Genomic DNA, 71,382 nt, shown 5'->3' with positions numbered 1-71,382 from the left:
CCATGTTAACAGCAATTATAAGTCATGTTAACAAAAATTATAAGCCATGTCAACTACACATAGAACCATGTCAACAACAATTATAAGCCATGTCAACTACACATAGAAACCATGTCAACAACAATTATAAATCATGTCAACAACACGTACAAATCATGTCAACAACAATTATAACCAATTGTCAACTACACTTTCAAGCCATGTCAACAACAATTCAGTCATTTTATAAAAACAATATACTATTTAATCTTAGTTTTAGTTATTTTATTTTAACAATATTCTTTACTTTCTCATTCCTTTTCTCCTGTTGCTTTTCTTTGTTCGTTTCAACTTGTGCGTCATCCATTGGGCTTGCAGCTGGTGGTGAGATAGGAGAGCCTGATTCATTTGCTCACCCCTTTAGGATCATAACCTGGCGATGTAGGGATATTTTCTCTGTTTCTTTCTTCTGCATACTGCTTGTAAATTAGTTCTACAATGTTAGTATATAAACTGTAGGAGTAATCTAATGTCAACTCAGAGAAACATATGTAAATAAAATGATGTACTTACTTCATCAAAGAAATGTACAAATTTAAAAGTTGGCAATTCAGTCAAATCTTCAAGAACTTCCTTTTCTTTTTCAGCAATAACTATTGATTCATATATTGTTTTCCAGTGATCAAAAGTATCAGGCTTGTCTTGAAGGAACGTCTTGGACAAATGAAGAAACTTGTCGGCCACATATTCAAGTGAAGTCGTTTGGCTTCCAAGTGCATATCAACTCAAGCAATTGCATCAAGAAGCAAAACACATATGATGACTTGTGGGAGGGGGTATTGATTGACAAGAGAAACCTCAGATACTTATTCAGAGAAAATAAAATTACAAAATCTACTGGATAAAAAACAGACATAAAACACCAAAATATGATTACACATCATCCCTAAGACCCTAACTGTTGGGAACATCCATGAATTGACACTTGAGGAGATTCTAGTAGAGATTGAAAAGACTTACAGCTATGCCACATGCAATGAGTCCAGGCTTCTCTCTGTCATCCATACGGACACATAGCAGTAGAAAAGCTCCTATATACCAGGGGATTGCACCCAGAAAGAAACTAGTAATAAACCTAGCAAAAAAACAGCAAAATCAGAGAAGTTCCTATTTCACTGAACAAGGTGGTAAATTATTCAACTATCATGAAACTATCAGTTGTACCGCATACATTATCTCCTAAGAAAAGCATTTTTGAAATAATTAAGTAGACAATGACTGCTAGATAAACTTACAAGAGCCATCCAAGACCAACACCAAAACAGGGGAGCCGTTCCTCCCTAAAAGGTTTGTATGAGCAACAACATGACCTAGAAACATTTGTATGTTTTCTACAGCCATCCTAACAGCCATTCAAACAAGCATACACTATGTCAATATAATTATATCAACACCTATTCAAACAAGCATACACAACTACTGTCAACAATATATTATTATAGCTATGTCAATAGCTAGTATATAAAATGTCAATAATCTTAAAAAATTTATAATCAAACAGAATAAATCAATATCAATTATACACGATATCATGTCAATAAGAAGTATACCCTATTGACAACAAGTGCATGCATGTTATTACGATTATGTCAATAGATAAAGTACATAATAAATCTATGTCAATAACAAGTATACCCTATCGACAGCAAGTGCATGTATATTCTTAAAATTATGTCAATAGATAAAGTACATAATAAATCAATGTCAATAACAAGTATATCTCATATATAGCAAACACAATTATCTGGTTACTATTATGTCAATTTGACTATGTCAACAACGATTCTAATAAGTATACACTATGTCAATAACAAGTATATCATGTTTAAAGCAAACATAATTATTTTATTACTTTTATATCAATTGTTAAAGTTTATAATGTCAACAACAATCCAAACAAGCATACACTATGTCAACAGTATACAATATCATCTCAATGACAAGTATATGCTGTTTATAGAAAACACAAGTCTATTATCATAACTATGTCAATAGCTATTGTATGAAATGTCAATAATCTTAACTGGAAGCAAATGCATGTTCTCTTTCATTTTTTCCAGCAGCCTTGTTGATTTCCCTCTCTTCCGATTCTACCATCGCTAATCAACAATAAAAAAATCAGCAGAAATCGAATTCAGAAGAAAACAAATCCAGATCTGTTTTAATACACTAAAATCGAAGCAATATACTTAAAATTTGAATCAATTTCTTAACCTGAAGAATTCGCTTCAACGACCGCTGATTTGGAATGCCTTTTTCTGGCTACAATCGGTGCTTCAACTTCACTACTTCTTCGATCCTCATTTTTGGAAATTAATTGATGTAGAAAACTGAACGAAGTCTAAGATTAGGAGATGAATTGCGACGAAGGGAAGAGAAGATGCAGAATTGTAGAAGAAATTTGGGAGAGAACTCAGAGAAATGTTCGAGAGTTTTGCGGCGTGTTTTGAATACAGCTGAAACATTTTAGAACTGAAATGGAAAAAATACCCCCCTGTTGACTAAAACCAGACGCTGTTGACATCGCGCGAAGATTGTGAATGGGTGGCTGAGATTGCATCTCAATTCTGAATTAGGCCCAAAAATCTCAACCTAACAAGACCCTATATATATATATATATATATATATATATATATAGGGTCTTGTTAGGTTGAGATTATTTAGCTAAATTGAGAAATGAGATGCAATATGGGCCACTAATCCATAAGATTAAGAAAATGTCAACAAATACCAAATTATGTCAACAAGGGGGTATAATTATAATTTTATTAATAAAAAAGCTGAAAACATAAAAACGTGTTTCAATCCAATTTCAAAAAGCTCTCTAAAACTCTCCTGAAATCTTCAAACCTTCATGCAAATCGAACCCCTTCAAAATCTGCAAAAACTCGGTAATCTTCACAATTCAAACCGTAAAAATTCATACAGAGTTTTCTAGAATGACGATAGAAGAGCAAAATCGAAAAGAATCGGTTGAAACATCGATTGAAGTTGAATTGGCTGAAGCAGCAGTCGAAGAGAATCGGCATTCGAAATCGGCGACGGTTGAAGCGACTTCTTCAGGTTAAGAAATTGATTCAAATTTTAAGTATATTACTTCTATTTTGGTGTATTAAAACACATCTGGATTTTGTTTTTTATGAATTCGATTCCTGCTGAATTTTTTTGTTGATTAACGATGGTAGAATCGGAAGAGATGGAAACGAACAATGTTGCTGGAAAAAACGAAAGAGATCAAGCATTACCTTCCAGCTAAGGATTTGTTTAAATTTTGAAGATTATTGACATTTTATATACTAGCTATTGACATAGCTATAATATTATACTGTTAATAGTAGTGTATGCTTGTTTGAATAGGCGTTGACATAATTATATTAACATAATGTATGCTTGTTTGAATGACTGTTAGGATGGCTGTAGAAAACATACAATTTTATGGCTGTAGTAGTATGTCAACAACTATTAACATAGTGTATGCTTGTTTGAATGGCTGTTAGGATGACTGTAGAAAACATATGTATAGTTGTAGTAGTATCTCAATAGCTATTGACATATTGTAAGCTTGTTTAAATAGTTGTTGACATAGTCATACTTATGTAATCAGAGTATGCTGGCCATAAACTTTATAAGATAATCGATAGGGTATGTCAACATTATAAAATTTAACTATTGACATAATAATAATGATTATAAGATAATTGTGGTTGCTATATATAGGATATACGTGTTAATTGACAGAGTATAATTCATAAATGAACTTCTGTTAGTTGTGCTTGCTATATCTATTGACATAGCTATAATAATATACTGTTGACATAGTCTTATTTTTGTAAACAGAGTATGCTTACCATAAACTTTATAAGATAATTGAGAGGTTATGTCAACATTATAAACTTTAACTATTGACATAATAGTAATAAGATAATTGTTCTTACTATATATGAGAAATACCAGTTAATGACAGAGCATACTTAATGCCTGAAATTCTGTTAATTGTGCTTGGTATATCTACTGAAATAATTTTAATAATATACATGCACTTGATGTCAACAGAGTACACTTGTTATTGTCATGATACTTTGTATAATTGATATAGATTTATTATGTTTGATTTTAAACCAGAAACCAGAAAAACATACAAGCGAAAAAGGAGTACCTCAGTATCTCAGGAAGAGTTAATTACTATTAAGAAAAATCAAAAGAAAAGTGTAAAGGATGGAAAACAGATTGTTATTGCCGAGAATCTATCTCAAAGGCTTCTAGTGAAAAGGAAACCGATGTAGTTTGTTAATGCAATAGCAGACTGAATGAGGAACAGATTAATTCTGTGAAGGAGTTGGGTTTCGAGAGTGTCCTACATTTCAAAATCGATTACATTCCCAGCAGATTAGCATTAGCATTATTAAAAAAAATTGACGAAAATAAGTGCAAGATAAAGCTTAATAATGGAAAAAAAATTCATATAACTGAAGAGGGTGTGGAGCTTGTATATGGATTTCCAAGAGGTGACATTAATTACTCCAGAGATAAGTGTAAAAGTAATGCAGCTTTCAAGAGGAAGATAGCAGAGAAATGTGGTACGAAACCAGCAAGCGTGAATCATAAGGATGTTGAAGATGTTATGTTAGAAGATCTTCAAGGAGGAAGACAATTCAAGAGGATGTTCTTGGTCTTACTAGAATCAACATTGATTGAGCAATCAACATGTGGAATGGTAAAATCTAAGATTGGGGAGATAATTGATGATCTGGATAACGTGAGGAATGTCAATTGGCGTTCATATATAATATCAGTGCTCAAATTTGTAAAACATAATTGGTCGATCACAGAGAAGAATGCCTTTGCTGGACCACTTCCCTTCCTTATGGTATGTTTTACATTTTGCATTACAGATTATTAACATGACTACATTAGGTTGTATGTGTAGTTGATATAGATTGTACTATAGTTATCATAAGTTGTATTAGTTATTTAAGTGGCTTGTGTATAGAGTTGACACTACAAACTAGTAATATATATGCATTTTTGAACTTATGCAGCTCTGCTACTTAGACAGAGTTACACAAGACAAGCGTCATGTTCCTCGGACATTTCCATTAATGAAAGGATGGAATAGTGAGCACCTTCAGGCTAGAGAAGATAGAGAGATCAGTGCAGGAATTTTTGGTTTAGGACATATAAAGAAGAGATACGTTCGTAATGAGGAGCAGCATGAAGGGAATGAAGAACAAAGTATTGATGTAGATGACAGTGGAGTTGGGTCTTCTTCTCAGAACCTACTCCCATCAGATATGGTGAACAATGTAGTAAAATACATCAATCAGATAAATGATGGCAAGACCAATCTTGTTAGAGTCCTCAAAGAAGCTTCTTCACAGATCAAGAATAATGATTTATTCGGATTTGTTTGTGAAATTGCTAGAAGCGCAATTGGAAGCCAAAAATCTCCGGTTGTATCTGTGAGTGACACTTTCATGCATTTGTCCCAGTCATTTCATATAGACAACAATGTTGGTGTTGATAACTGGAAATGAAAGGCCAACAACATTACTTTCACGCTTTTTCATGAGTACATCTCCATGTGTAAGTAATCTTAAATTATATGTAAACTGTTTGAGTCAGATGTCTCCCTAACCAAAAATTTTAAATGCAGAACTTCAATGTAACAAATCGGCAGGAAAATTGGGATGTTCGACGGCAAAGAGAAATTTTGTTTCTCAGATAGATAATGAGGTTGAAAGAAGACCAGATTTCAACTGGAGAAAAATTGATTTGGTAATAAGATCTAAAAATGATATCTATGTTAGAATATGAATAAGTATTCTATGGATATAATTGTATATTTCATGTCATACAGGTCTTCTTCCGAGTTTGTGCAGATAACCATTACTACCTTGTAGTATATTGGATGAAGAAAAACATCATTGACATCATAGATAATATAAAGCCACTTAAAGATACAGACCCGTTGAAGAATTATGACATTGATATTGGCTTACTGGTATGCTTTTATCTATATTATAGACATATTCTCTACATTGTGTTGAAATGCTTTGTACGTGTAGTTTAATTTAGTTATTTATATATTTTGCAGAAAGATATGTTCGAAGCATACTTCATAGAGAAGAAATTGCTAGATCTTTCAGAAAATATAAACAAGTCTTCATTCAACTTTCTGAATTTAGAATGGGCAACAACCACAAACATAAAGGACTGCGGTATCTATTTGATGAGGCACATGGAGACCTATGTTGGGAAAAAGGGCAGTGATTGGGATATCGGCGTCTCAGCGCGTAGCCTGAAGATTATCCAAATACTCAGGGGAAGATATTGCTGCACGATGATTGCATCAATTTACAATAACCAGAGATCGCCAATGTTACAACTAGCTTATGATTGGATGGAAGCAAACATGGACAAATTGTATAAGCTAAACAACAAATACAAGAAGTTGTTTAGTTGTAGAAAGAGAAAGTGAACAAAAACAGACTTTAATGTTTGATGTTAACTTATATTTTGGATTGGTTTTAAAATGATTATTATGCATTCTGACTTTTATTATTAGCAGTTATAACAAATGTTAATAAGTTCAACAAATTGTATTGAAATGTAAACAACTTGATTGAAATATCAGCAACCTATAACAAAATGTCAACAGCTTGTATAAAGTGTCAACAACTTGGAAAACAAATATTATGTCAACAACTTAAAATTGACATAATTATATTAGTTGTTGACATGGCTAGTACATGTAGTTGACATGACTTACAATTGTTGTCAACATGTTTTCTATGTATTGTTCACATGGCTTGTACGTGTAGTTGACATGGCTTGAAACATAGTTGACATGACTGGTATGTGCAGTTGACACAATATGTACCGTAGTTCACATGACTGGTATGTGCGGTTGACACGATGTGCACCATAGTTGACATAATTATATTAGTTGTTGACATGGCCAGTATATATAGTTGACACGATATGTACCGTAGTTGACATGACTGGTATGTGCCGTTGACACGATGTGCACCATAGTTGACATAATTATATTAGTTGTTGACATGGCCAGTATATATAGTTGACACGATATGTACTGTAGTTGACATGACTGGTATGTGCCATTGACACGATGTGCACCATAATTGACATAATTATATTAGTTGTTGACATGGCCAGTATATATAGTTGACATGATTTTTAATTGTTGACATGTGCACCTTAAAAACATGATGGAGCACGAAAGCAAGGCAGAGTCCAAGTTGTACTAAAAAGTCAACTACTTATAACCAAATGTCAACACCTTGTATAAAGGTGTACAACTCAGAAAACAAAACTTAAAATTAAAAAAACAAAATCATAAAATAGATGTCAACAGATAGTAAAATCAGATATCAACAACTAACAAGAAAATGTCAATAATTTGTAGTCTATGTCAACAACTAAAAAACAATCATGTGTCCTTTCTACCACAGCTTCTAGCATTATGATCAGTAATTTTATGACACTTTCCACAACGCCTATGAGGTTTATTTGCTTTTTCAATTGCTTTCTCTATACTTGACTTAATCCTGCTTTTCTTGTCACTTGCACCTCCTTTTGTACTAACCACATCTGGAGCATGTGCAGTTATTTCTTCAGGTACAGCAATACCATATATGTTCATGATTGAATCATTTTTATCAATAGACGACGATCCAGCACATTCATCTTTAAAGATTTGAGGACCAATACCTGCAAGCAAATTATCCAAAGCAATCAAATGATCTTTATTCCTAAAAGCACGCTGATATAGACCAAAGTAACGACCATGACACCTGTTAGCAATCTGTAGTTTGTCATCTTTGTTAGAACCTGCACACATATAAAATGTTAACAGCCTATATAAGATATGTCAACAGCTTAAATAACACATGCTAAAACTTAAACTGAAATATCTATAGAAAATAGTTTGAATACCTATGTCAGACGCACTATCATCACTCGTGAGACCATGAACTGTCTTTAGTAATTCACTTTTAAGCCAACGGTTACCAACATATTTCTCTGGAATATTGTTGACATCTTTGTTTCTGAGGATGAAGAAAAGGTGGCTGCATAGATAACCACACCTTAAAAATAGTTTACACTCACATTCATAAGACTCAGTCTCTATCTCATGTGTAACTGTAAAGGTCTTCTTTCTAGCATCAGAAATTTTGAAGACCTCGATATTCTCCAATGTGGACATGCTAATCATCCGACAACTCTTATCAGCCTCAGCAATAAATTCTTGTACCACTCTAAACATCCTATCTGTGTATACAGATGCCAATTGCTTCTCAAATGCTAAATCAGTGACATATTTTGGAGTGATTACAGAATCATAATAGTCAAGCCTTTCAGTTTGATTCCTTTGAGCATCAATGGCATTATTATACTGAAGAGTGAAGTAATAATGTCAACAGAGCATAATCACGAACATAACACAACAAAATAATGTTAATGAAACAGAATGTCCACAAAGAGCATAACAGCAACACATAATATTTACAAACAAACATAAATCATGTCAACAGATTTTCAAGTCATGTCAACAGAGCATAAATCACCAACATAACACAAAAAAATCATGTTAATGAAAATCAAACCAAACTGCCTCCACCATTCGTAAATCATGTAATCAGATTTTCAAGTCACGTCAACGCAAATCAAGAGACTTACGTAAATTACCCCTATAGTTATCTCTAAATAGGTGGCTGCACTCTTGTAAAATTCTTAGACAATTGTTATAAGTTATGTAAGCCAATATATCAGAACATGCTTCAAATTACCAAGATCAAAATGTCCAGTTTAATTAGAATACACCAATTCAAACAGGCGATGTCAACAGAATAATTAACAAGTACATAAATCATGTCAACAGAGCATAAATCACAAACATAACGCAACAAAATAATGTTAATGAAACAGAATGTCCACAAAGAGCATAACAACAACACAGAATATTTACTAAGTAACACAAATCATGTCAACAGATTTTCAAATCATGTGAACAGAGCATAAATCACCAACATAACACAAAAAATTCATGTTAATGAAACAGAATGTCCACAAAGAGCATAACAACAACACAGAATATTTACCAAGTAACATAAATCATGTCAACAGATTTTCAAGTCATGTCAACAGAGCATAAATCAACAACATAACACAACAAAATAATGTTAATGAAACAGAAAATCAACAAAGAGCATAGCAACAACACAGAATATTTATCAAGCAACATAAGTCATATCAACAGAGAATAAATCATCAACAAAACACAAAAAAAATCATGTTAATGAAAATCAAACCAAAATACCTCCACCATTCGTCGACGTAGACTCAGAATAAGATGAAGAATCCATCAAATAACACTTAGCTGCTGATTACGAACTGAAATCGAACCTAAAGATGAGAAAATCAAAAAAAAAACTAATTAGGAACAAATTTGACTGGAGATACACAAATAAAACATAAAAAAGGAATCAAAGTCGGTAAAATCGACCGAAAAACGTCAAAATCAACAAAGAAATCCGTCGAACAGGTCGTCTGTTTTTCGAAAATTGAATCGCAAATCAGGTATCATTAAAATCGTTGAAACCGGCTGAGTCTAATTTTGCAAATCAATTGAATCATAAATCGTTAAAATAGATTGAATGAGAGATATGATTCAATCGTTAAATCTCACCAGAATCGCGCGACGAAATATGAAACCTGGTGAAGAACCCTAAATTAAAACGCAAAAAGACAGTTTTACCCTTTCATATTAAATTAATCTAATAATATTTATTGTGTGGCAAAATCTAGACCACTCATTTAATAAAAATGAGTGGCTGATATTGCATCTCATTTCTCAATTAGCCTAAATAATCTCAATTGATCATGATCCTATATATATATATATATATATGGTTTTGTTAAGTTGAGATTATTTAGCTAAATTGAGAAATGAGATGCAATATGGGCCACTAATCCACAAGATTAACAAAATGTCAACAAATACCACATTATGTCAACAAGGGGGTATAATTGTCATTTCATTAAATTGTGTTTGAAATCATTTTCTAAAATCCTCTCTAAAACTCTAGCTTCAACATTCAAATCTTCAAATCTTCAAATCTTCAACATTCAAATCTTCAAATCTTCATATCTTCAACATTCATATCTTCAAATCTTCAACATTCAAATCTTCAAATCTTCATATCTTCAAATTTTCAAATCTTCAACATTCAAATGTTCAAATATTCGAATCTTCAAATCTCTTCAACATTCAAATCTTCAAATCTTCAACATTCATATCTTCAAATCTTCAACATTCAAATCTTCAAATCTTCAAATCTTCAACATTCAAATCTTCAAATCTTCAAATCTTCAACATTCAAATCTTCAAATCTTCAATATTCAATAAAATAACACTTATAATTCACATATCAATACCGAGAATATCGAATGTCAACAACTAACAAATAACACTTACAATTCACATATCAATACCGAGAATATCGAATGTCAACAACTCGTATTAAAATGTCAACAACTAAAAAATAACACTTACAATTCACATATCAATACCGAGAATATCAAATGTCAACAACTCGTATTAAAATGTCAACAACTAACAAATAACACTTACTATTCACATGTCAATATCGAGAATATCGAATGTCAACAACTCGTATTAAAATGTCAACAACTAACAGATAACACTTATAATTCACATATCAATAGCGATAATATCGAATGTCAACAACAAACATTATTTATGTCAACTACAATGTCAACAACAAACTTTATTTATATCAACTACGATGTCAACAACAACTTTATTTATGTCAACTATTATGTCAACAACAAATATTTTCATGTCAACGACGTATATTATTTATGTCAATAACAATGTTTTACTTATAATTTATGTCAACAACAATGTTTTACATATAATTTATGTCAACAACATTTTTCATAAAATACAACCTAAACTCAACCCTTCTCACCATCACCCACAGCTCCATCTCATCCACAACTCTCACACCTTCCACAACATGACTCTCCACTTCTTTCTCCATCACCAATCACACTATTTCTATTCAATTTTTACAGTAAACAAACACTTCATTTATTGCTCAACATGTGAACACAACAATCACTTATTATCTCTTTGCATCATCAACAATCATATACCACAAAAGTAGATTCTCTATGCATATGTCAACAACTAAAAAATAACACTTATAATTCACATATCAATACCGTGAATATCGAACGTCAACAACTCGTATTAAAATGTCAACAACTAACAAAATAACACTTATAATTCACATATCAATAGCGAGAATATCGAATGTCAACAACTCGCATTAAAATGTCAACAACTAACAAATAACACTTATAATTCACATATCAATACCGAGAATATCGAATGTCAACAACTCGTATTAAAATGTCAACAACTAAAAAATAACACTTATAATTCACATATCAACTACGATGTCAACAACAAACATTATTCATGTCAACTACGATGTCAACAGCAAACATTATTCATGTCAACTACGATGTCAACAACAAACGTTATTTATGTCAACTATTATGTCAACAGCAACATTTTACAAATAATTAATGTCAATAACAAATATTTTCATGTCAACGACCTATATTATTTATGTCAACAACAGCGTTTTACATATAATTCATGTCAACAACAATGTTTTACATATAATTTATGTCAACAACATTTTTCATAAAATTTATGTCAACGACCTATAAAATTTATGTCAACAACAAACGTTATTATATTAACATCTCATATTAAAATGTCAACAACTAACAAATAACACTTATAATTCACATATCAATAGGCAGGATATCAAATGTCAACAACTCGTATTAAAATAACAGTCTTTCTGCTCGTACACGTACTCCTGCGCCGATTTATTCAGCAGCATCACAAAGATCGAGTGATTCAGCAGGAATTTCTTCAAAATAACAGCAGGAATTTTCAGCTCTAAACTAAAATTTGAAAAACATTGCTATTTATTAGAACTTCCGATGGTTGAGAAAATCGGAGAAGCAACTGAAAGGGGAAAAAATTCCTAATTCACTGGTTAGGAGTATCTAAGATCATAACCACACAAGCAATAATTTCATCGATCGATTGAAAATGCTCAAACACAAAATCAAAATAAAAAAATGAGGAATCATGTGAATGCAAAATTAAACATGAACTCCACATTTGAAATCAATTTCGGCTGGAGAATGTCACCTTATCGCCGGTGGTGGCGGCTTCCTTCTTCGACGCCGTAAATGAACACTTATCTTTTCTCTTATCCTGATTAATTTGTTGCTGCCTACTCTATAGACTGCAGAAACAATATCAATAAACACAAACATATAATTCACATATCAATACCGAGAATATCGAATGTCAACAACTCGTATTAAAATGTCAACAACTAAAAAATAACACTTATAATTCACATATCAATACCGAGAATATGAATGTCAACAACTACAAAATAACACTTATAATTCACATATCAATACCGAGAATATCAAATGTCAACACTCGTATTAAAATGTCAACAACTCGTATAATTCACCAGCATGAAATTAGCATGCCTTTCCTTTTTAATTTACTTTCAATTTTTGTTTGCAGCATTCAATCACAAGAAATATGGAGATTTCAAAAGGAAAACTTTCAATCTGTACAATATTTAATAAAATAAAATAAAAATAAATTGTTAGTATCATTATCTCTTCTTCTTCGATTTTTACTGAAAAAAGAGAGCCCATTCCGAATAAACTCACAGTAGAATTTGGGGCAATGTTCAAAACTGGAGTAATCCGAACTCCATTGTTGTACGATCTGTTGCTGCTCTTCCCCAGCGACGGCTTAATGTAATGGTAGAATTGATTATGAAGTCCCAGCGCCGGAGAGCTTCGCCGATTAATCGGCGGTTCCTGCACCGAATTATGCTTCTGCTCAGTTCTAACATGATAAATCATACCATACTCAATTCCAACATTGACCGGAGCCTCTTTCCCAATTTCTGCAGAGTGAAACTCACAATTCACAAACGATTCCATCGAAGCTATAATTGCATACTATATTCATAAATTTACCTGAAAAATCTTCCGAGGAAGGAGATACCATTCCTATTTCACTCTGTGCATCTAGATCTGCATCGATTTCCCCTTTCCCCCAATTTCTCTCTGCGAATTCTGTTCTCAGAAACCTAGATTTTCCGCCATTGAACCAACGCCGGAAGATAAATGATGGTGACATACAAGTGAAGCTCCGGTAGATTTCTGTCCTCCGCCACGGCCTCTGATCCTTCGCCGCCGCAGCACCGTCGCAGTTCATTGTGGAGCAAAAATACGAAGAAGCTCCGCTGTGATTTCCAGTTTCAATTAATAGAAAATTACCATTCTACCCTTTTCATTATAAAATAACCTAAAAATATTCTTTTTTTGGCAAAATCTGGACCACTCATTTAATGAAAATGAGTGGCTGATATTGCATCTCATTTCTCAATTATCCTAAAAAATCTCAATTGATCATGGACCTATATATATATATATTCTACAAGGTTTCTCTTGCAAGAAAGGCCTGTGGGAAATGTCATATCCGTTAAGATTGACCGATGGAAAAGGTTTACATATATTTTTAAACATCACAAAGGCCGAATCCATTGAATATATATGTTCTAGAAAGAAATGTTGTAGGACTCTCCCTCAGTCCTAAGCTAGATGATGCAATTTTTATGCACGTAAGAAAGAAGTGAGTAAAGTTTTTGCTAAAAATTGAAAAGAGAACAAAGCAATAGAAAGTAAAAGAAGATAGGGGATAAAGTTTTCTTTTAAAAAAAGAAAAAGAAAATTCGAGCAAGTAGCATGGGACGACCGTCCATGAAAAATAGGCTCTTAGATGGACGATATGAATTTCAATGATAAATTGGTAGCGTATATATATATATGAGAGAAGTAAAAGTGCTCGCAATATGTTATATGCGTTTTATGAATCTTGTGCTCGATCGCTGAAGGCTATTTTTTCTTAGTGACTAATTCAATTGGTTATTATAACTTCATAAAATGTGCATGATCTATGAGAAAGAAAGTGAAACCACTTTTAGTGGCGTGGGGCTTCTTGATTATTTTGTTAAAGAAATTGTAGCACGTGTATTGGGGTAAAATCAAGCTATATAGAACTTATATAAGGATGATTTAGTTTATATCTGTATCGCACATTATTCAATTGCTTTAAATGTCTCGGACACTATTTTCAATTTATGTGTTCAGTCAATAAAATTACATATAGAGAAAAAAGAATAAAAACAAATATTGTTATAGTTAGCTAAACACAAATTACGTGAGAATATAAATTTTAATCTTATTTTAAGAATGAAGTAAACAGGTTTACATTAGGCATTTCAATTTATTCATGTTGAAAAGTCTCTAAAATGGATTCCGACATTCCGACTTGTGACACGTGTTGAACGACTAGTATTTTCCACATAGTTCAGTCTTATATGTTTTTTACCGCCAATAGTAAAGAAGAAATCAATTTGAAAAAAATAGTATTGGGCTTCCGTCTCATAAAAATATGCACTTTTCAATTTTAGAAATTTTTGGTATCCGTTCTCTAATAACAACATTTTAATTATTTTTTCTCTCTACATCTTTCATACTTTATCAATTTTGTATTAAAACTCGTGTCAACCCTAAAATACATATTTTTTGAAAATGGAATATGATTTTTTAAAAACACGTGAAAAATGAAAAAGGTAGCTAAGACGGAGGGAGTACGTATCTTTTAAGAGCTAGTAGTATTATATTTGCCATATATAGTTTGGAAAGAATGATAGGCTGCACCGTTGGTAATGAACCTTTACTTAATTATCATTTCCATCCAATTTCAAATAAAATAATTAATGATAATACTTATTTGTTAGTAGGATTTATTAATTATTGCGTTATTTGCGTCTGACTTTTCAAAATGGAAAAATTGGAATGTATGGGAGATAATCAAAGAAAATAATGAGAATTGTTTTTTAGTTTTTCAAATTAAAATGTCTTATATCCTCTTTTCGTATAAATTATGTCTATTATCTTACTCCATTAGTCTCCCATTATGTGTTCTAGTTTTGCATTTTTGGCATGTCCCTTTTTAATTACTCTATTGCAAATGGATCATATGTTCCATTACTCATTTTCCCTCTCATTATATTACAAAACTATCTAAAAGTAGGACACACGTCTCACTAACTTTTTTAACTTACTTTTCTTTATATTTCTTAAAATTCGTGTTAGGTTAAAGTGGGACACATATTGGGAGACAAAGGAAGTACTCCCTTCGTTCCTGAAAATTTGTCACCTATTTCCATTTCCGTCCGTCCTTAAAAATTTGTCACCTTTCACTTTTACCATTTTTGGTAGTAGACCCTACATTCCACTAACTCATTTACACTCACATTTATTTATAAAACTAATATATAAAAGTAGGACTCACATTCTACTAACTTTTTCAACTCACTTTCTTTTACATTTCTTAAAACCGGTGTCGGGTCAAATGGTGACGAATTTGGGGGGAAGGAGAGAGTATTTTCTTTGATTATCTCCTATGTTCTAATTATCCTTTTTGTTAAAAGTCGGACGCAATAATTAATTAACCCTAACAATTAGCAGTAGTATTTTATTTGAAATTAGATCTATATAATAAGTGAAGTCAACACACTTCATAACAATCCCATTTTCCAAAATGGAAAAAAGAATCAACTGATGGAGGAAGTAAGAAAAAAAGCCTAAAAATAATGGATGTATTAAAAGGAAATACAATTTGAGCCATGTTTTAAAAACCGGATCGGACCGGTCGGTTTGACTGGTCCAACCGCGAATCGGTAGGCAATCCGGTCCGGTTAAGCCATAAAAACCGCCATCAAGTTCACCCGCTTTGAACCAGTGAAACCGGCCAGCCGAACCGGTCGGACCGATAACCGGGAACCGATTTTCTTCAATTTCAAAATTTGTTCTTGCATAGAGTCGAACCCATCACCTCTCCTCCAGATATCAGCACCTCCTCCACTCCACCACAAGGCCTTAATGGAATATAATGAACATTGATTATATACATACATTAAATTTTATACACCCAATTACCCATACTAATAAAATAATTCATCTTAATTATATATTCTATAAATAAATTATAATTATAGCATATATTAAATTATAATTATTATATCTTAACTTCTAATCATACTTACTAATAACTAAATTTAATAGTTAGTTATCAAGTTATCATTCATACTTTTTTACATATTACTTATTAGTTGTAGTTCACTATTTATTAAATATTATTTTTTTTAGTATATTTTATTTAAACTACCTAATATTCTTTTTAAATAATTTTATAATATTACTTCCTCACACACACATTTTTGAAATAACATGAACTTTATCTACTTTTATACATATAATATATATTTTCATCTACACTAATTAATAATTTATGTATTTAATTATATTTACTAATAAAAAATTATTCAATTTTAATATTTGAATACTATTTTTTTATTTATATTATATCTATAACTAATTATTTATATGGTTTAGTTATGAATTATATTTTATTATTTATTATATTTTTTGTGCATTATATATTTAACTTAATATATTTATAATAGTATAACGGTTCGACCAGTAGTTAAACCGGTCGGACCGGTTGAACAATGAACCAGTAGCTTCGCCGGTTCGTCGGCCAGTCCGATTTTTAAAACATTGAATTTGAGTGTGAAAACAATCTGAGTTAGTATAAAAGCAAAGCGTGACAGATTCATAGTAGCTAGACAGGATACAAACATTTAAATGTGGAATCAACGAAGGGCTCTGAAAATGGTGGGCATGTCCAAGTGCTGAGAAGTCCAATATAAAAGACGTAGACGTAGTGGGAACGCATCCGCACCAAGATCTACCTGCTGCCGACTCTGCTCACTGACCCACCAACGATACAAATGCCTCACACCAGCAGCACATACCGGCATCAGTCCAAATATGGACAACCACACTGTCGACGATAGCAGAATATTGTTTCCTTTGGATTTCATAAGCTCATCTGGAGTGATCGCATACATTGACTCTAAGAAGGTGCCCATGATAGACAACAGCGCCATACCCATGTTGACTATGAACGTCAACATGAACATAAAGGGGTAAAGGAACTTATGGACCTTGATGGTGAAGAGGAACATCGCGGTAATGGAACATATGAAGGCCATAAAGTTGGCGTTCATAAAGTTTATGTATGCATCGGGATGGGTGGATGCCATCACAGCCTCACCGGCTTTGTGAGAGGACTTGTCGTCATCTCCTGCCCATACTCCACCCGGGGGGTTGATAACCGACTGGTAAGCCATCGTCGCGATCAGGACTAACACCACCATTATGGAATTGGTCATCTTGGGTATGACTATGAAAATAGAAAAATCTGTTAACAGGTTTTCCATCTTTGAGTAGTTGACGGTAGTGCGAGGAATCTCCTTCAAGATTTGGTGGGCAGTTTTGCCGATGGCGTTTCTTGTTCGAAGATTTAGGGCTTTGTTTTCCACCAAGTATTCTATAGTCTGAAATAATGTGTTCATATTAATACAGTATATATCAAAAGATTGAGATATTATTAAAGTTAAATCTATTTTTCAACAAGCTAGCTAGCTCAACCTAAATCAATAGTATCTCCAAAAAGCACATACTATGTATTTCAAATAATTAATACTACTAGAACAAAAAGAAAAGAGTTTGGTGTATAATGACCTCAAGTTGACCGCACCTAGCAGCCAAATGCAATAATGTATCACCATCATCATCCTTTGCACACAAAAGCTCTCCCAACTTCTCCACCAAAACCTTCAACGCCCTAAGCTGAGCATGTTTCACACACAAATGCAGCACAGTCTGTCCACGATGCAGTCTCTCCATCGCAGGCATACAACTCTCTAGAAGGAGAATTTCTAGAATCTCCACATGCCCATTCATGGCTGCGACATGAATTGGATTCATGCCTTGGTCGTCGCGTCGCCAGCACATCTCTGGGGCTACTGACAGCAATTTTGAGGCAATCTCGACGTGCCCTCCTGCTGCTGCAATGTGGAGTGGGGATGATTTTTCGGAGTCTGAAATACGTGCTAGCTGCGGATTAAGCTTCAACACTTGTTCAACAATGGATGTTTGTCCATGTATTGCAGCTACGTGTAGAAGATTTCTTGAGCATGGAAATGAGACTCCATGAACAAGATATGGATCTTCTTCAAGTAATTGTACAAGTGTTGTAAGATCCCCACTTGATGCAGCGTTGTAGAGTTTCATTTCTACTTCTTTACTCACCATTTTTTAATGGCCTTTGTTTCTCTACTTTCTTAATTCTTTACTACTTTATAGGCATACATACATATATATAGTCTACAGATTCTCTCTCTTTCTCATGTAAGAAATGCATAGGAAATGATACCCGTTCAGATTGACTGAAAGGAAAGTTTCCACCATTCTCTTTTTGTCTCTTTGCTTTATTTTCTCTTTAGTAACTCATAGTACAAAACAATACTATATAAAATATTATATAAAAAATTAAATGTTTCAAAATTGATAGGACGAATGAGTATGTCACTGTGGAGATTAAATATATAGTGTGTTTGGTATATGAGATTTAATCCGAACGCATATTAGTATGATATTATCCACTTTGAATTAAACTTAATAAGTTTAGTTATCGGGATACTTTCTAAAATACCTCACACTAATCGAATACAAGATACACTTGCACGCATATTTTCTAATTCTAACCGAGGAGTACATTAATTATTTAATTTATTCAGTTGAGAAGTAAATTTAAATGAATTACGCGTAATTAATATTCGACATTCCAACTTGTGACACACGTTAAACGACTTGTATTTTCCACCTAGCTGTCCCATATTATTATCATTATGTCTTTGAAAACGATAGTGAATAAGATATCAATTTGAAAACGATAGTGAATAAGATATGATCAATTTGAAAACGATAGTAAAACGGTTGCTATGTTACTGTTTATAGTTTAACATAGTAATAGTATATATACGATCAACTAAATTTTTCCACAACTATGGCCCATTTCATCACACGTATTAATTATAATACTACCTTGAAAAGCGGAGGGGATCAGCTAAGCCATAAGTTAATCCACCATATAATACACTAATGAAAATTAGACATGTGGAACCTATTTTTAATATTAAATAAAAGATTAAAAATATAAGTTCTCATAATGCATCATATGCTACACCAATATTAATTACACTTGGACGATCTTTAATAATGACTAAAAAGGATTAAAACTAAAACCTAGCCTTTACATATTGAATATATTTACGTATTAGGAAAACCCTTTCATCTTTCCGCTCAAGAAACAAAATTTTTATCTGCCGCTGCAATCTTCTGCTGCTTTATGTTGATGTCAAAAGGTAATCACTTTCAAGTAATGTTTATCACTTTGAATAAAACAATTTTAGACTAGTTCTTTTGTCTTAATATATGGATTTTGCTAAAAATCTTTGAAGTTAATTTATAAAACTATCACAGGGGAGCAACTCATAATATAATACAGAGTACAGTAATTATTTACTTTATTTGAGTTGTAACAGGATTGGCATGGAGTAAAAGAAATAGATATTGAATATACGATTTTTTTTTCTTTTGCAGATATGGATGACAATGTATTAGAAGACCACATTCCTAAGATAGGGATGGAGTTTGAAACAGAAGTTGAGGCATATGATTTCTATATGAAATATGCTAAGGTAACAGGTTTCGGAACTCGAAAACTATCTGCTCATAGAGATCGAATTACGGGCAACATCTTGGACATTAGTTTCTGCTGTGGTAGGGAAGGTTTTAGAGCAACAAACAATAGATGTGTTACAATTAAGAATCCTCGTCCTGAAATTAGATGTGGATGTAAGGCTTTGATGAAAATCAATTGTAGGTACAGTGGAAAGTTTCAGATTGTAAAGTTTGTCGAGGAACACAACCATGATTTGTGTGATCCGGAAAAGTCTTACATGTTTAGATGTTTTAGACAAATGTCTAATACTCAGCAAACACAAGTTGATGTTGCTCAGAGTTGTGGGTTGGCTCCAAAGAAAATAATAGATTAATGGCAAAGGAAGCTGGCGGAATACAACATCTTGGTTTTAATCATATTGATTTGAAGAACTATTTGAGAACTAAGAGGACTTTGGAGATTAAACAAGGAGATAGTGGAGGTGTTTTGCAATATTTACAAAGGATGACAAGTGAAGATCCACATTTTTACTATGCTATTCAATTGGATGTGGAAGATCTAATTACCAATATATTTTGGACCGATGGTAGAATGATACAAGATTTTGGTCATTTTGGTGATGTTGTTTGTTTCGATACGACATACAGAAAACATCGAGATGGCAGACCAATTGCTTTGTTCGTCGGTGTAAATCATCATAAACAAACAACTGTGTTCGGTGCAGCATTATTATACGACGAAACAATTGAAACCTTTGAATGGTTGTTTGATGCGTTTGAAGATGCTATGATGGGAAAGAGACCAAAAACCATTTTAACGGATCAAGATCAAGCAATGAGCGCTGCTTTAGCTTCCAAGTGGCCATCAACTTACCATCGTTTGTGTGTTTGGCACATTTTTCAGAATGCAGCAATTCATCTTTCCAATGTTTTTTCGAGTTTCGAGAATACCTTTGCAGCTGATTTTAGTCGTTTTGTGTACGACTTCGAAGAAGAATCAGAATTCCTTGATGCATGGAATGGAATGTTGGAGAAATACAACCTGCAAGATAATCAATGGTTGAAGAGAATGTTTTCTCTAAGAGAAAAATGGGCTTTAGTTTACGGAAGAAACACATTTTGTGCTGATATGGTTTCTACACAACGAAGTGAGTGCATGAATGTTGTTGTGAAGCATTATGTAAATTATAAAAACAATATTGTCGAGGTGTTCCATCATTTTCAAAGGTTGATAGATGATCGCCGTGAGAAAGAGTCGGCAGAAGATTTCAAGAATGCTCAAAGTTCACCTGTTATGACATTTCCATTGGAAATTCTGAAGCATGCGGTTGCCGTATATACACATAAGATATTTGCATTGTTTAGTGAGGAGTTGAGGAAGGCAATTGAAAGCAAGATTGAAGGTGAGAGTCAACTTGGAACTTCTGTGATATATAAGGTCAGGCCAATTCATCGGACTAATGAATATATAGTCACATATGATTCCATCGAAGGTTCCATTTTTTGCAGCTGTAGGAAGTTTGAATTCTCGGGTATTTTATGCTCACATACTCTAAGAATCTTAACATTTATGAATGTTGTTCAAATACCCGATGAATATATCTTAAAGCGATGGACCAAACATGCTAAGGGTGGAACATCAAGAGTTTGTGATGTAGGAGTTGGCATTGTTGATGAAAAAACAAGAAAGAAGCAGCGGTATAAAGAGTTATGTAACTCTTTCATGCGTGTGGCAATAAAAGCAGCTGAGAGTGAAGATAGCTATACTTCTGCTTTAGATTGTCTCTTGAAAATGGAAAATAGTGTGGATGGAATGATAGGGAAGGCAAATACTGTACCAATTGAGGCAAAGGACGGAGATGTTGCAGTTGATGATGAAACCAATGAAAGTCAAATTAAAGGCTTGAAACCGAAAGGGAGAGTTACGTACCATTCGAGTAAGAGGCCGAAAAATGCTTTGGAACAGGCTATTAGTAGAAAACGAAAACCAAAGCCGAAAGCAACAAAGAGTGGTTCGCAACATGCTTCTTCTGTGCAGGAATCCGAAGAGACTACACTCATTAATGATGATTACTGGAACGTGACATACAGTGTTTTTGATCCTCAAAGTACATCATAATTTTAGTCTAAGCAATGCTGTAAGCCTGCCATCAATGAAGAACAAGCCTGCCATCATAATTTTGGTGTTATTTGCTTGTTTGACAGTCATTCATGGTTAACTTGTATTAAGTTTTGATTAAGATTTTTGTGGGAGTTTCATTTTTAATTTAAGAGTTGCATTCTGGGAGTTTTGACTCATTTATTCTATTGTTTTAACTATTGTTATTGTGTTGATATGAACATTTTGGTAATCGTGACCTTGTACTTTTAGTTAGCATTGATCAAAATGATTTCTGATAAATGATTTTTCTTGATCTCGACCTGCTTTCTTTCTACAGATCAAATAGCATGATTTTGGTTTTATTATTGAATGGATGGAGTTGAGTTAGTAGTTCAGTTAGTTGTTTGGCAAATCTGTTTGAACTGCTAATATTTGCTCATGATGCTGATAAAAATTCTTGTTTGAGCTGCTAATATTATACTTTGAAATGAATTGCCACAATGACAAAACTTGTTTGCATAATTGAAATATGTAGCAGGCTGAAAATCGGTGATATCAAGTTTGAGCCTTTTGTATTGTTCTTCAAATGAAGTGGCTGGATTGAGCAAAATCTGCTTAGCACAAAATGGGAGCTATCGAGATTCGATAAGCTAGGATACAAACTGATTAAGATTCCAATGGTAGGCAGCTCATCTTCATACTGCTGCTTCTAAAACTTTGATAATTCTTCCCAATTAGCAATGTCAAGAAGCTCAACAAAATGTCTACAAAATGACAGTCAGCGTATCCTTTTGTGTCTAATTAATAGCATAAGGTGTATTAGTTTTAGTTTTAATCCTTTTTAGTCATTATTAAAGATCGTCCAAGTGTCTAATTAATATTGGTGTAGCATATGATGCATTATGAGAACTTATGTTTTTAGTCTTTTATTTAATATTAAAAATAGGTTCCACATGTCTAATTTTTATTAGTGTATTACATGGTGGATTAACTTATGGCTTAGCTGATCCCCTCCGCTTTAAAAGGAGTAGCTTTAAAGCTAGTAGTAGCAGTAATATACTTTGTGATGTGCCATAGTTTAAAATAGTGATGGGTTGGACTGTTGTTTATGAACTTTGCTGGCTTTTACTAATTATCATTTCCATATAATTTCAAATGAAGTATTTAGTGATGTGATAATTCTAATTATTATCAGGACTAATTACTTATTGCGCCTGTGACTTTTCAAAATGATATAATTAGAATATAGAGGGACCATAAAAAAAATAATACTCTCTCCGTTCCGTCATAATTGAGTCACTATTTTTTTTACGGTACTCATTTTAGAAATAATCCAAAGCTAGCTCAAAATTTAAACACAAAAATCGTCACACATTTATGCTAATCATGGCACAGTAAATTGGAATTAATAATAAAGTCAACTGCACATCTAAAATAACGATAGCTAGGTTGCTCCACCAATCATTATTAGGAATATGCGTGGAAAGTGTTACTCTTTAACAATTAAATAGTATCATCAAAGAAAATATAAAGATCAAGGAGCTACTTCATTCGTATCATGTATTATTCAGTGTAATTTAGGTTCGTGACAAGGAGTTACTTAATCTTTTATTGACAGTTTTAATTCATACCAAGGAGGTAATTTAGACAGTTTTTACTCGTATTTAAAAGATACTTCCTCTATCGGCCATTAGGAGTCACATTTCTTGGCAAAACGGGTTTTAAGAAATGTTAAGGAAAGTGGATAAAAAAAAGTTAGTGGAATATGGATCTCACTTGTATATATTAGTGGAATAGGGACCCTTTCATTTATGGTAAAATGGAAAAAGCTCATAATCGCGGACGGACTAAAATGGAAAAACGGGACTCCTATTCGCGAAGTGAGGGAGTAATATAAACTGTCATTATGTGAACTCTATTATTACAGTTTTGAAAAAATTGTGGACAATTTTTGTAAGAAACCAAAAGGCATAAACTAGTATATCATGCGGTATAAACAATATAATAGGGTAGTTATAATTTGAGGTGGAGGCAACAAAAATAATGGTTGAAATTTAACTATGCTTATAATTTTCTAGACATCAATTAAATAAAGAGTATTAGTTCTAATTTAATAATTATAAATATTTAAAATTAAAAATAAATAAAAAAATTAATTACTAAGGGTTTACCTTTACTAGTTCTATCATAATAATAATGTGAACCATTCTATATTTTCAATTGATTTCTTCTCCTGCTATGTTTTCAAAGACATAATAATGATATAGTTAAACTATATATTAAGTGCAACTTATTAGTTAGTAAGATGTTTCTTCTTTCATACTATAAGATCAGAAGTCTTGAGTCATTACGTGGGCATACAATGAACCATTATTGATCCTATTTTAGTAAAAATTCAAATAAATAAATTTTCTAAGGTGAGAATGTGAGAATTAATAACAAGAACATATGTACTTGCATGCATTGTATACATAAAATATGATAATATTAAGATCTTCTAGTACTAATATACTGTAAGCAAAATTCTCTCAATGTAACTATAAATATAACTTGATAAGTGCAAATACTTCATATATTGACTAGTGATATGAATGTTTTATTCGAACTTTTTTAATTTGTTAGGCGATTTCTACACTCCCTTAATCAAGTAGTATCTGTACATAATATAGGCTACAACGATTGATTTAAATGAACATGGGAATGAAACTAATTTCCTGACTGATAGTATCAAAAATTTCAGATTATAATGAAAAGTAACAAAATAGTAACAAAAATTGTCTAAACACACCACGTGTATCACTAAATTTTTGGAATAAGATGAAAATGGAGAAATAAAATTGCATCCAATTAATTCATTATCGACGGGTCCAACACTCCAACCCAACGTACTGATTAACTGTTAAAATGTCGGCGCTATAACAATATGAAACCAATTCTATTTATTCTTTTTTCACATTTCTTTTTGTTTCTTCTTTCCTATTCTTTTCAAAGACATAATAATGTACATAGAAGCATATATACCAGAGGTGGGGATATTTATTAGTACTACTATGTTTATGTAAACACCCACAAACAGGTGGATAGCGCAGTTATACCGCAAACCCAGTCGAGCATGATTAGTCGGATTGCCAAAGACGCATTTGGTACACTTGTGGTCAAACCAAAAAAATAAAATAAAACTAAATTATTTTGTGTAACGTAATTTTCAACATTTTTTATCATTTGAATTTTATTTTCCATCAGTTTCCTACTTCTATGTTCTAATTATAAATTTTCCAATATGTAATTATATATTTTGTGAAATGTAAAAAAATAATCATGTGAGTCAAACTTTATGAGGTCTTTAACTTTTTGGAAATTTCGAAGTAATTTCCGGTAGAATTTTCGTTTAATATGAAGTGCTTTTTGAACCTATTGTGAAGGAGTGTGGAAATTTAGAACGAACTTGTGAGCCAACCTTGTAAGTATAACAAGGGGGGTCCTTTGGCTGTGTGTACATCGATCACTTTTGTGAGAAAAATATGAGAAACTGCAAAAGATAGAAAGAAAGAAAATACTCCCTCCGTCCCAAGATAAGTGACCTACTTCTTTTGGGCACGGGATTTAAGGAATGGTATTTAAATAAGTTAAAGTAGAGAGAGTAAAGTATGAGAGAGGGAAAAGTAGAGAGAAGAGAGAATAAAGTAGGTGGAGAATAAAGTAAGAGAGATGACTTTTTGCTAAAAATGGAAATAGGTCACTTATAGTGGGACACCCCAAAAAGGAATACAAGTCACTTATCTTGGGACGGAGGGAGTATATAATACTGTAACAGTTAGCTAGTGGGGGGAAGAATGGCGAGTGAAACACTAGAAAGGAAACTCTACAATGCTGCATCAAAAGGGGATGTAACAACACTTGTACATCTCCTTGAAGAAGATCCATTTCTTATTCATGGAGTCTCGTTTCCATGTTCAAGAAATCTTCTACACATCGCAGCAATGCATGGACAAACCGCCATTGTTGAAGAATTGCTGAAGCTTAGTCCGAGGCTAGCGCGAATCTCAGACTCCCACAATTCATCTCCTCTTCACCTCGCAGTCGAAGAAGGGCATGTTGAGATCTCCCAAAAGTTGTTATTAGTATCCCCCGAGGCCTGCTGGTGGCGTGACAACCATGATATGAACCCTGTTCATATTGCTGCCATGAAAGGGCATGTTGATATCATGGAACATCTCCTTCAAGTGAGTTATTTGCCCGCTAAGGAGAGGTTGCGTCGTAGAGAGACTGTGTTGCACTTGTGCGTCAAACACGATCAACTTATGGCGTTGAAGGTTTTGGTGGACAAGTTGGGAAAGGATATTGTGAATGCAATTGATGAGGATGGGGAGACATTATTACATTTTGCAGTGAGGTGCAATCAATTTGAGGTAACCATCAATTTGCTTTAACTATTTCACTAATTAATCAATTTGAGGTAACCATCAATTTGCTTTAACTATTTCACTAATTAATCATACATTATATATGTACAAGGTTCAATTATATTTGATGAAGATACTAATAAGTTACTACTAAATTAAATCACAGATTTTACTGTATTTGGTGGAAAGCAACCACATAAAGAGGCGCACATTAAATTCCTCATACAAAACAGAGCTAGATATCTTGAATGAGAGCCCTCCAGACACTATTACATATATGGCAGTGAAAAGAGTCTTGTTACGTTTGTCGCTACCATCAATAAACAAAGTCAAGCCATACATTACCAACTCGACGATGGTGGTGGCGGTTCTGATAGCAACAATGGCATTCCAGAGCACTGTCAACCCAGCAGGCGGCGTGTAGCAGGATGACATGTCACCACACAAGGCTGGTGAAGCCGTGATCGCATATACTCATCCACATATGTACAAAATTATGGTACGTGCAAACATCGTAGCATTCTTTTCATCCATCTTCACAATCCTCTTCATCGCGTTTGGAGGGCCAGCCAGACACACTTGTCTGTTGAGCATCACCTTTCTTGCCATGTGCGTGTCGCTGGCATCTATCATGGTGAGCTATGGAGCATCAATATTGGCGACCAGTCCCAATTCCAAAATAAAATCACGCAACCTTATTGCTCTTATGTTAATCATGGTGTCCATTGCCATCGCTATAGTCATGGTGGTCTCTCTTATTATAGGAATACTTAGTTTTTCGCAAATAGAAAAGATAAACAGGCGAAATCGGGACGATCTTAGAATCAATCATCTACCCTAACCTAAACCATTAGCATCCTCTATTGGATTTTCAATTATTGGAGACTTCAAGTTCAAGACCATTTCTGAATTTCTTATTATTAATGTTCCATATAGTATGTGCAAGCATGAATCAATGTTTTATTTTATTCAAGAATTTTTTTTTATTTGCGAGTGTTATGGATGAATAACTGACATTGATTTATTTGTGAAATAAAACCATATTAGTGGGCTGTCCTTACAAATGATACATGGCATTTATACAATGTTGAATAGTTGCATAATGATAATTTAACACCCAATATAAATCATATTGGGCCATGAACCTACCTTCTATTAGTCTACACCTAATTTGATAGTAATATTCAATGGTTTATATATCTACTCTTCGAAAATTAAGATTTTTAAACTAACATTTGTAAACAAATATGGGCCATATGGCCCCCACAAATTTTGGAATATATGTATTCAAAACAAAAAACAATAGGAAGAGGTGCCATATTAGTAATAAACTAAGGAATAATAAATAAAAAAGACAATGTTCACTAAAAAAGGGCAAAAAACATATTTATTCAATTAAACATGTTATTTTGTATTTCTAGATACACCCCAAGCTTTAAAAGCTTCCTCACTCAGTGTTAGTGTCCCAACTAAAATTAAGTGATATAAAGATTATGAACGTCATGAATGATTGTCTCCTCAACTTGAGGATAATTCTCTATGCATCCTAAATTTTAGACGTTTTTCAAAATTTTCCAACGCAAGTAATTAGATCTCCTATTTTGAGTCATTATATGATGGATCTTGCAGTGGTTGATCTTTTTTGTTGCAAAACAACTTAATCACGAGAGAACATGTCTACCAGTCTTATTACATAGAACCAAATGGATTTTAATATTATCTCCATTCATAAAAAAAAATAGTCTCTATAGTAGACAATACAAATTTTAAAGCAAATTAGTAAAATATGAGAGATAAGAAAGAAAAAAAAAATGAATTAAAGTATTATTAGTAAGAAATAGAATCTATCCTATTGAAAAGAAAAACTCATAAAAAATAAATAGAAATAATTTTGACTAGTATAAAACAAGTGCTACATTTTTTATTACAAAACAATATGAATAAACTCCAGAATTTGGCCAAATTAGCTTCATCTCGGATGGTAAACAGATTTGTAGCATTATCAATACAAAAAATAAATCTAGGGCGTCAATGTCAAACTTATCATTACATTTTACGGCACGTTGAAGCTCAAAAACAAAATTTAGCCAATATGCTGTTATCATCCAATGAAGCTTACATTCTTATATAATTAATCAATAAAAACAAAAATATCTTCAAACGCTACCATAGTCATAGACAAAATATCAAATATTCTAAAACAATAAAAATACTCTTCATGTCAACTTATTAGCCAACCTTAATAACAATGGTTCCTTTGGCTGTGTGGAAAAACAGAATATACAAAAAAGAAAGACATCAACAATTAGAAGGGGAAGAATATATGGTGAGTGAAGCACTAGAAAAGAAGCTCTACGATGCTGCATCGAAAGGGGATGTAACAACACTCGTACAACTAGTTGAAGAAGATCCATATCTTGTTCATGGAGTCTCGTTTCCATGTTCAAGAAACCTTCTACGTATAGCTGCAATGCTTGGACAAACAGCCGTCGTTGAAGAAGTATTGAAGCTTAATCCTAGGCTAGCGCGAATTTCAGACTCCCAAAAATCATCCCCTCTTCACATTGCTGTCGAAGAAGGGCATGTTGAGATCCAAAAAGTTGTTTACAGTAGCCCCCGAGGCTTGCTGGTGGCAAGACTATCATGATATGAACCCACTTCATATTGCTGCCATGAAGGGGCATATTGAGATCGTGGAATATCTTATTGAACACAATCATAAGCTTGCTAAGGAGAGGTTGCATCGCGGAGAGACTGTGTTGCACTTGTGTGTTAAACACGGCCAGCTTATGCCGTTGAAGGTTTTCGTGGACAAGTTGGGAAAGGAGGTTGTAGCTAGATGCAACTGATGAGGATGGGGAGACAATAATGCATTTGGCTGTGAGGTGCAATCAGTTTGAGGTAACCACAAACTCAAACTTTTCTATGTTTTCATCATTTATATTTATATTAGTTTGATCAAGGTACTAATAAGTATCAAATTAAATACTAATAGATTGTACAATATTTGGTGGAAAGCAAAAGCATAAAGAGGCAAACACACAATTCCATGGGCAAAACAGAGCTACATATCTTAGATGAGAGCCCTCCGGGCACAACTAGTAGATATTCGGAAATTAGAAGAGTCTTGTCAAGTTTGTCACCACCATCAGTGAACAATGTGTTGCCCGAGATGACCAACGCGATGATGGTGGTGGTGGTTCTGATAGCAACAATGGCATTCCAGAACGTCATCAACCCACCAGGCGGTGTGTGGCAGGACGACACATCATCACACAAGGCCGGTTATGCTGTGATTGCATATACTCAACCTTATATGTACAAATATTTGGTATGTGTTAACACCATAGCATTCGTTTCATCACTTCTCACAGTCTTGCTCGTTGGCATCGGAGGGCCATCTAAGAACTTTTATCTATTGATGTTCGCCTTGTCTGCGATGGGGGTGTCGCTGGTATCCATTGCAATTAGTTACGTGACATCGACACTGGCGATCACTCCCAATACCAAAACAAAACCACTCGGTATTATTGTTCTCGGGTTGATTGCTATGTCCTATGTGATCGCTATAGTCATGTCGTTTGTAATCTGTCTAGCAATACTTTACTTCAACCTGAAGAGAAAAATACGGGGGTAGGAAGATCTTACAATCGACCCGCTACCCGAATGCTTCCTCTATCGAATTTCAGTGTGATGACGTGTCATCTTGACACACCTCTTCCGGGGCCCACAGATGCTTGTAAACTATTATTGATGCTTATTTTATTTCCATATTTGCAATGGTCCATGACTTTTTTGTGTAGATCAATCAAGCCTTCAACAGGCTGGATGTTTGAGGATGTTTTACAATTTGAGTTTAATTATAAGGAGTTGACTAATTATTCTATTCCCATCATCCCTCATTTCCAGATTAGTGCTAAGTATAATATCAAACCTGTGTTTAGTTATTTGTCTTGCTGTATTAATCATACACAGCAGAAGTTGCAACCAACAAGTAGAATTTAACACTAAAGATAAGCTTCTAATTATAAGCACACTCAATTTAATTATGTCTATTTTATACATAGCAGCTAACCAAACAACCTAACCTCATTTGTACTTATAGAAAATAAAAGACCAATAGTGATGGATTAGTTGAGTTCTATACAAAGCGAAACCTTTTGGGTAGAAAATAGAAGAAAAAGATATATGATTCACATTTTCATTATCTTCAATATAACTACCGCATATACATCTAAATTTGCACTACATTCTTTTAGTTATCTTTTCTTCCAAATCAATTTTCTAGAAATTAAAATAGACGTTAATAACATATAGTAGTATCCAGCACGTCATCACAAAAAAATATGTATTATCAAGACAAACAATTGAAATATTTATTATTGGCAAGCAACAACCATGCAGTTTCTCATTAATAACAATCAAAATTGAGCATTGACCTCATTGCAATTGAGAATGGAGAGCTTCAGATTGGAGGAGAGCGCACTGGTGCGGCGGTGCGCCAGCTCTCTGGTGGCATCGGACGTGGCACGCGCCACCTCGTATGAGAGGCTCTCGCAGTCTATGCGACTCATGGACGAGGGAGAAGTCGAGGCCGGGAACCACCGTTGCAAGAGAAACAGGTCAGGGTGGAGGTCTCTTCTCAAACTCTTTTCTCACAAGAAGAAACAAGAAACCGTGGAGACGAAGCCGCCGAACAAAAGGAAGGTTTGTTGGGTTGCAGATCCTCATCGCCGTTGGCCCGTCCAAGGATGGTAGATTTTAATTTATACAACTATCATTTTTGTATCCACCATAAATCTCATAATAAATATTTTGAGACATTGTGTGAAGATTCAATTTGAATTGCCTTCCTCTGTTTACACACTCTCAAAGCTTTCGAAATGTGATCACTCAGAACTCGCTCTGATACCGCGATAGAAAAACATTAAAACACTCAAAAAAGTAATCATATAATATAATGTAACATTAATTTGGAATAACGAAATCAACTACATATCTCGAATCAACGATCACTTGTTCCACAAGTCACTACTAGAATAAGCATCTTACCAACTGAGAATAAGACCTAGTTTGGATACATAATTAATACTTACTACAAATCCTTAATCTAGAGGACAAGGTTACTAATATTAAGCATTGAGTATATCTTCACAGGGGCGGTTGTAAGAAGTCGTAGACAACTCTGTATTCTTACATATGTCGAAACCAGCGCACGTTTGGTAAGGTTGTCGGGATCGGCTGTAAGATCTTGTTTCAACCTCTGTATTCTTCTAAGCGACCATGAAACCAGCATATGAGTTGGAAAGTAGAGGAACAGCAATATATAGACGATGGCGAACACAGAGGCTACTATTGCAGCTATTTGGCCAACTGATTTTGTTTCCATGGGATTGGTCATGATTAAGGAAACTCCGAAACTCACTCCAATAGATGTAATCGCCACCCACATTGAATAGGTTGCGATAGTTAGGAAGAACAAGTTCACCTGTGGCACTCCGGTGCTGATGAGGAGGATTGTGACGAAGGCTGAAATGAAAGCCGTGGTGGTAGCACCAATGAAGTGTTTGTATGCCTTGGGATGAGTGGTTGCCATCACTGCTTTGCCTGCCTTGTGTGATGGCGTGTCATCCTGCCACACGCCCCCTGGGGGGCTGACTGTCGCCTGGAACGCCATTGTGGCTATCAGGACCACCACGACCATTGTCGTATCGGTCAACATGGGGAAGTGTTGGGCCATTGACTGAGAAGAGAGACTATGCAAGATTCTTCTCATTTCTAAGAGCATCCGCAATGGCAAATAGGCCAGCCATAGGCCAGCCATTCTCTTCCCTGCCACGTCAGCAACACTAAAAAAACCACCTGCCACGTCAGATTTAGGCCAGCCGCAATAAAAATAATTCAAAATATACTACATTTACGGAATTAAAAATTGCGATATACGGAATTAAATTTACGACGCATATACGGGAAAATAATCCATTTCATAAAAAAAAAGTACAGAGATTTAAAAAAAAAAATACATGATTTTTTAAAAAAATAAATGGGCTTCAACACACGAGCCCCGCCACTCTCTACTCCTCATCGTCGTCGCCGTCGTCCTCGTCGTCGCCGCTGCTGCCGCCGCCGCTGCCGCCACCCGTGGTATCTGAGCCCACGTCGGAACCCCCAGCCGTGACCTCGCGATCTCTAAATCAGCACGCATGCTCTCGAGCATCTCGTAAAGAAACCTCTTCTCCGTGGGGTCAGTGGCGTTCTTCCACTCTCGGAAGACCTGTAACATCTGAGCCCGCGTTTGGTTACGCGAATGGAGAGTGTACTCGAGTGGGGCGGCTGGAGGGCGGAGGACTGGACCTCGCGGGGCGATAGGGGGGATCCGCCCCTCGCCGCCCGCTGCGCCCGCTTCTGTCCAACCGGGCGGGGGCGACCAGTAAATGAAGGAGTGGGTGGAAACTCCTCAGCATCTGGGGGGAGGTCGTGGGATCCGCCGCTGCTGCCGCTGTAGTCGCCGCTATAGTTCAGTCGCTGCTTCTTCGGCCACCCAGCGTCGCACCCCGCCCGGAACTTCTCGGAGTCCTTCAACAACAAGAAGCACTCCCAGAAGGTGAACTCCTTATACCTCCCCTCCAAGGGGAACTGACTCGCGGCTATCCTCCGGGCGTCGTCCTCAGTCTGCCCACTTCTGAGCTGACGGAGGGCGTTGGCGTACAAATTCGAAAAACGGCCAACCGCGGCCCTGGTGCGCTCCCACCCCTTCCGGACCTCCTCGTTGCTGAAGTCCTTCCCACGCGGGCAGTGCCTCTTATAGGCAGCTTTGATCTTCGCCCACATGTTGACGACCCGCTGGTTGTTCGCAACCAGTGGATCGTCGCACACCTCCAACCACCCCTTGGCCACCGCGACGTACTCATCCTCCGTCCACTTCCTCCGGCCAGTGGCAGCGGGCTGCGATGACTCGCCGACCGCCTTGCCCTTCCCCTTCCCCCTCGTCTTCTTCTTCGGCGCGGCCGGCGTGGCTGGAACGGGATTATCGTCGTCCCCGAGATCGATCCCCATATCATGCAATGACAGAAGGTCATCGCCAGAGAACTGCGTCTCCACCGGGGTCGACGTGTGAGACGAAGCCGTCAAAAAATCAAGCGAGGGCCGATATACCGCGTCCCCACCCAGTGACCCCTGCACCCCCCCGGCATCCCGGGATGCATACCGTGCGGCATCCCCCCCGGCATCCCCCCTTGCCACATCATCCCCATCATCTGCTGCAGCATCATCTGCTGCTGCATCTGGGGCATACCCCCCCACCCGGGCGCTGACTGCCCGCCGCTTCCCTGCCCGCCGCCCGGCATCCCCCACGGCATACCCCCCGGCATACCCCCCTGGTTCCCCCCCATCGCCACCCCCGGCGCACCAGCCATCATCCCCATCATCTGATTCCAAGGGATGTTAAACCCCGGGCCCATCTGCCCCCATCCAGATCCCACGGGTACTGTGGGAGTCTGAGAGCCGCTCGTCGCCGGACTGGACTCGTTGTTGTGATCCATTACTCGATGATGCTCTTGAACAGAAAGATAGAGAGAGAGAAAACTCGTTAAAACAAGTGGTGCAAATGAAAATGGAACGAAAATCGCGTTTATATATGATTTTTTTTTTTTTTTTAAAAAAAAAAAAACGGAAAATCGGTGCTCGCCGGTCGCTGGCCGATCGGGCCTCCACAATGGCGGCTAGCCGATCGGCCAGCGCTTCGGCCAGCGACGAGCGATCGGCCAGCCCACGCCGATCCGCTCGCCGAAATCGCGCTCGCCGATTGCAATGGTTCGGCTAGCCGATCGGCTAGCGCGACGAATCGGCTAGCCGGTCGCTAGCCGACCATTGGAGATGCTCTAAAGATGTACTACTTGTGTCTTGAAAGGTCTCGTGTAAGATATCCAATGTTGTTTTGCCAGTGGAATTCGTTGTTAGTTTCTTTATTTTGTTACTTTCCACCAAGTATCGTACAATCTGAAATTTTTGATACAATAGTATAATTACTAGAAATATCTACTCCCTCTGTCCCATTAAAAATGAAACGTTTTCCTTTTTTTATTGTCCCATTAAAAATGAAACGTTTTCTGAAATGGAAATAACTCTATCTCTACTTTTTCATCTCTCTTACTTTACTCTCTCTTCATTAACTCACAAAACAACACTACATAAAATCTTGTGCCATTTCCTAAATGTTGCATTTTAAGTGGGACGGAGAGAGTATTTAATTAGCTACATATATATAAAAAAAATATATACCTCAAGTTGATTGGATCTAACAGCCAAATGCAAGAGTGTCTCTCCATCATCATCCTTTGCACAAACTAAGTCTCCCAATTTTTCCACCAAAACCTTCAATGTCTCAATTTGGCAATGTTTCACGCACAAGTGCAACACGGTCTGCCCACGATGCACTCTCTCCCGAGCGGGAAATAGATCCAGTCGAAGCAGCTCCTCCAATACCATAAAATGCCCTTTCACAGCTGCAATATGGACCGGGTTCATCCCTTGATCGTCTCGCCACCAGCACATCTCTGGGGCCACCAACACCAATATTTTTGCAATTTCAAGGTCCCCTTCATCTGCTGCAATGTGAAGAGGCGACGATTTTTGGGAGTCTGAGCTCCGCGCTAGCCGTGGACTGAGCTTCAACACTTGTTCAACAAAGGTTGTGTGTCCATGCATTACTGCTATGTGTAGAAGATTTCTTGAACATGGAAACGAGACTCCATGAATAAGATACGGATCATCTTTAACTAGTTGTTGAAGTGTTGTTACATCCCCTTTTGAGGCAACATCATATAGTTTCTTCTCTACCGCTTCACTCGCCATTCTTCTTCTACTAATTATTTAATGTCTTTCTCTGTTTCTTTCAGTTGTTTCACAAAATGATCTAATTAACACACACGGCCAAATGAGATCTTTTGATAAGTTGGGGTCCACTAGAAACTTCTACCTATTTTCCTCACTACTTCGCAACATGTTCCTCGTATTAAAGTTGATTCATATAAAAATTTATCCTAGCTGCTAATGTCATCAATTCAATAAATTAAACACCTAAAATATTTGACTGAAATTAAAGAAATTTTACTACATTTCACCATGAATATAGCTATTAATCGGAAAGTAAGGGTTAGAACTAGAAGTGGGAAATTAGCTATGCAAATATAATCAGAAATTAACCATAAAAGAAGGTAATTAGATAAATATGTTCAGAGTTCTTTGTGTTGGTTACAAACTCATCTCACTATGAGTAGGGGAAGTTGGATACTATATATAAGGGTTTTCTAACTCCAATTAATTTGAGGACGTTTTAGAGTGACGCAAAAAAGCTTTAGCTCCATTCATGTGCAGCAATATGTGCAAATAATTATTGGTTAAACAAGTTAATAGAAAATAGCTTAATCTGCAATAACATTTCAACAATTACTTCTAGAATGTATAGTTTCAACCATCTTCATTAAATTAATCTTCTTCACATATATACATATTCATAATATGGATGGGTTAACATAAGATAATTTTATTTATGATGAGAATATTGGATAATATATTCAAAAATATATGTCACACGTTATAAGAGTAGTATTTTCAACATAGCTGACCCACCTCTCTCATTTTATTATGTACAATGTCAATACGTCTTTGAAGTTTTGAACTATCTTTGCATCAACGATCTTACAATGGATAACGACTGACTAATCACGATATTTGAATTCAATCATTCTTGGATCCGTCCCACACAAACACAACTACACAAGGAGTCAGTTAAATTTATGTATTGAAATTTTCATCAAGGGTTTTCATTAGGGGTGGGGGGTGGGGAAACGGTTCTCGGTTATTGGTTAACCGAGACCTGAACCATATTTTTTCGATTATCGGTTAACCGAGAACCAAAATAATAAGGTTAAGATTCGGTCTCAGTTAGGTTTAGGATTTGGGCGGTTCTCGGTTCTAACCGAGAACTGAAAGGTTAGAACCGAAGAACCAATTAGTAGGTTTAATTTTTATTTTTTATAAATTCATTTTAATTTCATAAACCCTACCATTTTCAAGTTTCAAAGAACAATGTTGTGATAGAAACCAAACTCTATGTCTATAGTTTTTCTGCTTTTCAAACAAGAGAAAATACAAATCATCTCTCCGATTCAATAAGAGGATGATGTCTAACTCTTCACGTCTAACTCTTCACGCCGCTATTCTCTCCTTGGGTTCCTTCGGTGGAACCGAAGAACCTGTCGGCTAGGACCATTCCTCAAGGAAAGGTTCGGTTACGGTTCTTGTATTTGGAGAAAAAGGGAGTCGGTTAATTAACCGACTAATCGGTTCAGTTGGAACCGTACCGATCGTTTCCCTACCCCTAGTTTTCATAATGAATTAATACTATATTAGTTTTAAATTAGCAACTCTCAGAAAAATAAATAGGCCCTTATTATGATATATTGATGATATCACGTGATTCTTATTTTTCGTAGTTTCTCTTACTTGTGGAAAATATGATCTCCCTAATTGCGAGAAAATACAGTTTCAATTTTCTTATTAATGTCTGAACTGATTTTCATAAATTTGAATATAGAGATATTTGATAGCTTAGAGTGAAACGAGACTCATGGCTAACATTTAACACAAAACATCAAGAATTAAATGCATGGATTTGTAGACTCAAATGGCATTACATCGTAGGAGTGGTCGATACGATATATCGTATCGAAAACGTTGTATCGTGTTTCGTATCAAAAATATCGATATGAAAGAATTTCATATCGTTATCGTATCAAAAGTTTCGATAAATCGAACTTTCCATATGGATAATATCAATATTGTTATCGTATCGATATTTCGATATATCGTAAGATCGATACGATATATCGAAATATCGTTATCGTATCGAATACCTATATATCAAAAAATATAATTTCAAAACTGAAAAATAACATAAAAATTAATAAAACTTCGACACAATAAAATAAGTAAATAATTTTCTTATTAGGGTTTCATATATATATTTTCTAAATATATAAATGAATTAAATAGATTTATATTTATTTATAATTTTAAACTTTAATATGTATTGAATTTCAATATGTTTCGATATATTCGATATAAAACGATATATCGCAATATAAGGAAATTCATATCGTTTTTCGTATCGAAAACTTACGATACGATACCGTATCGTATCGAAAATTACGATATACCAAAAATTCGATAATTTTTCGATATTTTTCAATACGATATAGCGATATATCATTTTTTCGGTATTTTTCCCCTGCCCTAATTTAATGAACCTTTTCATCTCACCAATTCTAACCAAAAAAAGATGTAACAAAAGATAAGTAGATAGCTAAAACATTCACAACCATGATTTGAGGGGTAAAATAATTTAAAATTGTGCAAAACATACATCTCTGTGTGTGTTGATCAGGGACTAACTAACTATTTCCCTCTTCATCTCTGTGCACTTCCTTCTTCAATTAATCTGATCATCTCAACTCATGAACTCTTTTTACTCCTATCATACTCTTCATTCGCACGTGCAACAAGAAAATAAAATGAAACAAAAAAAATTAGACTTACAAAAAAAAAATAGAATCAACAGAAAGAGAAGCATGCATATTACATACTCCATATATGTAGAAAAATAGATACCAGGGACATTTCCATGGACAATTTTATCCTCATCATCCTTGGAGAGTGACTGATTTCCCCCATACGTTGCTCCAAATCCTTGTTCATCAGACCTCTTCGCATACCCTCCATCTAAAGGTTTATTGGTCCTGTAGATATACATCACATGAATAAACATATATATAGTACATATATATAATGCAATATATGAAGTGGGTTTTGTACTAAACCCGGATTTGGCATCTTTATCTTGGTCGGTTTCATTAGATGTTTGTGGTTTGTTGTCGGAGTTGGATGAAGAAGAAGCTCTTCCAAATTTGATGCTCGATGCTTTTCCAATAATATAGTTTGGTAATGAATATGACAAGCGGTGTGTACTCACTGATCTCAACATTCTTTTCACCTTCAATCTTAATTCTACAATTCAAGAGATTTTGTGATGATTTATATATTGAGAGACAGAGTAATTATGAATTCCGGATGTAGAAGGGAAGGGTGATCCGGTTCGTGTGCAAATCTAGGATTAGAGGTGTCCCTTTCAGTTCGGGTATGTTAATGTAACACATAGGAAACTAGGTTTTCCATTAATATTAGCTCTTGACTTATTTTTCAATTGCATGTGTATATTTTTTTCTGCTTCATCATTCTAGTGACTGACACGTAGCCGCTATCTGCGCACCGATAAAATGGCCCTATATCATGTCGCCACCATTTTCAGTTTTTGTAATCGAGAAAGCAATAATTACTTATAATAATTATACTATAAAAACTATTAAAAATTAGTACAAAAAAGTTCTAAACTGATATATATAATTGATTAGTGCAAAGGTTCCATTCAACCTTAAAAAAAAAGAAGAGAGGTTGCATTCAATCTCATTTTATACAGTCAACGACGTCAATATTTGCCTAAAATAAAACCTTATCACAACACAAACTAATTGCGATCCTAAACTAAAAACGACTTTCAACGGCCAATCAAAATCGCCTCTTCTCCAAATTACGTTTAAATCGACAAATTATTTTAATTGGCAATACATGGCCCCATTTCAGAACAGTTTCACAGAAGAAGAAAGATGGACCAATCATTTTCATATAACTTTTCAAAACCCATCAACCTTGTAAGAAACATAGAACAATTGTGATGTTTAAATTACTGGTTTCAGATACATGAGCTACGCTGCTTTGTGAATCAATGTTTTCTTAACAAATCAACAGCACCACTGCGAGGCTGAGAGCTACTTATTGACAAAAATCTTGTCACTGTATTAATTATTGCAAAGCTTAACCTTGGATAACAAATCTATTTCCCAAGCTGCCAATTCTTTTCAAAGACACTAGTACACTCGAGCTTTGGGAGGGAATGTTTCGATTTCATCATCAAGTGTATTCATATGAACTGGCCTGTAGTCCAGTCGAACCTTCTCGTTTTCCCAGTATCTGCAGACCAAATACAGAGTGCTATCATAAATATGGGAAGTCTGTTTGGCCAAAGTAGTTTGTACAGCAAAGAGCACATAGCCAAATAGCAGTCACAAACAATCACACAAAAACCATATCACCTAGTGACGGAGATCAAAGAAATTACTGGTTTAGTAGAAAAACAGAACTGCCAAGCCATATCAAACTAAATATAGATTATCATGTTTGGGCTTGTATCAGACAATAATGCTGCAACTGGACATTAAGGATAGCGAATGCAAGCGGATAGTGACGACCATCATGTTGGTAAATATTTGCACTAGCATGTGAGGCTAGCCTACCCCCATATCATGGAGTATTATTTAATACTATCATCTCGTAATCAGGCCAAAGTATAATTACAAAACAAGTTATACAGGTTTAATCTGTTTATACTGCACACTGTAGATGGATAGAAAAGCTTACCCTAATGTATGTCGCATCCAGTTCTCATCATCTCTTTTCTGCAATGGGAAATCATTGGAATAGTTCAGCAGAACTCTAAAAAATGGGATAAATAATAACCTTAACCAGAAAGGCAGGGAAGAAGTTGCCTTGAAGCATGCTACGCAGTGCAACTGATGTGTTATTACTTCTGTAATGGAAGAACCCAGGAAAACGAGGAATTTAAACTCACCGTAAAATCTTCCCTTGCATGAGCTCCTCTGCTTTCTTTCCTCGCCTCAGCAGAGTGCATGGTTATACATGCGTTAATCAGAAGATTCTCCAACTCAATAGTCTCTATCAAGTCTGAGTTCCTGAAAATTGCAGAAATAACAATAATAATTAACCAAAAGAGGAAAAACAAAGCAAATAAGCCATGCTAATCTGCAGGTACAGTCAACAGAAGGGGTGGGTGTTTTAGAGACAAAATACCATATCAAGCTTCTGTCCTTCAATTTCACATCATGAAAACTCTCCCAGGTTTTATCTATCAACTTACAGCCTGAAAGTGACAAAAATGACTTCAATATCATATGGAACTAAATATTAGTAAAAATCAGGAAAAACTCGCTCTGCCACATACCTTCCTCCAATGTTTCTTGAGTCCGAAACACGGCCGCATTATTTTGCATTACCCGTTGCATGTTCAACCGGATATTTGAGGTGGGAAGGGTACCATTTGAGTTACGTAGCTTGTCCAACCACGAAAGGGTTTTCTCTCCAGCATCCTTTTCCAATGGTCTTTGTTTCTCTCCTGTAACATTAGAATTGCATGTATCAGAAAATATAGTAACATGGACCATGTGCTGTCCATTTACCAGATCAAGAATGTTTTAGTCACCTGGCTTCTGGATCTCTGCAACCCTATTTGCACAAGCCCGACCAAAGACAACAATGTCAAGAAGTGAGTTGGCTCCAAGACGATTGGCACCATGAACAGATGCACAGGCAGCTTCCCCAGCAGCAAATAAACCGGGAATAATAGCATCAGGATCATTACCTTTGATGGTAACCACCTTAACAAGAACAGACAATCAATTGTAAATCCATATTATTCATGATATCAGCACAATGTCATGCAGCCAATTCTACCTCTCCATGGTAATTTGTGGGAATACCACCCATGTTGTAATGGACAGTTGGTAAAACAGGGATTGGCTCCTTTGTCACATCAACACCAGCAAAAATGGCTGCAGTTTCAGAAATGCCAGGAAGTCTTTCCTGAAGAACCTCCGGAGGCAAATGATTCAGGTGAAGGTAGATATGATCTTTCAAGGGTCCTGTAGAAGACAGGAATGCATTGTTTGAGATTTAGACATAAGACAGTAGTTTCAAGAATACCAAATTCATCTTCATGTATGTTCTCATACATTTCCAATGAGAACCAATAGTGCTTCAGCACATCAATTCTTCTGAACAGTCGAGCAAGCATTTAATTTAATACAATTATAGAAAAATGATAGAGCATGGAATGGATCTTCTGGTTGTGATACCTAAAACCTAAAATCTGATTGTGACTGCTATCCACCATCAATACAATTAGTTCATAAAAGGCCAAATCAGCTGATTACTTGAAACCCACAGCTCAGAAAGTAGGTTCCCAGTTTTGCAGAATCATATGGAGTAACAAAGCCTACATTTCTAGATTACATGTAACTAAAATATTAGGACTAGCCTTCAAAAGACAAGCAATTTTAATGGGAACATTCTCTCAACAAGATTTACTGAAGTTGACCATAAAGAGATGGTGAGCAGTGTAAAATCGAAGATCATTGTATTAGAGCTCCGCTTATATAAATGAAAAGATGAAGTACATCTTGTCATTCTCACATAGACTTGAAACTAAGATAAGCAACATGAGTTAGTTGAAGATAGAGATGGAAACAAAAACAACAAAAAAGATGGAAACAAAAAGATCATGTTATTTGAAGCTTAAATCAACATCTCACAGTGCTTTAAGATTACATACCAACACCACGACCTTCCCGGATCTCCATAGTCATAGATCTAGATACCACGTCTCTAGATGCAAGATCCTTAGCCGTCGGGGCATAACGTTCCATAAATCTTTCACCTTCACTGTTCCTAAGAATACCACCTTCACCTCGAGAACCTGGCAGTGGCGTATGAATAGAAGACTATTAATAAACCTAACAAGCTCAAGCAAGGGAAACAACATAAATATTAAATGTAAAGGGACAAAAGCAAGGACTTAAAGAGATAAACCTTCGGTGATGAGACACCCAGCACCGTATATGCCTGTGGGATGAAATTGAACAAACTCAAGGTCCTGTAAGCAGAAACCAAACATCAGTAGTCAGAGAAAATTCTCCTAACCTTTGGACCCTCTCAAACTCCCTCAATCCAACATTGAGGCAGTAAATAACAATAAGCAAACCTCAAGTGGCAATCCTGCACGTGCAACCATAGCATTACCATCTCCAGTGCAAGTATGAGCAGATGTAGCAGAAAAGTATGCTCTACCATAACCCTGATACATACAAGAAAATTATCAAATTTCTTCAGGTCCAGCCACCAATATTAAACTTGTGCGAGCCTAAAATGCATTTCAAAGATATTATTTTACCCCAGTAGCAAGAATTGTTGAGGCAGCACGGAATCGATGTAAGGTTCCATCCTCCATATTCAATGCAATTACACCCTGGCAGCTACCTGGTAGTATCCAGGAGGAAAAAATTATTATTGAGACAAACCATAAACTCATAAAAATCTGGAAAACTCAAATGAGGATCTCCATTGCCCCATAGACACAAGAAATTATAAGCAGGCATATCCGGTACTCGTCTCAGGTACATTCAAGGGAACAAGTAAAGGCATGCAAATGATAAATGAAGAGAAACATTGTCAAAACATACCATCATTGCCCATTAGCAAATCAAGGGCAAAATATTCCACAAAGAACTGAGTATTGTGTTTCATAGCCTGGCCGTACAGTGTGTGCAACAAAGCATGTCCAGTTCGATCAGCTGCACAAGCACAGCGGTATGCTTGTCCACCTAAAAAAAAGTAGATAGCACTTATTAAGTATCCCATGTAAATGCAGGAAACTGTACCTCCACTTAAAGGTACATTATACCTTTTCCAAAGTTCAAGCTTTGTCCACCAAATGCCCGCTGATATATTTTCCCATCTTCTGTCCGGGAGAACGGCAGTCCATAATTCTCAAGTTCAATAACTGCTTTTGGTGCTTCCCTGCACATGTACTGAATGGCATCCTGATCCCCTGAGGCAAATACAACACCCATCACATAGATTATTAAAGAGGCAGCAGAATAGAAGTTGCAAAAATTAGATACCCAAACATTATATTCAATAAACAAACAGCAGTGAATCCATTTCACAGGGTTTTGGCAAAACACATAGTAAGAATAGAATGGGAATGGGGAATGAGGATTGTCTATATTGATTCTTCTTTCTACTTAAAAAAGGGCATTACAAAACCGACTCAATTTGAGAGATTATACACAAAGAAAGCAGAACTTTCTTGAGAGAATACATTAGGCAACAGTGTGTTATTATACTATAATAACACATATATACATATTTCATCTTGATTCAAATAACAGTTGTGCGAGTTGATTAAATTTTAGAGAATTCTACAAACAAAGCACATAAAGAGATTTATAATACTAAATTTAAGAGAAAGCACAAAAAAGACTGTCAAGTAGAAATTTGTTTTTGATGTAATCCAGTCATAAGAGAAAGCAAAAGTTTAGTTCTTTAAGAAGATAATAACCAAACTAAAGCTTTCAATAATATAAAAAAACATCATACTAGAGCTAATCCAAAGGACCAACATACCAAGCCAATCACTTCCTTTAACTGTGTCATACATGTGCCATCTCCAATCATCCTCTGTCATATTTCCTAATGCAGCATTAATTCCACCCTGTAAAAATCGTTTACAAATAGATGTTAGAGGCACACATAAATTCTCATAGCCAATTTAAAACACAATTCAATCGAGAAGGGTGAACTAAACAGAAGCAAAAATGTTAAATCATAATCAAAATTTTCAAAACTGAAAGAGTCGTATCACCTGAGCTGCAACGGTATGGGAACGAGTAGGGAACAGCTTGGTAATGCAAGCAGTGTTGAATCCATGCTCCGATAGCCCTATCGCCGCCCTCAACCCAGCGCCTCCTGCACCAACCACCACAGCATCGTAGGTGTGATCCACAACCGTGTATGACGGCGCCGCTCCACTCTATTAAAAACCATAAATTAATATTAAACACAGTTCAAATCCAGCAAGTTAAACCTAAGCACACCGATAAGGACTAACACAAACATTTTATCAGCTAAACTGAAACACTTCCGGCTTCAAAAATCAAAACCCCAAGCTAATCCATCGAGAATAAAACCAAATCCAGAAATTTAAAAAAATAAAGGATCAAGCAAATGATTTATCATGCAATAAATTCACCGAAAACGCTGAAAACAGATCAATTAAATACAGAGACGAATTCAACATACAGATAGCCGACGAACGGAATCGGCGGCGGCGGACTTCGAGGAAGGAATGCGGATGCCACGAGAAAAGCACCGCCACATCTCTGCTGGATACCGAATAACAAATCAAATGCTGTTCTAGCGCGTGCGTCTGCGGCTAACTCTGTTTGAGAGAGAAAGAGGAGTTGGAGAATTGGATTTGTTTTCTTCAGAGTGCTAAAATGGCTACCAAATATCCTTTTTATGACCTTTTTTAATCTGATTAATTACATTAAGCCAATGTAGAAGGTGAAAAATTAGCTAATTACCTTTATTTAGCTATTTAAGTGAATTTAGTTAATATTTATCGTGGTTTTTTTTTTAAGAAAGCATTTATGCTGTAGTGGATGCACATAACTAATGTAAATGGTCGCACAAATTAGGCCAGAAATGATGTGTTTGGTTGACATAAATATTAGAAGTACTAATCGATTTAATTAGTTGAGAGGTAATTTAAAAATATTTTGGAGAGATATTTAGAAAAAGTGCACAATAAAAAAAGCTAGGTTAGTTTGGTGGAAGCGCTTAATGAAGGAGAAATGGACGCGCTGACATGTTTTCAGCCACGACGGAATCGCACGGTGGCTTTGCCACGTGGCTTGTGGCCCATCCACTATTTCCACTCCCACTTTTCTAGTTGAGACATTTGAATTGATAGCACCATGTACTCATTCTATATACTATCTCTAGATGGTATTCATATTAAAATTAAGGAAAATTGGTCTCTAAAACTATGAACTTTGCCCAAAATTTGGTATTTTCCATAAACTTTGAAATTGGTATATAATATCACGAACTTTGCATTTTGTTTGGTATTTCCCACGGCATGTATATTACTATATTTGACTAACTTATGAGGCTTTTATCATACTTGACACAATTAAATCAACGTGGTTTTTAACGTGACTTTTTATGCTACATGCTATGAACTTAAAAAGTGGTTTCAAATATTATAAAACATATCACGATGGTCTATGTTAAATAAGATTTTGATGAAAATATCTTATTTGAGTGAGTTTGGGAAATACCAAACAAAATGCAAAGTTCGTGATATTATATACCAATTTCAAAGTTCATAGGAAATACCAAATTTTAGGTAAAGTTCATGATTTTAGAGACCAATTTCCCTAAAATTAAAGTATTGATCTCTATCTATTATGGAGTAACTAATTAAAGTATATAGTATTCTTAAATTCAATCTTTAAATAATCCATTCATGACCAATAAAATCTGCGTTTTCACAAAATATATACTACTCATATATACTACTCATGTCAAAAGGCATGTTCTATCCATTCATGATTACTATTTGCTAAATTCGGATCAAGTTTTAAAAAATATAGTAATAGAAAGTAGGTGAAAATTAATGGAATGTGAGTCTTATTTTTATATATTAATTTTATAATTAAATGTGAATTAATTAATTATGGACAGATGAAAAAAGAAAGTTTTGTCATTTGATCGTGGATAGACAAAAAATGAAAGTTATGTCAATTAATCGTGGACAGATGGATGAGACATATATATGCACTCAATCAAAAAAATGATGTTCCCTCTATCCGCGAATAGGAGTCTCATTTTTTTCATTTTAGTCTGTCCGCAAATAGTATCGGTTCACTTTTACCATAAATGGTAATAGTGTCTCACATTCCACTAACTTATTCCACTCATTTCATTCAAAACTAATATATACAAGTGAGACTCTTATTCCACTAACTTTTTTCCACACATTTTTCTTAATATTTCTTAAAACTCGTGCCGCCAAGGAATGAGACTCCTATTGGCGGACAGAGGGAGTAATATTCTTTTTCATTTTGGTTCGTCCCACAAAATTAGTCAAGGATAAGACATATACGCTCTCTATCACAAAAAAAATATATTCTTTTCCAATTTGGTTCGTCCTACAAAATTAGTCATCTTCCAATTTGGTTCGTCCTATAAAATTAGTCATCTTCCACTTTTGGTTCGAGTTGAATCATATTCTCCCTTAATAATATTTCAATCACTTTTTTTAATTTTCTTGTTACCCATTTCACATTAAAATTCTTGACGTCCCCAAAGTTACAATTTTTAAAAGACAATAAAATTGTCATTTTATAAAAAAAAATATTTTACCTGAAATTTGATATACTTTGGATACCTTCTATCCCATCTCTGACATACTCGGATTTTGCTTGGTTTTAGAGAGTAATCTTGCATGGTTTTGATCACATTTCGTCTATTATCGGATATGATTATGATTACTTCTCTATAATTTTGGTATTTGACTATTTTGTGAAGAATGTGCAGAAAAATATGCAAAACAAGTGGATGTGCAATAGCCTTAGTTCGAGGCAGTTTTTCTGGAGATTTCGAAGTCCAATCAGCCTCTAATTCATACCATTCTCTTCGTCTTCGAAAGAGCTTCACGTGGGTATTTTGCACGCCTCAATCGGAGTCCCGTAGAAGAAGTTATGGCCATTAGACGAACACTGCCCAGTCCAGTGAAAACGCCCGGTTTGGGAAGAAAACGCCCGGTTTGAGAAGAAAACGCCCGGGGACAGACTAAACGCCCGGTTTTGAGAAGAAAACGCCCGGGCGCGCCCGGGCACGGCGCCCGGGCGGGTGTTTTGCTTTATATATATGTGCAACGCCTAGGGTTCACGGGGGAGGGTCCCATCCGCCTCCTACGCCATTCTTCCGCCTCCAAACATCCATATACACCAATTTTCATCCAAGAACAAGAGGAGGGCGATTGAGAAGAGTTCAACCATCAAGACGAAGGATTCTCAACCCCCAATTCATCTCCGGGACATTTAGTATCAATTGACTTATGTTTTCCATGTTTTCTACCAATTATTTTGTTGAAATCTTGTTAAACATGAGTAGCTAGATACATTTGTGGAGCTTTGGGTGAAGATTACTTTGAATATGTTTTGATTTAATTGAATTGAACCTTCGCCTAGCTCTTGTGATTATTTTGCTTGTTCTTGTGCTTTTATTGTTCTTTTGTTTGGCCAACATTAGAACTATGTCCGTTTAACTAGATTAATCGAGAGATAGCTAGTTTTATGTGGTAAAAGGAACGAGTACAACACATAGGTTTATCTACACTCGAGAGAGGGGACCCTATGTGAGGGCTTGAGTCTTAGGAACTTAAGGAGTTGGAATCTAATCTATTGGAAGGAGACTTTGATAGTTAGAATCTAATCTACAGGGTAGGTGCACTCGAAAGAGGGCTTATTCTAGAATCGCGACTTTCCTAATAATCCTAGAGACACAAATAGGTGAATCGATCTTTTAATGTTATGCTTGGCTCATGTAGTTATTTTGTCATTCCCGCGCCTTTACATTCATTGGATTAGCTACACGTTTGAATGCATCTTTACATTGTTAAAATATACGAGAGTTGATTAACAAATGTGTGATTTGGGAGTGGACAACACCTTAATTAATATCATCCGAGAGGAGTGAGGTTTTGTGTGAGGATATAAATCTTAGGAGCCTTTTGGAATTGTGTGCTTACACTATAAGGAGACTTTGGGCCTAGCATGCAACCTACAGGTCATGTGCATTCGAGAGAAGGCATGATCTTACCTTCGTGATAGCTTAGTAACTCTTGAGACCCCAGTCGGCATAGCTTGAAGATTGATTTAGAGGTTTAGTGAGATTAATCAAGACTATAACATTTTAGTTGGATCCCAAAGCTCTACTCTTTCTCCACTTTCTCTTCAATTCACTCATCTTCATTTTATTTACTTTGTTTTGAGTCATTGTTCCTAGAATTTAGATACAAAAACCCAATCTTCGGTTGTCTAAATAGCGAATGATCTTGATTTGAGGTACTTAAGCCCTTAATTAGTCTCTGTGGATACGATACTCTTGACTTGCCTTTACTACGATAGCCCCGTACACTTGCGGGTATTTCTCGTGTTAAAATAATTCGAGTCAATCTCATATGATCAACTTTTCATTTTAGATTTGTCTTTTCTCAAATACTTCCTCAGTCTGTAAAATATTTTCCAGATTTACCATTTTGGGTCGTCCGTGAAATATTGTTCATTTTGTTTTTTTTTTTCTATTTTTGTAAATGAATCACACTTTCCACTAAATTATCACACCTACATTCTATTATAAACTAGTATTCCATAAATGTGAGGCCTACATTCTACAAAACTTTTTTCATTCACTTTTCTTCACATTTTTTAAAACTCGTGTTTAGTCAAACATGACAACATTTTATGGACAGTAATTAACTTCTCTTTTTGCCAAAATAAAAAACTCTTTTCTTTACAAGGAATTGATCCATTTAATAATAGCCTTTTTAAATGACACATAACAAATTTTTGGTGCAATCTGAAGCCATTCCTTTGAAGATAAAGTGCCAGATCATCCATTAACGCTAGAGAATTTTTTTAAAGTAATAACATCTATTTAACTCAAATGGATGGCCAAAGTCACGCCTCAAAGACATTTACAATTTAAAAAAGCTGCAAAATTTGAAGTCAAGAATCGAACTTTTGCTATAGTTATTTCATTACTCCTGCAAATTCTCGATCACTCAAAAGGGTCAGAAGAGAGGCATCCAATATTTGTTACAACAGGTAGCCTCCTACGATGCAACTGAAAACCCCATTCGACTGGAGGCGAACTTCTTCGAATGCTTCAATGAATTTGAGGATACTCACATGGATAGAGGTAGCATCATTCTTCTGTCCCTTTTTCTAGCAAGCGACTGCCGCAGAATTCTCAAACGTATCGGAACAAGGATGCCGAGGCATAGTATAATGGAGGAAACCCAGTAATGTTTTAGGTAAAGGGTGATATATGATGAAAACAGGAGGGCGATAAATATAAAGGCCCAAAAAGCAGCAAGTACAACATCACTCCTGCATAAAGAAAAATTGAATTAGAGAAGAATCTGAAGAGATTTTAGACATGGCAATGTCAAATAAATGAGAGAAAAAGAGACAGAATCATATTATTTCTTACATTTATGAATGGAAAAGGATAGTTTTGGATGTGTCTTTGGTGGGTGCCCATTGGGTTGTAGTGTGTATATTCTTATGTTCAAGAAACTTGAGTCTTAAGGTACAAAAATTGGGGCCAAAAAGCACTAAATGAAATGATATAAACATGGCTATTTTCTTAGTACTAGTTTCTTAATTTGATGCTTTCAAACATGGGAGCATATATTCACCTGCCACTATGCCTATAATCTGACATATCAGTATTATACCCAAAATAGGCTCTAAAGTAATTTTCTTCTCATTCTAAATTGACCTAATTTCCAAAGATATACTATTGTCTAGGTGAGTGAAAGATAAGAAGCCGGACCTCTTGATATGACATGATCAAAGCAGACTGATGCACTTCACTAAGCCTAGATGGAGGATATAATATTGTTCATTCCTATCTGTGTAGTTCAATTTAAATTACATTATAATATCATGTCGAGGTGCACTTCTTCAAATCTCATATAAAGTCAATTTGAGATGAGAGTAAAAGCGAGTATTGAACTCATGACCTCCATCAAATTAAGGATGTAAAGATAAAAACAAACGTCAACTAACGAAGGAACTGCTTAGTAGTATAATAAACTAATAGGTTGTAGAAATGGTTGCTATAAGGAAATACACCCTTTTTCACATCTTAGGCAATAATGTTCCCCAAATTCATGTCTATTGCTACATCAAGTGGGAATAAAATTTCTCCAAAAGTGAAGAAATAAATGAAAATATAATGTAAAGTCTATGAACAAAGACTACAATGAGCTAGCCGACCAAAATGACATTGTTTTTATTTACATGCATTCACTAAGAGGTAGAGAGTTCTACGGAAATCAACATCGAATACACACGGTTTTGAGAAAACTCATATGACAAGGTCTTTTTTTGACTTGTTTCTTTACCTATTAAATTTTTATATTCAAATCATTGTTGAATAATATGTTTGCTTTCTGTCCTCGTAAAATGTTAACTTCTGGTGTGCAGTTCGCTTACCACTTGTGACTTGTCATTTGTCAACTATACAACACGTCATCCAGATACAATTGGAATAAAAAAATAGTACAGAAAGGGATGCAATATTCTAAAGCACCAACAAAATCATAAGCAACCAAAAGTTGTCAAAGAAACATTTTTTTTTTGTCCAAGAATAATTCTTCCAATAGGGTCTACTATGACTAACTGTTTCAAAAACCAACCAGATTACAAATAAATGAAGAAACCTAGTTATCTGGAACAGAGCCTTCTCTGGTCATCATCACAACCCCTTCACAATCAGTGGCCTTCTTTATCTTAGTGTGATCAAATTTGGTAAACACTAAATTTTTTGAGTTCATTGCAGCATAATTATACTATTAGAGAGGCCATCAATGTTGTCATTATAATCTTCAAATTTTCAGCCTGTGCACTTATCCACGGGCCAAGCTAAATCATAGAAAGTTTGATGCCTTATAAACGCCTATATACAAAAAACTATAATTGATTCTACAAATTGTATACTTATGTTTTTCCTGTTGATTCTATTAAAGTAATGAAAGTATTTACATGCACCCTAATAATGTTTTCAACAGACACATTTTTATATCGAGTGTAAGTATAGATGTGCACATATTTTTCTAAAAGCATCCTCACCAAGTTACAAGTTACTTACAACATTCAGAAACCTAACTATTGAAATGTTATGCACATGTCTTATATTGTTGCATCGACCACAAAGCAGTAAGAAAGCAAGACAGCTGAGCAAAATCGGAACTAAGATTGGGTGTAAATTTTTCAGCCAACTTTCCATATATAGTGAGCTGGTTATTTTAATTAGCTCCTCTGTTTCTTCTTAGATAGACAGGCTAACATTTTCAACCTTTTCCCACACATCTACCAATTTTGAAGTCTGAACTCTGAGTTGCAATTTTCTACTGAATTATCTGATCCATCCACTAGGCTAGCTCATGCTGGGTAAGATACTCTAGGTTGCACACAAAATAAACAATAACAAAGGGGAACAGAGTACCTATCAATGTGAAATAGATATGAAAAAGCTCATCAGCAACATATTGCCCGATTCAAATATTAAATTTATATTGATCTATAAAAATTAGCTTCATCCTGCTGGTGCTACATAACTGTAAAGCAATTATGCGAAACACACACAAGTTTAATCCGCGAGAGAAAGCAATAATTCGAAAGAAAGCTGAATTCCGGGAAGAAAGAGTAACCTACCAGGTTGAAAGAAGGGGTTTTGGAGAGAAGACGGCGAGAGGGGGGCACTTGTGCTGGGATCGGACCTGGTAATCTCTGAGTTGCTCAACGAGTTTCGAGCGAGTTATCATCGAATTGCAGTTATCACCTCAGAATGTAACTGAACCAGATTGAATCAAAACTGCAGGGAATTCTGCAAATCAAACTTATGATGCCACCCAATAAGTACTCCAATTTCAATTTTTTGCAGATTCATTCAGCATTGAATCTTCATTAAAATTAGGGTTTGGCGGAAGGTATATGATTTGCAAAAGACTAGTGAGTAAAGTCTACGAAAGCATGTAAAATCAAATGGAGTACTAATTTTAGAGACCAACAAATTTTTGTTTTTTTTAAGCATAACAGTATAATACATATTTTGTAAAGCAATGGTGTATTGAGTAATCATTACTTATTATAATTCATACGATTATAATTAAGTGGTGAGATTATTTTATTAAAAATAATCATAATTAATTATTACATAATACTTCCTCCGTCTCGTTTTAGCAGTCTCATTAACTTTTTTATTATTTTTTTGTAAAAATAATAATAAATAGTTAAAGTGGAGAAATGGTAAAGTAAGAGACGCAATAATATAGATAAGACTATTCTCTATATTATTCTCTCTCTTAATTTACCATTTCACCTCTTTAACTATTTTTTATTATTTTTACAAAAAGAAGACAGAAAAGTCAATGGGACTGCTAAAGCGAGACGAATGGAGTAATTTTTAAGACTAATATCTTAGGATTACTCAATCTCATAAACCAAACAAATACAATTAATCCTGATTCCTAAGAACATCATCCACTATGGAAGAGGCGCGGCTCGTGGCTCTTTCGTGGCCCAGCCGCGACTCCCTATAGTGACAAACATGGGCCCACTATAGGAGAGGCGCGGCCCGTAGCTCTTTCGTGGCCTAGCCGCGGCTCCCTATAATGACAAACATGTGCGTTGGTGGCGGGGGGGTGCCCACGAGAGCACCACTTGCATGGCCCAGCTCTTGGGCAGGGCCGCAGCTCCCCTATTGCAGCGGCCACGAGCCACGGCTCTCCCTATTTTTAATTTTTTTTCCTTAATTTTATAAATATACCCATTTTTTATCCCATTCCTACACAAATTCTATAAGTATACCTAATTTTTCCCATTTTCTTAATTAAAATATAAACAAAATAAAAAAATTAAATTATTGTATGGCTTGGGCATGTCCACCATAGTGGGAATCAAATTTTTTGGTGGCCCGGCCAAGTTTTGTAGCTTAGCCGACCAACTATAGTGGACACCCTACTGGAGTCAATCACTTCAAGATAGTGTGATTTTGTTGTCCTCCTATCACATGTCATTAAAAAATCACAGTATAAAACTGCTCCAGCATGAAATACCAGGAAAATTCAAGTCACAGAAAATAGCTATAATCACCATTACAAAGCCATTTTAACTGGGATTTTAGTCCTAAATAGATCCTGGTTTACAAAAAACAATCAAGTAGAGAATGCTTTCCTCTCCAAATAATGACAAAAAATGAGAGGAAATCAATCCCTTCAAGAAATTAAGGCATAGGAGCAGAGCAGGATCTGGTTGATCCTCCAAAATGAGTGAGACAGAGTTGGGTCAGCTGTTGAGAGTAGAGAGCATTCCTCCGGTTGCAGTAGGGAGTATCACCTCCCAACCAGGTCCTTTAAGAGGATAAACGTTTTGTTTTGCATCACCCTCCTCTTCCTCAGACGGCCCAGCAACCAGATCACTACGGTCCAGAACCTTGTCCAGATCTTCGTCGCTGATGTCAGTCTGAATCCATCGGTCCTCTTCATCCTCCACCTCACGAAGAAGGTCTAGCAATTCCTCTTCCTACAACAGAAATTATTAAAACCCTAACTATATGCTATGGCTACCAACAAAAAGATCATTGCATATATAGCACCAACCTTAATAGTTTCTGACCCATCCTTAGATCTCTCTTGTTTAAACTGTCCCTTGCCAATCACCACATGTTCAAGCCTCAATTTGCTAAAAGCTCTTTTCAGAATCCGACCCTGAAACAATAAATTTATGTTTGCATTATAGATAATAGAAAAGGGGGCATATTGCCAATGTGGGGAGGGGGTATGTAAAGGGAGGCGTGAGAGCTAGAGTGAGTATCTAAGGCACCTCGATAGATTGGGCAGTCGCTAGCCTGTAAACGTGAACAGGTTTTGTTTGACCAATTCTGTGACACCGATCCATGGCCTGTAAATCTGCCTGAGGATTCTGCAAATCAATTGAAACTCACTCAATCAATCCTCAGAAAGAAATTTTGCATAACAGCATCAGGTCAGGCATGAGTGAGTGGGAGATGAAAACTAGAGTACAAGATGATACCCAATCACTATCGTATAAGATGCAGGTGTCAGCTGCTGTAAGATTAATCCCCAACCCACCAGCTCGGGTACTGAGGAGAAAGATTCTATAGTCACTATCCACGTCATTGAATTCCTGAATCTGTTAGTGATTCACCAAAAATATCAAAGCCAGGTTAATTGCAAACTCAGTCGATAAATGACCAGCTAATACTGAAAACATGAGCTCCGTCAATGTTCTTTTCGTCTATTAGTTGATACTCTTCTAAATTTGTTTAAAATTGATTAACATGTTAACCATCAACATTTAAGTAAATAGTGGAAGCAAGCAGCAGCAAATGAAACATAAAACTAAATTGTTAAAGGACATGGACAGCAATTGTATAACAAGAAAAAGATGGAACACCAAAAAATATATGTTTCTCTTATTCATAGCTGTACCTGTCGTTTTCGTTCTGATAATTTAACATTACCATCAATCCTGCAAACTTGAAATCCCCTTTCACTAAAATAGTAATCCATTATGTCTAAGATCTTGGTCCACTGTGAGAATATCAAAACCTAAAAGCACAAAGAAAGTTGAATGAAAAAACAATTATATTATACACATATCTTCACAAAGACTTCAATTCATACAAAGAACAAGCTCTGACATACTTTGTGCTTTTGAGCAAAGAGCTTAGCCAACAGTCTATCCAATAATTTAAATTTTCCACACTGCTCCACAATCTGTTCCACAGGGGGGTAAAGATCTGCCAAACGGGATACTGAAAGGTGAAGATCATTTATAATTGATATGACAAGAAATTTTAGGTGGAAGAAAACATACAGGAACCATCAAAGGTGGACTCCAAAAGGTCAGGGTGGTTGCAGTTCTTCCTCAGTTGAATCATCAGATTATTGAGCTTTCCTTTGAAACCATATGTAGCTGCAAATGCTAACAAAGTGAGCAGGTTGCTACCACTTTGCCAGAAACTATCACTAGATTCAAAATTATTAGCAAGTAAAATCATGCAAGAATAGGAAACACATATCAAAATATCTAGACTCTGTTCAAGTAAACATAGTGCAAAGAAACATAGATGTATAAAACGGCATAGAAATAAGAAGAAATCCTACTTCAGTTTACTCTTTAAACCAAACAAGAGACAATGTTACCCCACACAAACCACAAAATGTGTATATATGCACATCAAGATGCACTGCCATCTATGTTTTTCAAAACCTGCTATGAGTCAGATGGAATGTAATTTTACCATTAAATGATTTCTCTAAGAGGTGACCCTCCAGTGTTTTGTTAACAAGATGATCTTGGAAGGTCTTCTGATAATCAGTCATTGTTGCATACAAGAGAATTTCTTTCTTCCGAGGGAGCATTAGCTCAACATCAGACTTCATTCTGCGAAGCAGAAATGGACGCAAAATAGCATGGAGTTTGGCCACTACCTGCAGATATATGAATTGGCAAATTAAAAAAATAAGGATCAAATAGGAAATCGTCTGAGGTAGTACTCATTTAAAGCATACCTGAGCCCTTCTTTTCTCTTCCATCTCTTCCTTGATAGCTTCACTGGTGCACCTCCCTGAGAAGTCAAACCTGGGACACACATAACAAGTAAGACATAAAGAAAGAATGAAATTTTTGTGATTAGTCAAAAGTGATTGGTGAGAGAATATTATAACAAGGGGTGTTCAAAATAAAAAAAAGGTTGACCTTTGTGGACACCTAATAAGGCAATTGTCGGACACTCGTGGTGTCTTGGTGAACAGCGAGTAATCGCCATTTAACAACAGGGTTTAAAGCATAAAATTTTTTTTAAGAGAAATGAGCATTGTCAAAATTCAAATTGCCATCACCCCTTAATATTTGACCCTATTTCTAAGTTCTTAACACAGAAAGATGAGGTCAACTGCAAAAATAGTTTTATCTTCATAGAAAAGATATTCAAGTAATGTTATTATTAATCAACAACTACCAGCTAACATGAAGTTACATACCATGATTCAAACTCCTCATGGGATGAAAATATATCAGGAAGAATAAAATTCAACAGCGACCAGAGCTCCGCCAAGTTGTTTTGCAGTGGTGTGCCAGTCAAAAGAAGCTTATTCTCAACAGGCAAAAGTTTCAATTCCCTCAGTAACTTACACTTTGAGTTTTTCAACCTATGTCCCTTCAAGAATCAAAATATATCTCAGAAAAAATCATGCAACACATCAATAATTTAAAACTTCAAGGACCAACTCCTAGTTTAAAAAAACAAAATAACGTCACAGAAATGGCATCTACCTCATCAACAACAATGTATTTCCAGCTGTAATGTCTCAGTACTCGTCTTGCATCAAACATTACAATTTCATAAGAGGTAATGACAATTGGGAACTTGGGACCCATAGTTCTAGGCATATGCTTCCTTACAATTTCATCTCTCTCATTCTTATCACCATGGTAAATGATTGCATTCACTGAGGGTAGAAACCTAACAGATTCAACAAGTCATGTATATTACGTTAACATCATGAGAAAAAATAAGAATATTCAATCATCAAATGTAGGAGGAATAACCACATACCTCTCGATCTCATTCAACCAATTTGATAGAGTTGAGAGAGGAGCAATAATCAAGTAAGGACCATGCAATCCATTCCCTTTGAGGTGACCAAGAAACGCAAGGGTTTGAATTGTTTTACCGAGACCCATTTGATCTGCGAGGATCCCATTTAATCCATTTTGCCACAATGAGATCATCCATTTTACACCTTTAAGTTGATACGTTTTCAACTTTCCACCAGTCAATAAAGGTACCAATTCTGCCTGCTCTTTCTCATCTCTCTCTGCATCTGTGAGGGTCGAATCTTCAGCAGAACAACCATCTTTACCTCTTGTAAGCATAGCTGCAACTGCTCTCTTTGCTTTCCTCTACAAAATTACAGGAGTTGTTTTGCATTAGGATGTGGCTTGTAAGTGACAAAATCAATAGCAAGACCAATTACATATGAATAAAATATGACAATTTAAATAGACGTAAGACTGAAGAACTCCAGAGTATGGTGGGGAAATCTAGTACATTGTTATAATTTGCACCAGCCTTTCTTTTAGAACCACGGCCTCTCGTTCCTCCTTTGACAACAGTTTTCTCATCATCCTCCAGCCCATTCTAACATATTGCAATACAAACTATGTTAGCGCAGGTACCTTAACAAATCAAAAAAAAAAATCAGCACGAGAAGGAAACCTTTGTAATATCATCCATTTTCTCCAGTAGAAACTCCGAGTAAAGCTGGGTCTGAGTCAAAAGCTCATCCAATTTCGTAAACTGTGTGTCATTTAGACTAGCTCCTTCTATAGGCTTCTGCTCTTCTTCTTTCAGCCGCTCTTCCAACAGCTTTTCCTCTTCCTCCACCATGGCTTTTGAAATAAGTGGATGACATCCTTCCTTGACATCGTCCACCTCCCCTTTAACACCTGAATTCTCTTTGCAATCCTTTAAATTAAAATAAGATAAAAGAATCAGTGTCAGGGTTAATCAGAAAAGTATAAGCCCAATTATTGGCAACCACAAGTTTAAGGGATTCTAATACGTGATGAACGAAAGAATAAATAACTCCACATAATGCAACCAGTTTAAGCAGCAAAAGCAAGTAATAGCATAAATCAATTTTCCTACATTCTATGATCAAAATAGGCTAACTAGGTGCAAAAGGGGAAATGGAGTTGAGCTAGCTAGAAGAACATTTTGAAACACATCACCCTAAGGTAGCATCGTATTTCCATCCCAACAAACCAAAACACAACGTCAAAAATCAGCTCAACGAAACAAAAATCAGTAAAAAAACAAATCTAAAGCATATTTCACCAACAGAGGCCGAAATGTGGATGACAATACCTCGTCTTCGAGAACAGAGGTTGGAGAATCTGCAGCAGTCTCGCTCTTCACTTCGTCCTCGGCCGCCATTTCTCACAATCCTAAGCCATAGAAAACAACAATATCAAGTAAGAAAGTGTAAAAATCATAAGGCAAAAGAAAAGCCCCTTTTCAAACTTCATATTGCACAACATTTGAAAAAAACACAAATAAAATCCCCAAATATTAACAAAAACCCTACACAAACATTGCAGTTGCTTACTCACAATATGGAAATGACTGTCAATCAATTTCAAAATTCGCTTCTCTCTCTGACACTCTCTCTGTCGATCTCTCTCTCTCTTTGAAGGGAGGAAGAGACCGGAAAGAATGGAGAGAAGCAAAAAAGAAACAATGAAATTGGATTCAATAAAGTTGTGTGCGCAGTTATTTATTTCAAGGTGACTGGCAATTGTCTGCAGACGCGATGGGCGGGAAAATAACCTAATTGGAAAGTTGCCCTTACAATTTCCGGTTTATTTCTAAAACGCCACTCCTTCGCGACTTTTCGAAAAAACACCTTTTTATAATCAATTTATTTTTATTTTTCAAATGTCCACGTCAAATTAATGAAGTACAGTACTAATTTTTTAATAAAAAGCTTTTTATTTCTATGTAATTAATTTTCTGACATCGATCTTATACATCAAAGATAATGTATGATGCCCAACGCCAATTATAACAATTTTATATAATTAAAAAACTATAAAACGAATTAATGACATGTTTTCACTTCTGTATACAGTTTTTAACTTATCAAATTGGCTATTATTCCTGTACCATGATATTAAAAGTATCCACGGTGGGAGGGCCGCGGCTCTTGGCCCGGAGTTGGGCAGTGCGCGGCCCCCCACTATTGAGCCGCAGGGTGGAAGGGGGGGGGGGGGTGGACGAGCAAGCTCTTGGGCCCGCGGCTCGGCCTGCTACTACAAGGGGCCGAGAGCCGCGGCCCTTAGCCACCGATTTTCTATTTTTTTTTTTCAAATTTTTTTATATATTCATCATTTCTCCTCCATTTTTTTACCCCAAACCAAACTCCACTCTTTCCAATTGATTTCAATTTAGTTTTCAAACATGGATTCCGATAGGGTAGGTAATTCAGTCATCGGTTAGTCGGTTAACCGATGACCGAACCGATTAACGTGTTTCTCGGTTAACCGATAACCGACAATTGGTGTTATCGGTTCGTTTCGGTTCCAAAAGCAAGGCGTCTATCGGTTATCGGTTCGGTTCTGAAACTGATCGGTTAGAACCGGTGAGAACTGATTAGAACCGACTCCTCCTTCCCACCGCGCCGACTCCTCCTTCCCAACGACGTAGCACGTTCATACACAAGTTGTCTCAAATACATAAGCACATTTTGGAGTAAGCAATTATTCTTTCTTGTAAGTGTCTCAAATTTGAGTAATCAATATTAGTTTAGCTATGATGGGTGTCTCAAATTATTCTTATTTGCTCTTAAATTCCAGAAATGTATGAATGAACGGAGCAGTTTGATGTTAATGCCATGTGTTTATGTTACTTGCTTTTGAAAGAGCAAGTGTTTATCAGAATTTGGATTTTCCAGCTCTATTCCTCACAGCAAAAATCATGAAATGAGGAAGAATAGGGGTGCCGATGTATTATTTGGCAGTAACATATTTAGTTTTCATTGATTTTGTTACTTTTGAAATGAGGAAGAATCGGGGTATACCTTCTGGGAAGTATTTCCCTTGATAAGCATTCTGGATCTCTTTCATTTGCTGCAACATGGATTCGATAGTATTTTAATTTTTAGAATGAGCAGTTTGTAAACTTTTTTTTGTTTCGTTGGATTAAGCTTATTATGAATAGGCTATTTTTATTTTTTTAATTTCTAATGCAAAGTACATACATAATTATTTCTACAAATTAAAATATTAAAACGCAATGTAGCGCAAGTGGTGGCTATGGTGGGAATTTTTCGTACGCAAATGTTCAACGACCGATTCCTATGAACTGCTAGGGTTAGGAACCGAACCGAACCGATGCCAATTCAGTTTCGGTTTCGGTGCTCCCATTTCGGTTACTGTTCATCTCGGTTAACCGTGTTGTCGGTTCGGTTATAACCGAACCGACCGAATTACCTGCCCTAGATTCCGACGATGAAAATTTTCAACGAGCGATCGATGAGGAGTTCGAAGAACTCGTTGCAGCGGTGCAAGCTGAAGCAGGCGAGGAGGAGGCAGTGTTGGCAGCGGCGGCAGCCATCCCTCGGTCGAGATACCGTCGCCGGTATATCAACCGTGACCATGCCGGAGCCGACCAGCGGTTGATGGAAGACTACTTCGGCGATAACCCCCGTTATTCGCCGAAGATTTTTCATCGGCGATTCAGAATGTCGCAACGACTCTTCATCCACATTACGGATTGTTTGTCTCAGCGATACAGGTGATTCACCTTGCAGAGTGATGCCACCGGTCAACCCGGATTGTCGACATATCAGAAGTGCACGATGGCAATTAGGCAGCTTGCCTATGCCGGGCCTGCTGACATGTTCGACGAATATCTACAAATGGGCGAAACGACTGCCCTTAAGACGCTGAAGCAGTTTTGCAAGGGTATCAAAGAAATCTTCAAAGGGGAGTACCTACGGAAAGCAACGGCCGAGGAATGCCAGAGACTAATAAATATGCACGGGACTGTGCATTATTTTCCGGGCATGATGGGCAGCATCGATTGCATGCACTAGGAGTGGAGGAACTGTCCGGTGGCTTGGAAGGGGCAATTCACTTCTGGTTTCAAAGGGCGACATCCCACGATGATCCTTGAAGCCGTTGTTGACTACTGCTTGCGAATCTGACATGCGTATTTTGGTGTCGCTGGGTCGAACAACGACATCAACGTTCTACAATCATTGCATCTCTTCAATGATGAGTCCCGGGGTGAGGGTCCGCAAATCAGCTTCGTGGCCAATGGCACGCAGTACAACAGGGCATACTATTTGGTCGATGGAATATACCCTCGCTGGCCCGTGTTTGTCAAGACGATCCGACAACCAGTTGGGCCGAAGCAGACCTATTTTGCAAAAAAAACAAGAGGGTGCTAGGAAGGATGTTGAGCGGGCTTTTGGAGTCCTCCAATCGCGATGGGCCATTATACGGTGTCCGGTTCGACTATGGCACGAAAATGATGTCGCAGACATCATGACTGCGTGTATCATATTGCACAATATGATAATAGAGGATGAAGGCTTTGTTGCAGAGCGCTGGCACCGGAAGATGGTGCTAGCACAAGTCACGATATTGCAACCCCTCCTCTGCAGATGGGTGTACCACGCAGTAATGAATGCTTGATTCAGCGCTTCACCAATATGCGGAGTGAATATCATATTCAACACTGCATGCTGATTTGGTGGAAGAGGTTTAGAACCGTAGAGGAGGGGGCGCAGCGTGATAGGGGTTCTCTTTGTTGTTCGCGTTGTATCGAAAATTTTCGTTGTATAATTTTTCCTTCTATAATAATACAGCGAAAATTTTGTTATAATTTTTTTATTTTAATTATTTCTATGTGTTTTAATTATTATATGCAAATAATATTTATGAAAGCAAAAATTAAAATATAGCAAAAAAATGTTTAAAATAATTTTAATTGGTGGCCCGGAGGGCCACCATTGTGGTGGCCAAGTTTTCATGGGCAGAGCCAAGTTTGTTGGGCATGCCCAAGAGGGCCACCATTGTGGATACCCTAAGGAAGTGGGGATTTCTATATACTCCATCGTCCCATAAAAATATGTGCACTTTTCATTTTCGTCCGTCCCATAAAAATATATTTATTCCATTTTTGGAAAGTTATATCAATTTAATAATGTAGGTCCCACTATCTATCAACATTATTTTAGGGGTGTGATTAATTGCTAACGGAGTATTTAAATTTTAAGTTGTTAACTCAATTAAATCATCAATGCAGTGTATTAAAAATGTCAACAAATAATTTTGTTGAACTTCAATATACTGTGTAGATATTATGTGTTGACATTTTAATATCACTGTATTGACATTTTTAATACACTGTATTGATGGGTTAGCAGAGTTAGAAACTTAAATAGTTAGCAATTGATCACACCCAGGGACGGAGCCAAAAATTCTTTATAGGTGGGGCAAAATTCTATACAAAGAGATTTTAAGGTTGAGAATGGGCACTTATAAAGGTATTTCAAAAAAAAATTAAAATTGTGATCAAAATAGCAGAAATAAATTTTTTGAGGTGGGGCATTTGCCCCTTGTAAAGTGTATATATATCCGTCCCTCATCACACCCCCCACTACTTTACCATATTATTCTCTCTCTCTTACTTAAACTTAATTAGTTTTGTCTTAATTCTTGTGTTATATCCACTTATATTTTTATGGGACGGATAGAGTATAAAGAAATTGGATATTAGTACATGTTTTATATGTTTATGTGATCCACCCTCGTGAAAATTGATACAATTTAATTGATATTAGTATGGCTTCTTTTATTTTATTGATCCACTCTCATAATTATGTAAATGTACATCATTTATATTACGTGTGAAACATGATACTGGCTTGTTGATTTTGATTTTAAGGTTTGGTATAATAACATCACAAAACGTTATAAAATTAAAAGAAAAAAAATACCATTAAAATCTAGATTAATTTGCAATTATTCAATGTTTGGAAATTTTTTTTGGTAAAATTGTATCTTATACTATGAGTTAAGGATGCCTCTTATTCAAGAATAAAAGGACGTCATTTAGCTGAAAATATTAATAATACATTGCACGCAAGTGACCACACTTTATTGCCATGAAATAATTATAAATAAATCAAAATATAATATTTTTTTCGATTAATTTTTAAAGTTGTAGGACCGTGCTATAATTTGAGGAAATTTTATGGTTTTTAGTCATATTGTCTAAAAAAATTGAATCTTGGAATATTTTTTAGGCAACAATCAATCTCATTAATCGCCTTTATTTATCATTTCCATACGAACAATTATTCCATTTGTATTCTATTATCGATATTTTTGTTAATGGATCTCGCACTCCACTAATTTTATACTTTCTTACTTTTTTATTATAAAATTACTATTAAAAAGTATGGCTTAATTTTCACTAGGTTATTCCAATCTACTACTCCTTAAAATTTGAGCCAAATTAAAGTGAGATTTTTATGGAAGTATAAAATGCCAAAATTATGTGGTTTAACAACATTTCCTCTCGAAGTGGATAAGGCGAAGCCAACGATTACAAAATTGAATCGAAAAAGCTAAGCTCAGCAGCAAATCCACTGACAATGGCGGTGCTACAGCTCTTGCCATCGCCGCCGCAGCCAATCAGCCGCCGTAAATTCACCAAACTCAGACGGCTGCCGGTGCTCAAAGTGCGGGCCGTGGCGAAGGAGAGCGGCGCTGCTGAGGCAGCCGCCATCGTGGGCGGACTAGTCGCGACGCCGGTGATCGGTTGGTCCCTCTACACCCTCAAGACCACCGGATGCGGGCTTCCGCCGGGGCCGGCGGGCTCTATAGGCGCGCTGGAGGGAGTGAGCTACCTTGTGGTGGTGGGCATTGTGGCGTGGTCGCTCTACACCAAGACGAAGACGGGCTCGGGCCTTCCCAACGGGCCTTTTGGCCTCTTGGGGGCTGTGGAGGGTCTCTCGTATCTGTCTTTGTTGGCTATTGTTGTTGTGTTTGGGCTGCAATTCGTTGAGCAAGGATCCATTCCCGGCCCGCTTCCTAGTGATCAATGTTTTGGTTAGAAATTACTACTACTAAATCATGTAAGTTTGTAAGTATGTTTCTTCTTTCTCCCAATTGTGGTTTATGAATGTTTATACCGAAATTGTGTTACATGCAAAGTTAGTATGTCATCGAGATTTTGTGGTAAATAATGTTGATTACTATTTGCTTTCTCCTAAAGTTGGAAAATTGAGAGGTGTGAAAGAAGCATGGGTAATTTTACGTACTATTTTATTGGCTTATTTAGTTTAATCATTAATTGAATTGATTTTGAGTTTAATCGTTAATTGAATTGATTTTATTGGCTTAAGTATGATTGAATTGCTACCTTTTGTTGGATCAAGATATTACTGCATTTGCATATTATGTGGCTCAATTGGTGTAGTCATTTCTTCGTCATGTTTATTTATGAATTAATGGTGGAGCGATTCAGGTGTGATCGAGGGGGATCCATCTTACCGGTTATCTATTTTTAAGTTATGTGCGACAGTGCAAACAGTTCTTCGTCTATTATTCATTACTAATGATAATCATTGTCACACTGCTCTATCTTCCAATATCGACAAAGACTTTTTTTTAAACTAGTGTTCAACCTCACAATCTACTATTACTAAAAATTAATTGTTGGACTAGCAAAGTACTAATAAAATTGACAAACTATCACATTACATGAGTTTTTATATGTAAATTTTATTATACATGTCACCATTTATCGAGTTTGACTAGAGAAGTCCGTGATATATTTTTGAATTACTGAAAAATAGGCAACTTATTGATTAACCTCCTACCATTTCGGCTAATGAGAGAGAAAAAAGATAGAGAAAGGCTGTTTTATAGGAAGGCAAACAAAAGGGCATCCCCTTGTAAGATAGCAACTAACACCATTTGCCATAACTTCTCTGTCTTACCTTTGTCTTACCTTTGAAGACGTTCAACCTACTTTTCCAAAAATTAAAAAATTAAAAAAAAGAGGGAGAGACAGAGCACCCTCAAATTCAATCATCCCATGAAATTAGGGATTTCATAACTTCAAATCCATGCAATTTCATGATCATCATCAAGATTGAAGAAATCATACATTTTTTGTTTTTACATAAAACAACGAATTCATGCATGTGATCTTCTTGTAACGATCAATGAAGGTGGAGTTGCTTAATTAAATATCATTATGTCGTCGTCGTCTTCATCATCATCGGGTGCTACTCCCCCATCATCTTCGACTTCAACGGACTCTCCACCCTCTCCTCCTGCAACAACGCCTCCATCAGATTCCACGCCGCCGCCATCTCCTCCCGCGTCAACGCCGCCTCCGCCCTCCCCAACATCAACTCCACCCCCGCCCTCTCCTCCAACATCATCGCCGCCTCCACCATCACCCCCGCAAGGCACCCCTCCCCCGCCTTCTCCCACCCAATCCCCTCCAACCTCACCGCCTCCATCACCACCAACATCTTCACCTCCGCCCCCTGCCTCTTCCTCCCCTCCCCCTTCCCCTCCCTCCCCCGCAAAATCCGGATCTACACCAGCATCAGAACCTCCTCCTTCGGCGACATCCTCCACCACTCCAACACCGTCTCTTCCGTCAACCACAACCCCGACCACTCCTGCGCAAACTACCCCTACACAAGGAGCTGTCGGTTCCACACCCGCAACTCCTTCTTCCCCTTCAAAACCTGTCTCTCCAGAAACACCCTCTCTCTCTCCCAACCTCCCTCGACCTCGGCCAGCCGGTTCAACCGAAACTCCTCCGCCACCTTCCAACGACTCTCAGAATATTAATGGAGTTATCGTCGTTGGAGTTGTAGTCGGAGTAGGAGTAATCATTGCACTCCTCTCTGTCATCTTTTGCCTCTTGTGTAAGAAGAAAAAAAGGAAATCTGATTATTTAACAAATCCTAACGCCCAATACTACAACCAAGATCCGTCGCTATGGGGCGGGCAACAACAACCTGTGGATCCGAACATGAAGCTCCACCCGCCCGCCGGAAGCTTCATGGGAGGCGGGTGGGCCCCTGGCACGAGTGGTGAATTTGGCTCGGGGTATAATAACTCAGGGCAACATGGTGCGATCCAGTCGCAGAACGTGGGAGGTATGTACCAGTTCAGCTATGAGGAGCTTGCCAACGCCACCAATGGCTTCTCTCAGGTCAATGTGTTGGGGCAAGGCGGTTACGGCCTCGTTCACAAGGGTGTTCTGCCTGATGGGAGGATTGTCGCTGTGAAGAGCCTCAAGAGCGGGAGCGGGCAAGGCGAGCGAGAATTCCAGGCGGAGGTTGAGATCATCAGTCGCGTCCACCATCGTCACCTTGTCTCTCTCGTCGGATACTGTATTGCTAATGGCAACAAACTCCTTGTCTACGAGTTTGTTGCTAATAAGACGCTCGACTTTCATCTTCATGGTTCTTTCTTGCATTTTATATTCCACTTTTTCATTATATACTTTGAAAATTGTGGTCAATTGAGAACTATCTTGAGAACTTATCATTTGATAGCACAAAATGTATCAGTTGATGACTTTTAATCCAACCGATGTAGTTCGTGCTGCGAACTAATATCAATTGACAATGGATAGGGTTTCTGCCACCAACTAATATGTTTTGTTGCTGCCAACTTTTCATGTTTTCATTTTAAGATACTCTAGTTCTTAATTGATCACGGCCTATACTATGATGTTGTATCATTAATTATATTAATATATGCATATGTGTATGTGTGGTTACAGATAAAGGTGGAGCTGGGCTTGATTGGGCAACAAGGCTTCGTCTTGCAGTTGGCATGGCTAAGGGGCTTGCTTATCTCCATGAAGATTGTGTGATTCTTCTTCTTCTTTGATTTATCTTTTATTGTCTACATATATTCACTGATCTTGGTATTATTGTGATTGTAGGTAGCCCGCGGATTATCCATCGTGATATCAAAGCTGCAAACATTCTTATTGACAACAACTTTGAAGCAATGGTACTCATCATCATAATCATACACTCATATATACATATATGGGCAAATCATGTAAAGAACATGAAATTTGGTCGAATCTAATTCTTCCCGCAATTTTAAATATCATTCGGAACAAATTTTAATTCGTACACAGTTATTATAAGGTCGATTTTCTTTATGAATATATGTCATAGTTCATGTAATTTCTCTGTTGGCATATCAAATACAATCTCACTGAGAACTTCTTCGAGTGGTAATTGTGAGTAAATATAAATTTCATTATTTCATCAACTAATTTTTGAAGTTACGAGATTGACTAGAATATGACCAGAGTTCGTGTTTTTATCGAGAAATTACCCTTTATGTATCATCTTTTTGCAAGTATTCATGATGTTGTGATTTTTGCAGGTGGCTGATTTCGGTTTGGCTAAACTCACTACCGATAACAACACCCATGTCTCTACCCGCGTGATGGGAACATTTGGGTGAGATATTTAATTCTCACAATCTGATAAACACAAGGATAATGACAGTAAATTTTCATGACTTCAGATACCTTGCGCCGGAATATGCTTCAAGCGGGAAGCTATCAGAGAAATCCGACGTCTTCTCATTCGGAGTAATGTTGTTGGAGATTGTCACGGGCCGGAGACCCATCGATCTCACCAACATGATGGAAGACAGCCTCGTAGATTGGGCTCGGCCTCTTCTCACCAAGGCGCTCGAAGATGGCAACTTCGAAGAAGTGGTGGATCCAGGGCTCGAGGGTAGATACGACCATGACGAGCTCTCTCGCATGGCCGCATGTGCTGCGGCCAGCATACGCCATTCCGCGCGAAAGCGCCCTAAGATGAGCCAGATCGTGCGGGCCCTTGAGGGAGACTCGTCCCTCGATGACCTGAACGACGGTGTCAAGCCCGGCCAAAGCACCACGTTTAACCCTAATGGGGGGTCGGATGCGTACGACACACGCGCGTATAATGCGGACATGATGAAGTTCAAGAAGATGGTAATGGATTCGGAGGAGTTCACTAGCAGCGAATACGGCGGCGATTCCTCTGAGATGGAGCGCAATTGATTTTATGTCTCCAAGCATTTCCCCCTCGAATCAGACAAACTAAAGAAGGGAATCCCGTTGAGTTTCTGTGCTTTATGTTCGTCCCATGCTAAAGGGGCAAACTTAATTCGGATTATGAACCATAAAAGAAAATGCCTACTAAACCGATCACAAGAATAACAGTTATTGTACATAATATCAGCCATTTACTCCTCTTTCCTTCAAATTTCATCAAGTGGTCGTGCTTGAGACATAAATAGTCTCGGATAATTATGAGATGTAATATTTGATTGACTATACTGAATGTAATTTTGCTGTGACTGATACCAATTAAAGCTATTTCATGAAGAAATTGTGATAATCCAACCAATTTTAATAACTGGATCATTTCATTTGCATGTTATATACATGTAGCAAAAATGTGTATATACTTGACTAGAGCATTTTGCATAAGGAACGAGAGGATCATCTACTCCATTTCCTGCTACACCAATTATAAATCGATATGTATACATTCTTTAAAAAATACACTAAATCTTACTTGGCATCTTCCCCCAACATCTTCCTCGCTTAAATTCATCTTGTCCGTGATCCTCACTCAAATGGAGTAGATGATCCCTTCCGCTAAAATAGTACTCATAATCATTATTTATGGTTATGGATCGTTTAGTCTTTGAGAAGAGACCACGTCTAATTGTCTATTACTATTACCTTTTGTTTAATTACTTAAGCTTCAGTTAATGATAATATATCTTCATATATTTCTATAATACATGTATCGCAAATTTTCATTTCATCTCCATTCATGTGATTAATTGAATGCCGGAGAGGATCACCTACTCCATTTGAGTGAGGATCACGGACAAGATGAATTTGAAGGAACTGGCAGCGGAAGCATAAATCGCGTTGATTATCATAATTTAATACTAATTATTAATCGAGCAAATAAAACACATAATAATCAGATCTATTTAGCAGATTATTTAGACAAAATCTATTCGCATAATTCTCACATGTATCATGCTCATAACTTGAATTAATCATGCTTTAAGAATATTGAAACCTAAAACATGCTTTTCTACGGAGCAGGAATAATACCTAATTAATTCTCCAAAGAATTGATGATGGCTAGCAGCTTTTCCACGTGACGCTTTGAATACTAGACCACAGATCTTCTCTCTGCTTCCCGAACTGTACTCTGATATTAGTGTGGACTGATCTCACCAGAATACTAGGACTTAAAATAAAGAAGACATAAGAAATCATTTTCCAATTTGGAGTGAAATTCGAACTCCTCTAGTATAGAGGGGGACGAAAATTTTGCTATTAAAATTATGATTTCTGTCTCCTTTATTCATCTATATATATTAAGTTCCTTTTGGGCCCAGACAGGGATCTGTGGAAGGTTTTGCATATGAGCTCATCCAATTTACTTTTTACTAATTAAATTGAACCCACAATTTAATATAAGCTTTAATTGGAATATTACGAGCAGCCACTACAGAAGTAATATTGAACTCTCACCATCCAAATCCGAAATTATAAGTAATCTGGGTTTCCGTTTTAAATTTCATTTTTCGAGCTTAAGATAATAATGTCCATTAATTAATTAATGTCTGCTATGGACTTAACTAATTAATTTCTTATTAATTCCAAGAGTGGACTTAACATGAAACGTTTATTAATTATTCATAGAGTAATCAAACTCCAACTAGCTAGGTTCCGAATAATAAAACCTTGTTTCGCGCTCCTTGAGGACATTATCAAACGAGACTCACCTCGCGCATGATTCAACATAATAGCAATCCTAGCACTGCTAGATATTAATCACTACTACCCAATATATCAGGATTATTGGGTTACGAAAAACCCGCACCATTTGATAAGTCAAAGTAATGCATAATCAATACCGTATGCTCAATGCTAACCTACATTGATTAAGAAACAAATATTTATCAAGACCTCGCCTTTCAGTAGATAGCCCAAGGACAAGTCTTGCTGTTAGATCCGTTCAGTGCTATACCACACCAATGTCATCTTATTTCAGTAAGACTTAGAAATATGCGGACTCACATTGCAACCTTTCACGATGGATAGTCTAATTCCATCTAGGTTGTGAAATTCTTCTTTTTCTTTGTTTAGGACTGATCGTGTTACCTTAAAGTGGACGCCACCCACAACCGGTCTACTAAAACAAAGACTTAGACTTTGTTAAGTTAACTTATATATTTAAACATGCAATTAACATCCATTAAATGTAAAACATAACAACATTATGACAAAAATAATCTGTTTTATTACTTGGAAAATAAAATAAGAGTTTTACAGTATTCAATCACTCGAAACGTGATTTCTAGTATACAAACTCTAACAGAATTTAATGTGGAAGATGCCAAGTAAGATTTAGTGTATTTTTTAAAGAATGTATACATATCGATCTATAATTGATGTAGCAGGAAATGGAGTAGATGATCCTATCGTCTTGTCAACTAGTTAATGATATATTATAAAATGTAGTATGCAAGGTGTGAGGTGCATCGGAAGGGATCACCTCATACTTTGTATGCTATATTTCTTAATACACTACTAATAATTTGACAAGTGGATCTTATTTTATAAAAAGAAAAATTATTTCTAATACAACACACATATTTCCTTCACGGTACTCCATCTCTATCTCTCTTCTATATTTAATTGAAATAATTGTCTTAACATTTGTTAACAAAAAATATAAATTGAAATAATTATCTTTAACGTTTGTTAATAAAAAATGTAGTAATAGGTTAAATTTTACTTATTTCAAAAGATTATATAAAAGAGTTTAATTCTTTCAATATTTTTTTATTTTATTAAAATAACTTAGGAAAATTTTAATATTTAAAAATAGACTAATCTTTATGATATAACTCTCTATTATTTTTCTCCTTTACTTTCTCTGATATTTTAAATCTAACTAATTATATTATCTTTTCTCAATATTTTTTTATTTTATTAAAATAACTTAGGAAAATTTTAATATTTAAAAATAGACTAATCTTTATGATATAACTCTCTATTATTTTTCTCCTTTACTTTCTCTGATATTTTAAATATAATAGAGTCAACTAATTATTTCAATTTTTTAACTAATTAAAGTTTTACAATATTTTTGTGGAAATTTTATAAATATTTATAGTACTGTTTATTGAGATAATAGTTATTTAAATCTAAGAAGTTTTGTCAAATTCTAATTAATTGCAATCAAAGTTTTTTTAGTGATATTACAAACCAAATTATTTCAATAAAATAAAAAAAGAAAAAAGAAAAAATCATCTTTTTATAACTTTTTGAACTACGTAAAGATTTGACTCTTTTTATAATTTTTTTGAAATAAGTAAAATTTGACTATTTATATTTTTTGTTTACAAAAGTTAACATAATTAAATATAGTAGGGAGATAGTGCAGGAAATAAATTCTGAAAATAATTTTTCTTTCTATAAAATAAGATCCACTTGTCAAATTATTAATAGTGTATTAAGAAATGTAGCATGTAAAGTATGAGGTGATCCCTTCCGGTAATCGGGATAAATTAGAATTCAGAAGGCATCAAACGGCCCGCGAATCTCACAATATTAAATTAAAACTGTAATTCATAAAATAAAATCGCCAGAAAAAAAAAGGAAAAAGAAAAAAAGAAAATCTATTGCAGAGGCAGAGCTCCGCCGGCAGCGGCCGTTTTCCTTTCATGACTGAGATCGATGCTGCTTCTATTTTGATCTGAATT

General features: G+C 36.0%; 8 protein-coding genes and 3 pseudogenes across 9 annotated transcripts; 5 read left to right on the top strand and 6 right to left on the bottom strand.

Annotated features, from left to right (window-relative positions):
* Positions 1-6,326: 6,326 nt before the first annotated feature.
* LOC125193018 (protein FAR1-RELATED SEQUENCE 2-like) lies at positions 6,327-8,462 on the bottom strand (the record flags this gene model as incomplete). The annotated part of the gene is made up of 3 exons (XM_089065032.1): positions 6,327-6,373; positions 7,598-7,891; positions 7,997-8,462. Coding segments are annotated over 3 exons (807 nt in total), but the record flags the coding sequence as incomplete, so codon positions are not given.
* Positions 8,463-16,842: 8,380 nt separating this feature from the next.
* On the bottom strand, positions 16,843-18,439 carry LOC125193027 (uncharacterized). The gene is made up of 2 exons (XM_048090732.2): positions 17,867-18,439; positions 16,843-17,679 (listed from the first exon to the last, which is right to left on the bottom strand). The coding sequence occupies exons 1-2, from the start codon at positions 18,437-18,439 to the stop codon at positions 16,933-16,935; spliced, it is 1,320 nt and encodes a 439-aa protein (XP_047946689.2). The 3' UTR covers positions 16,843-16,932.
* A 1,352-nt stretch (positions 18,440-19,791) lies between these two features.
* On the top strand, positions 19,792-21,989 carry LOC125193036 (protein FAR1-RELATED SEQUENCE 5-like; annotated as a pseudogene).
* Positions 21,990-25,804: 3,815 nt separating this feature from the next.
* Positions 25,805-26,806, top strand: LOC125193046 (uncharacterized; annotated as a pseudogene).
* A 1,891-nt stretch (positions 26,807-28,697) lies between these two features.
* On the top strand, positions 28,698-29,809 carry LOC148932208 (uncharacterized; annotated as a pseudogene).
* A 1,458-nt stretch (positions 29,810-31,267) lies between these two features.
* LOC125193055 (uncharacterized) lies at positions 31,268-35,227 on the bottom strand. Its single transcript, XM_089065388.1, has 3 exons — positions 34,655-35,227; positions 31,935-32,039; positions 31,268-31,336 (listed from the first exon to the last, which is right to left on the bottom strand). Exons 1-3 carry the CDS (start codon positions 35,225-35,227, stop codon positions 31,268-31,270), a joined length of 747 nt encoding a protein of 248 aa, XP_088921514.1.
* A 3,858-nt stretch (positions 35,228-39,085) lies between these two features.
* Positions 39,086-44,624, bottom strand: LOC125199281 (succinate dehydrogenase [ubiquinone] flavoprotein subunit 1, mitochondrial-like). Its single transcript, XM_089065915.1, has 16 exons — positions 44,423-44,624; positions 43,986-44,153; positions 43,748-43,835; positions 43,023-43,169; positions 42,802-42,942; positions 42,513-42,598; positions 42,324-42,416; positions 42,152-42,215; positions 41,895-42,038; positions 41,018-41,205; positions 40,767-40,941; positions 40,509-40,679; positions 40,358-40,427; positions 40,119-40,239; positions 39,908-39,945; positions 39,086-39,460 (listed from the first exon to the last, which is right to left on the bottom strand). The coding sequence occupies exons 1-16, from the start codon at positions 44,498-44,500 to the stop codon at positions 39,358-39,360; spliced, it is 1,875 nt and encodes a 624-aa protein (XP_088922041.1). The 5' UTR covers positions 44,501-44,624; the 3' UTR covers positions 39,086-39,357.
* A 4,150-nt stretch (positions 44,625-48,774) lies between these two features.
* LOC125215064 (uncharacterized) lies at positions 48,775-51,973 on the bottom strand. Its single transcript, XM_089064120.1, has 2 exons — positions 51,640-51,973; positions 48,775-49,305 (listed from the first exon to the last, which is right to left on the bottom strand). The coding sequence occupies exons 1-2, from the start codon at positions 51,747-51,749 to the stop codon at positions 49,101-49,103; spliced, it is 315 nt and encodes a 104-aa protein (XP_088920246.1). The 5' UTR covers positions 51,750-51,973; the 3' UTR covers positions 48,775-49,100.
* A 1,029-nt stretch (positions 51,974-53,002) lies between these two features.
* On the bottom strand, positions 53,003-58,279 carry CHR1 (chromatin remodeling 1). Of its 2 annotated transcripts, none has more exons than XM_048115035.2 (16): positions 58,129-58,279; positions 57,884-57,963; positions 57,233-57,481; positions 57,065-57,154; positions 56,570-56,916; positions 56,287-56,476; positions 55,995-56,170; positions 55,524-55,593; positions 55,253-55,442; positions 54,826-54,924; positions 54,654-54,748; positions 54,438-54,557; positions 54,019-54,138; positions 53,809-53,907; positions 53,586-53,693; positions 53,003-53,508 (listed from the first exon to the last, which is right to left on the bottom strand). In XM_048115035.2, exons 2-16 carry the CDS (start codon positions 57,950-57,952, stop codon positions 53,272-53,274), a joined length of 2,259 nt encoding a protein of 752 aa, XP_047970992.1. In that variant the 5' UTR covers positions 57,953-57,963; positions 58,129-58,279; the 3' UTR covers positions 53,003-53,271. The 2 variants fall into 2 exon arrangements, with proteins under 2 accessions (XP_047970992.1, XP_047971064.1); XM_048115107.2 differs by having other exon boundaries at positions 58,125-58,259.
* A 4,820-nt stretch (positions 58,280-63,099) lies between these two features.
* On the top strand, positions 63,100-63,776 carry LOC125219737 (anti-muellerian hormone type-2 receptor). The gene has a single exon (XM_048121787.2). It carries the CDS (start codon positions 63,183-63,185, stop codon positions 63,642-63,644), a length of 462 nt encoding a protein of 153 aa, XP_047977744.1. The 5' UTR covers positions 63,100-63,182; the 3' UTR covers positions 63,645-63,776.
* Positions 63,777-63,898: 122 nt separating this feature from the next.
* LOC125203681 (proline-rich receptor-like protein kinase PERK15) lies at positions 63,899-67,957 on the top strand. Its single transcript, XM_048102089.2, has 5 exons — positions 63,899-66,023; positions 66,347-66,433; positions 66,512-66,582; positions 66,970-67,046; positions 67,114-67,957. The coding sequence occupies exons 1-5, from the start codon at positions 64,793-64,795 to the stop codon at positions 67,637-67,639; spliced, it is 1,992 nt and encodes a 663-aa protein (XP_047958046.2). The 5' UTR covers positions 63,899-64,792; the 3' UTR covers positions 67,640-67,957.
* The last annotated feature ends 3,425 nt before the right edge of the window (positions 67,958-71,382 follow it).

The sequence above is a fragment of the Salvia hispanica genome, chromosome 2, assembly GCF_029641045.1.
Source record: "Salvia hispanica isolate PSC_SH4W2 chromosome 2, Shi_PSC_v1, whole genome shotgun sequence".
In the NCBI taxonomy this organism is placed as follows: domain Eukaryota; kingdom Viridiplantae; phylum Streptophyta; class Magnoliopsida; order Lamiales; family Lamiaceae; genus Salvia; species Salvia hispanica.
The sequence above is the reverse complement of the archived record's forward strand: the minus strand, read 5'-3'. Positions and strand labels throughout refer to the sequence as shown.

What these genes read in the sequence shown, in the direction of transcription:
- LOC125193027 (XM_048090732.2), bottom strand. Translation starts at nt 18,439, where the DNA reads ATGGTGAGTAAAGAAGTAGAAATGAAACTCTACAACGCTGCATCAAGT. An exon ending in CTAGGTGCGGTCAACTTGAG is followed by an intron (nt 17,680 to 17,866) that starts GTCATTATACAC and finishes ACATTATTTCAG; the next exon opens with ACTATAGAATACTTGGTGGA.
- LOC125193055 (XM_089065388.1), bottom strand. Translation starts at nt 35,227, where the DNA reads ATGGCGAGTGAAGCGGTAGAGAAGAAACTATATGATGTTGCCTCAAAA. An exon ending in TTAGATCCAATCAACTTGAG is followed by an intron (nt 32,040 to 34,654) that starts GTATATATTTTT and finishes ATGGCGTTCCAG; the next exon opens with GCGACAGTCAGCCCCCCAGG. An exon ending in CCAAGGCATACAAACACTTC is followed by an intron (nt 31,337 to 31,934) that starts ATTGGTGCTACC and finishes AATTAATGTTAC; the next exon opens with ATTATATTATATGATTACTT.
- LOC125199281 (XM_089065915.1), bottom strand. Translation starts at nt 44,500, where the DNA reads ATGTGGCGGTGCTTTTCTCGTGGCATCCGCATTCCTTCCTCGAAGTCC. An exon ending in ATTCCGTTCGTCGGCTATCT is followed by an intron (nt 44,154 to 44,422) that starts GTATGTTGAATT and finishes GGTTTTTAATAG; the next exon opens with AGTGGAGCGGCGCCGTCATA. An exon ending in CCCATACCGTTGCAGCTCAG is followed by an intron (nt 43,836 to 43,985) that starts GTGATACGACTC and finishes CGATTTTTACAG; the next exon opens with GGTGGAATTAATGCTGCATT.
- LOC125215064 (XM_089064120.1), bottom strand. Translation starts at nt 51,749, where the DNA reads ATGATAACTCGCTCGAAACTCGTTGAGCAACTCAGAGATTACCAGGTC. An exon ending in AAACCCCTTCTTTCAACCTG is followed by an intron (nt 49,306 to 51,639) that starts GTAGGTTACTCT and finishes TTCTTTATGCAG; the next exon opens with GAGTGATGTTGTACTTGCTG.
- CHR1 (XM_048115035.2), bottom strand. Translation starts at nt 57,952, where the DNA reads ATGGCGGCCGAGGACGAAGTGAAGAGCGAGACTGCTGCAGATTCTCCA. An exon ending in TGGTTGAATGAGATCGAGAG is followed by an intron (nt 56,477 to 56,569) that starts GTATGTGGTTAT and finishes TGAATCTGTTAG; the next exon opens with GTTTCTACCCTCAGTGAATG. An exon ending in CTTAGAGAAATCATTTAATG is followed by an intron (nt 54,925 to 55,252) that starts GTAAAATTACAT and finishes TAGCATTTGCAG; the next exon opens with CTACATATGGTTTCAAAGGA.
- LOC125219737 (XM_048121787.2), top strand. Translation starts at nt 63,183, where the DNA reads ATGGCGGTGCTACAGCTCTTGCCATCGCCGCCGCAGCCAATCAGCCGC.
- LOC125203681 (XM_048102089.2), top strand. Translation starts at nt 64,793, where the DNA reads ATGTCGTCGTCGTCTTCATCATCATCGGGTGCTACTCCCCCATCATCT. An exon ending in GCTCGACTTTCATCTTCATG is followed by an intron (nt 66,024 to 66,346) that starts GTTCTTTCTTGC and finishes GTGTGGTTACAG; the next exon opens with ATAAAGGTGGAGCTGGGCTT. An exon ending in TGCTTATCTCCATGAAGATT is followed by an intron (nt 66,434 to 66,511) that starts GTGTGATTCTTC and finishes TTGTGATTGTAG; the next exon opens with GTAGCCCGCGGATTATCCAT.